The following is a 71,877-nucleotide window of genomic DNA, read 5'->3' as shown; positions in this document are numbered from 1 at the left end:
GAGGAATTGCTCCAGCCCTTCTGGAGGTACCTGAGACCAGCCCTTAAAACTAAGCTAAAAACAAAAAACAAAAAACAAAAAACAAAACTAAGCTAAAACCCACCTCGGGGTCTAAGTCTCTGCTCTGCCCTGTCGGGTATACTTGGAGGCAAGCTCGAGTTGGTAAATCAACCCTCCTGTGTTTGAATCGGTGTCGGTTCCTTAGTGGTTTCTCGGATTCACAATCTTGAGCACAACACCCCCATGTCACCTCCCCACCTGGGCTGACCCCCTGTCCCCTCCCACCCAGGCTGACCCTCAGTCACCTCCCAGCCCACAACAGCTGGGCAGAGGCCCATGGGACCTCTGGGCATGGTGCGCACTGCCGCCATCCCCGGCCTCCCAGGGGAAGGAAGGAGGTTTTGGCAGGACACACTCCCATGGTGACCCCAGGGCTCCCTGCCCAGGACGGCAGCTGGTGACAGGTCGGGGTCTGTGTCCCTGATGCCGGCTCCTCCTCCCCAGTTTTCGCGCAGGAAATGAAGGAGGAGGCCCTGGTCTCCTCCAGGGACATCACGCAGATAGGCCTGGACGTCAACAGGACGTTCGGCAGCCACACCATGTTTTGGGACCGCTATGGGGTCGGTGAGGCTCCTGGGCCGGGAGGGGGGGGTTGGGGCCCGAGGGGAGGCCCGGGGGCTTCTGGGTAGGAAACACGGGGCTTCTGAGGCCGGGGGTAGCAACAGCAGCCAACAACACACCGCCGCATGGTAAGGTGCTGGGGATGACCCCCGTGCCCCCACACCCGGAGTTCGGGGATGAGGAGGCCACTAGGATGGGGCCTCCAAGGGTTGCCATGTGAGCTGAACTCCAAAGGGTTGAGGGACAGCCGCCTGAAAGGCAAGGGGCTGGGGTGGGGTCCGTGGGGAGCAGTAAGGGGACCTGGGGGCCAGGCAGCATGGCCGTGGCTGGAGCAGGACACACATCGATCCGATGAGGGCCAGACGGCTCAGGGTGACACCCACCCTCGATGCTTTATATATTTCTAAAGTCTATGCATTTCATTTGAGACAATTTGCAATTTGTATACATACATAGTATGATGACCCCCTGATAATGCCCCCGGTCCAGCCAGGGCCCTGCACTGACCACGCGGGGCCCGATGGGCAGGTGTCACAGCAAACCCCAGACTGGGGTCGCCTTTATCTGTACACGTCTCCGTGTGCATCTTAGAGAAAGGGGATGCCCTGTGTCCGCAGGCCCCCCACGCCATCCCCCTCATTCCCCACCTCCACACCATCCCCCTACATCATCATCCCCCATAGCATCGCCCCCATACCATCCCCCCTACACCATCCCCCTCACACCCCACACAATCCCCACCCACACTATGGGTGTGTACATCCCCCACACTCCACCACCATCATACCTCTGCCCAACACCATCGGCTCCCAGCAAGGACCCGGTGCAGCTGCCCCATGTGGGACATGCTAAGCCTCCCCGGGGTTCTCTGGACAGCCTGCTCCCATCAGAAGCCCTGGTGTCCCATAGAGTACCGAGGGGTTACAAGGAGGAGGGAATGCCGGGAGCCCCCAACATGGTGGGTGCAGGTGGGTGGAGCACAGGATGCACTGTGCCCTGCCTCCTCCCACTGTCCGTCCTGGAGGGCGGCACACCCTGCACAGGACACCAGCCCCTAACCCAGAGGGACATGGGCTGGCCTGGCCCCGGGCTCTGTGAGGGCTGGGGTGATTTGAGCCCCCCCCAGACCCAACACAAAGACTAATGGGATCCAGCCCCCCCGGCCCTGGCTGGGCCTGGATTCTGGCTCTGGGCTGAGGGAGCCCTCTCACAGCTGGATGTGACCTCCTGGGCATGCCCCACAGATCCAGGTCGCTGACCTAGGGCAGCCCTGGGGATCCCTGGACAGCCCAGGGTGGGGAGAACAGGGATAGGCCTGTTGGCCCCACCAACACCCACAGCAGGAGGCAGGCTCCTGCAGGTGTTGGGGCCCCAGGGGGCCCAAGGCCGGGGTCCAGCTGCCCTGCGGGGACCCAGCGCAGGAGCCCATGAGCTGCAGGTCCAGGTCAGCTCTGCTGTCCTCAGAACCGTCTCTCAGGCTGAAACCTGTGTTTGGGGGACACATGCCCCCAAACAGAGTCCACACATGCTTCCAGGTGGGGGACTCCAGCCCCCGCCCCCCCACCCCGTGTGATTCTTGCCCTCGCCTGAAGGACAGAAAGGGCTCCCTCCCCAGGGGAAGGTGGGCACCCTCGGCTCTGAGCCCGTTTGCCGTAGCAAGTCAAGAAAGTGTTGTGGTGCGAAAATGCACAGCCAGCCCATTTCTGTGTCTCCAGGAACTCTGTGCACGGGGCGTGGAGAGACCCCCAGAGAGGAGGAGGGGCACCACCCAGGCCTCAACCAGCCCCTGCAGGGGCGCCGCCAGGCATACACACAGCTGACGTCCCCACGTGCCTACCAGGGGCGGCCAGACACCAGGGTCAGGACCCCACAGACTTTACTGGGACTCAGCCCGTGCCCCCGGGCCAGGAGGGGCTGGGACAGAGTGACAGTCAGGGAGCCTCAGGTCACCAGGGTCTGTGCAAAGCGACCTAGGAGGTCTGTGCTCCCTCTGTCCTGGGGGCCCGGGCTGGCCGGGTTCCGGGGCACTTCCTCCCCTCCCCGCATCCCCGTGCCTGTGTGCCTCGGGCACAGAGGGCCTGTGGGGCGGTCAGTGTGGCCCTGGAAGGGAGGTCAGGGCAGCAGGCCCTGGTCTTGTGCCCAAGATTGCAAATACGAGAAACCACCAAGGAGCTGACACCGATGCAAACACACGAGGGTTTATTTACAAGCTCCAGCATGGGTCCAAATATACCCGACACTGCGGAGCAGGGACTTGGACCCCGAGACTAAGAGGCGGCGTATCAGCTTTATAGGGGCCAGTGGCCCATGGGATTAACAGAAAGGTGCACAGTCATGTCGGTCCACACGCAGGTGGCCGATTGAATTACATCTTACCCTATAGTATCCATTTTAGCTGGCCTATTACTTTGGTCAGAATTGGCGCGCAGTTTTGGTGGCACAAAGCAGGGTTACATTGTTCTGAGCTGATTTCCGATTAGGGTGTGCCCAGCGACTCGACTAGGGTGGGGCAACGCCTTAAGCAATAAGCAGGTTATGTGGGGGTCGTACAGGAGGTGGCAGGTGTAGCACAAAATGGAATCAGTCCTCCTCTGCTTGTCCAGGGGTAGGGGATTTTTGTTAAATTTCCTGGATCCCACATTCCCCCCTTTTTCAGAGGATCCTATGCAGGATCCAATCAAGGGTCCAGGTTGCTCTTAGGGTGAGCCAGGTGGAATGATTAAACCAGGATTTTAACCAACCTTGTTGCTGTTCTCGCTGCCATTTATATTCCAGCGAAGAAGCAGCATTCTACGTTTAAGGCAGCACATACCCCCCACACACACCACACACACACCCTTTGTTGTAAGAAGACTAAGTCTAATCCCTTTCTATTTTGAAGGACAACCTCAGACTAGGGAGTCTTGGAGGTGTGAAATTAGTGAGAACGGTGCACTCTTAGCTTTAGGGGATTGTCCTTGTCCGGGTGGCTTTTCCATTCTGGAACAAAGTCCTTGAGAACGGTATGTGGGTCAGCTGGCTGGACCTGGGTGTAGTGGACCAGGGAGTAATCCCGTCGACCTTGAGAGCATTGGGAGTGGTCAGGATCAGGGTGTAGGTCCCTTGCAGCGAGGTTGAAGTGTCCGGTGTTGGTATCTCCACACGTACACATGTACACCCAGTCACCTGGCTGATATCGATGGGGATCCGGGGGTGGCCCAGTCTCATAGAGGGCCCTCAGCTTAGGCCACACCTGCTCATGGGTTCATGACATTTGGAGGGAGAAAAGAAGTTGGTGATCATCAAATTCAGCAAGCACCTCAAGTTTTAAAATGGGGATAACAGGTGGAGGAAGACCGAACATGATCTCGTAGGGAGTCAGTCCCATCTTATATGGGGAGTTCCTCACCCGATATAGGGCGAAGGGGAGGAGAGTCACCCAGTCCCCGCCAGTCTCCAGGGCTAATTTATTTTATTTTTTTTTAATTTTTATTTATTTATGATAGTTACAGAGAGAGAGAGAGGCAGAGACACAGGCAGAGGGAGAAGCAGGCTCCATGCACCGGGAGCCCGATGTGGGATTCGATCCCGGGTCTCCAGGATCGCGCCCTGGGCCAAAGGCAGGCACCAAACCGCTGCGCCACCCAGGGATCCCTCCAGGGCTAATTTAGTTAAGGTCTCCTTTAGTGTTCTGTTCATCCTCTCTACCTGTCCTGAGCTCTGGGGCCTATATGCACAATCTAATTTCCAATCTGCCCCAAGTACTAGTGCCACTCCCTGTGTTACCTTAGAGAAGAATCCTGGGCCCTTGTCTGACCCAATCTTAACAGGAAAACCATACCTTGGTAAGATGTCTTCCAGCAGTTTCTTGGTCACGGTCTGTGCCGTTTCATGTTTGGTGGGAAATGCCTCTGTGCATCCTGAAAAAGTATCTACAAACACTAATAAATACCTGTATCCATATTTTCCAGGTTTTACCTCAGTGAAGTCCACTTCCCAGTAGGCTCCTGGGCGGTCCCCCCGGAGCCAGGTGCCTGGGTTAGATCCATGGGCGGTGGCATTAGTTAACTGGCATGAGTGGCAGCTTGCCACGATCTGCTCGATCTTTGCTCGAGAGTCTTTAATAGTGATCTTTGCATGTCGTATGAGGTCTTCCATCTTCCTTGTTCCCGTGTGAGTACTCCGATGCGTTTTGGATAGGACTCGCCGTCCCAGTTCTTCTGGCAAGATGATGCTGGAGTCTGTGGCCCTCCACCAGCCACACAATCACTGGGTCATAGGCAAGCGTTTGATCCAGTGTAAGTCAGCATCACTATAGTTGGGGGTGTCCGGCAGGTTCCATTCCCCCGGATCAGGTAGCGTGGTTGCTAAGACCTGGGTCACCAAAAGGGACACCTCCTTTGCTTTTAAATCGGCTAGCCGGTTTCCCCTGGCTACTGGTGTGTCTGCCTTTTGGTGCCCCGGACAGTGGATGATGGCTAGGGCCTTGGGCAGCCAGAGGGTCCTCAGGAGTTCAGGAATCTCCGTTTTGTTTTTAACAGTCTTTGCCTCTGCTGTCAGAAGCTCTCTCTCTCTCTGTAAAGGGCTCCGTGAATGTGAGCGGTGGCAAAGGCGTACCTGCTGTCGGTGTAGATGTTTATTCGTTTACCTTCCTCCATGGTCAGTGCCTTGGCCAGTGGGATCAGTTCTGCCCATTGAGCCAACATTTAGGCTGTCAATGGCTCCGCCCAGATGGTCTCTGTCTCCGTGGTTATGGTATGGCTGCCCCCGCAAATCGGACTCCTTCTCGGACAAAACTGCTGTCGTCCGTGTACCAGGTGGCATTGGCGTTCGGCAGTGGCTGGTCCTGGAGATCAGCTCTGATTCCGTACACCTGTGCCAAAATTTCTTGACAGTCATGCAGAGGGGGGTCCCAGTCTGGGTTAGGGAGTAGCGTTGCCAGATTCAGGGTTGTCGGTGGCTTAAATAAAATTCTGGTGGGGTTTAGCAGTAGGCTCTGATAATGGGTCAGATGGGCATTGCTGATCCAGCTGTCTGGGGGCTGTTTGAGTACCCCTTTAATAGCGTGTGGGGTGGTAACATGCAGTTCTTCCGGACTTTTTCTATTATAGACTCGTTCTGCTATTGTCACTAAGTCCTGCAAGCTCTTCTCTCCCGGTCTCTCTACTCTTTGCAATTTCTTTTTAATGTTCAGAACGGCCTGGTTAACAAAAGCCATGATAATTGCGGCCTTTGTTTCCGGGGCTTCTGGGTTCATAGGGGTGTACTGCCTAAAAGCCTCTATTGCTCCCTCTAAGAAGGCTGCTGGACTCTCATCCTTACCCTGTCTCACATCATAGACCTTGGCCAGATTGGTAGTCTTGCACGTGGCAGCCTGGAGACCTGCCATTAGAGTCTGGCGGTGGACCCGGAGTCGCTCCTTACCTTCAGGCGAGTTGTGTGCTTTGGGGAGTAAAAACGGGTTTTAGCCAAGGAGGGGAATTCTCGATCATGTCCTGACAGGCAAGGATGTTGGGCATCTGGTCAGGGTGGCCATCTGGTTTGTCCCTGAAGTTCACGGCCTTAACCTGTAAGATAATAGGTAGGTGAAAATTTCCTTCTCGGGGCCATCCCACGTCAAAGGTTGGCCATTCTGATATGCAATAAATTTGGAATCTCTCTCTCTGTATGTCTATGCTCACAATAAGAGCTCTTTCCCTAACATCCGAGAAGTGGGAGAGCATAAGAGACAAGGGTATGGTTTGCATCTGCCTCATTATGTCCCCTGTCCACACCAAGGCACAGACAGTTACGACAGTTCACAAGTAACACAGTCAAACACACAGTTAACAAGAACACAGTAACACAGACAAGCACACAAACAGGTAACAGACCAGCGTGCAAAGAGGTAAGAAGAGCACAGTAACAGACAAACGTTCTAGTGCGGCTGCGGAGACAAGACAGAAAGTAATCCGAAGGGCTGGCAGCCAGCCCTCCTTACAGATGAGGACCCCCGTCCTCCATACAGACGAGGACCCCCATCCTCCTTACGGATGAGGACCCCCAAATCTCCTTATGGATGAGGACCCCTGTCGTCATTACGGATGAGGACCACATCCTCCTTATGGATGAGGACCCCCGTCCTCCTTACAGATGAGGACCCCATCCTCCATACAGATGAGGACCCCCGTCCTCCTTACAGATGAGGACCCCCGTCTTCCATACAGATGTGGACCTCCGTCCTCCTTACAGATAGGACCTCCATCCTCCAGGCAGGGGAAGGGACGTCTCCTCAAGACCCCCGGTTGATGGCCCACCAGCGCGTCCGCCTAAGCCAATGCTGACCTAATACAGATTGGAATTCCTACAGGTTGAAGCTCTCAGAGAATATACATGCAAAAGGTGGAAAAAGTTGAGTGCACTCATCACGCGTGAAATCCTCCGGATAAGGTCCTGGAGGTCTCTCAGATCCCGGACGAGCCCCCAAATGTTGTGGCCAAGATTGTGAATCCTAGAAACCACCGAGAAGCCGACACCGATGCAAACACAAGAGGGTTTATTTACAAGCTGGAGCGTGGGTCTAAGTATACCTGACACAGCGGAGCAAGGACTTGGACCCTGAGACTAAGAGGCATAGCAGCTTTATAGGGTCCAGTGGCCCATGGGATACACAGAAAGTTGCTCAGACATGTCGGTCCACACGCAGGTGGCCGATTGAATTACATCTTACCCTATAGTATCCATTTGAGCTGGCCTATTACTTTGGTCAGAATTGGCGCGCAGTTTTGGCGGGCACAAAGCAGGGTTACGTTGTTATGGGCCGATTTCTGAGTAGCGTGTGCCCAAAAGCTTGACTAGGGTGGGGCAGCACCTTAAGCAATAAGCAGTTTATGTAGGGGTCATACAGGGGGTGACAGGTGTAGCACAAAATGGCATCTGTCCTCCTCTGCTAATCCCCAGGAGTAGGGGATTTTCGTTAAATTTCCTGGGTCCCGGGATCCGTGGGTGGCGCAGCGGTTTAGCGCCTGCCTTTGGCCAAGGGCGTGATCCTGGAGACCCGGGATCGATCCCATGTCGGGCTCCCGGTGCATGGAGCCTGCTTCTCCCTCTGCCTATGTCTCTGCCTCTCTATATCTCTCTTGCTGTGTGACTATCATAAATAAAAAGAAATTTCCTGGGTCCCACACTGCATGTACACTGCGCTTCTAAGAGGCCTAGGTTCGTTGCATGACAGAAGTGGTGTGAGAGGCAATTGGAAGGTGCAGGCCAGGGGACAAGTGTCTTGAAGCTCAATCCAGCGACTACCGAGGAATTCCTCTCATACATTGGCACTACATACTAACTTCTATACAAGAGAAGCTAGTTGAAAGCAGTGTCCAGGGGAACTTGATTCTGAGAGGTGAGACCACACGCAGTCACTCACAGTTCCACACTGACTGCAGATACAGTTTTGAACATCCTCACTAGAGATGTATGCCAGAAGCTCATGGTACGCAGGGGGCAAGTCGAAGGCTTCAGTGGTTGTGTCTCCAGGTGCAGTAGAGCAGTATTCATTGAACCTCCTGAACTACAGCTTTGAGCCATGCTTCCTTTTGAGACCTGAGCTCAAGACAGGACCCTCCCGCATCCTGCCTGCCTGTAGATGTAGCTGCTAACCTCCTAATGTTAGGTGCTGGGAGCGGTTGTGAGAAAAGCATGTGGAAGCGACAGGCCTGTACTCACGTGTATCTGCGTTGAATACGGCGATGTCCAACGGCCTTCTTCAATCAGAGTGTAGCTAGGTTCTTTTTTTTTTTAATTAAGTAATTTATGATAGTCACACACACACACATACACACAGAGAGAGAGAGAGAGAGAGAGGCAGAGACATAGGCAGAGGGAGAAGCAGGCTCCATGCACTGGGAGCCCGATGTGGGATTTGATCCCGGGTCTCCAGGATCCCACCCTGGGCCAAAGGCAGGTGCTAAACCACTGCGCCACCCAGGGATCCCTGTAGCTAGGTTCTAACTCCCATGTATGAGTGGGTAGCAGATATCTGCCTCCCAGGCATACACACTTATGAGAGTTGGGCTTATGGCCTGTACCTCCCACATCTTGCCTGCAGGTACACTTCACTCTTTACAAGCCTAGGCTCGATGCATGACTGAAGTGTTGTGAGAGGTTAAGTGGAAGGTGCCGGCCCACAAGACTAGTGCCTCCAAGCTCAATCCAGCGATTTCCTAGTAATTCCTGTCTTAGACTGGTGCTACATACTAAGTTCCATACGTCAGAAGCTATCTGAACCCCGTGTCCAAAGGCAACTTACTTCTGAGAGTTCAGCTCACACCCAGTCCCACAGTTCCACACTGCCTGCAGAATGAGTTTCGAACATCTTGACCAGAGACGTTTGTCAGAAGCTGGTGAGACGCAAGTGGAATAATGCAGGCCTGGAAAGTGTCTCCAGGTGCAGTAGAGTGGTATTCTTGGAACCTCCTGACTCAGAATGCTGCTATGTTCTCACTGCCATAAGAACGCAGCTAGTTGTAACCTGGCTTCTAGACATGCTTCGTTGTGAGAGCTGAGGTCAGGGCAGGACCCTTCCGCATCATAACTGCCTGTAGACATAGGTCCTAGCATCCTTATGTTAGGTGCTGGCAGAGGTTGTGTGAAAAGCATGTGGAAGTGACGGGTTTGTACTCTCGTGTATCTCAGTTCAATACAGCGATTGCCAACGTCCTTGTTCAATTAGAGTGTAGCTCGGCTTCTAGCTCCCATCAATAAGTGTCTAGCAGACATCTGCCTGCAAAGCATACACACTTCTGAGAGTTGAACTCATGCCCTGTACCTCCCACATGCTGACTGCAGATACACTTCGCTCCTATCAGGCCTAGCCTTGATGCGTGACAGAAGGGTTGTGAGAGGTTAGTGGAAGGTGCCGGCCCACACGACTAGTGTCTCATATCCCAATCCAGAGATATTTGAGGAACTGCTCTCTTAGTTTGGTGCTATATACTAAGTTCCTTACATGAGAAGCTAGTTGAACTCAGTGTCCAATGGGTACTTGCTTCTGAGACTTGAGCTCACCCCCAGTCCCTACAGTTCCACACAGCCTTCAGATGGAATTTCGAACCTCCTCACTAGACAAGTTTGTCAGAAGCTCATAGGACACAAGGGCCTAGCTCAGGCTTCAATGCTTGTGTCTCCAGGTGCAGTAGAGCGGTGTACATGGAACCTCCTGACTTACAATGCTGCTATGTTCTCATGGCCATAAAAACGCAGCTAGTAGAAAGCTGGCTTCGAGGCATGCTTCCTTTTGAGAGCTGAGCTCAGGGCAGGACCCACCCGCATCCTGCCTTCCTGTAGACTTAGCTGCTAACATCCTGATGGTAGGTGCTGGGAGAGGTTGTGAGAAAAGCATGTGGAAGCGTCAGGCCTATACTCCCGTGTATCTGAGTTGAATACAGCGATTTCCAATGGCCTTCTTCAATTAGAGTGCAGCTAGGTTCTAACTCCCATGTAGGAGTGGGTAGCAGACATCTGCCTCCCAAGACTGATAAATCATGTTGATAGTATCTATCCCCTATATGATATAATAAAAATGGCAGTATAACTCTGTATATGATTCACAATCACAGTTCAATCATGAGATAAACAGACATGTCCCAACTGAGGGAAATTTTACAAAATACTCTACTTCTCAAAGTGTTCCAGTTCAACAACAATAAGGAAAGACTGAAAAACTGTCACAATCCAGAGGAGCCTAAGAAAACATGAGGACAAGTGTAATGTGATGTGAGGGATGGTAACTTAGCAAAAACTAAGGACATCTGAATAAAGTATGGTCTTTGGTTAATGCGAATATTTTAATATTGATTCATTAGCTAATATTTGTACCATACTAATATAAGATATTGATAATTGGAGAAACTGAGTGCGAGTCCATGAGAATTCTCTGTACTATCTTCTCAATTTCCCTATAAATCTTTTTTTTTTTTCTAATAAATAAGATTTATTTTGAAAATTGACTTAAATGAATCAGGCTCCAAGTGTGAAAACATTTTTAGAATAGTTTAATTAATTTTTGCCTTATTCTTAAAGAGTTCCTTAGATGAGAACAAAGTAAGAATTTTATATCAGAAGGAAAGAAAAATACTTATGAACACGAATAATGCCTCCTCAACCTGAAAAGCAGGAAAGGATAATAAATAGCAAAAATCAGATAAAAATACTTCTTTTATATTAGACACCATATTGCAAGTGCATTTAAAATTAGCAATGCATAACATTTATTTTCTTGACATTTGTCTTCCAAAGAGTTCACAGTGCTTCAGTGTCAGTTAAGAAATGATTCATGTGAAATTTTTATTAAACCAAATTTACTGGGAAATTACTGCCCAGATAATACTTTATTTTGATTTTATTGAGTTCCTTCCTAATCACTGAGCCTTTTCGTTAGAGCTTTCAACTATAGCAAATGCCTTAGAAGGCCAATTTTTAAGTTGCTATTATAATACTCTAATGGAATCACGTATCGTTTTCCTTCGCTCAGATATGGCACACAGTAGGCACCTGATAAAATACTGAATGAGTGAATGGATAAAATTGCTTTTTATCATTTCATTCAGCAATTTCATTCTTATCTTTGTCCATTTCATGTTCTAATGTTTATCAACATCAACTCAAGAAGGTTAGGGATCCATTAATTTATTAAGTATTTGGTGCATAGCTACTATGTGCAAGGTGCTAGGAATACCAAGTTAACCAGACATAGATGCAGTCCCTAGCTCCCTCCAGGCCATGCTGGTGGGAGAGACGGATACTAACCAAAAAGTGACCGAAAGACAACTAAACAAGATTTTTTTTTTTTTAAAACTTTTTATTTTATTTATGATAGTCATACAGAGAGAGAGAGAGAGAGAGGCAGAGACACAGGCAGAGGGAGAAGCAGGCTCCATGCACCGGGAGCCCGACATGGGACTCGATCCTGGGTCTCCAGGATCGCGCCCTGGGCCAAAGGCAGGCGCCAAACCGCTGCGCCACCCAGGGATCCCTAAACAAGATTATAGTAGCCAATATAAAGGTAAATATACAGCTTACTACAAGTACATATATAAGAAGGCTTAGTCTAACTGGGGCCTCAGAGAAGATGACCAGAAGAAGCAACATTTATATTAAGACTTAGAGAAAGGAGAAGGTAAGTGGTGGAAGGAGAATATTATGAGGAAAAGGAAGGTTTCTGCCTCTGAATTGTAGGGCTCTGGACAAGTCCCTTGAGCTTAGGCTCTGAACCTACTTCTTTCTCTGCAAAACTGTGACAGTAATAATGCCTGTGCCATAGAGCTCTAATGAGTAAAGAGTTGGACTTTATTTGTACAATACCTAGGACGTTAGTAAGTACTTAATAAATATTTTCTGGTGGCCATAACGGCCTGGAGCCAGGCTTCCTGAGTTCGAATCCTTTAGTTGGCCCATCAAGACAACAGTATCTGCCCATAGGGTTGTTGGAGGATCCCATGAGTTCTTTTATGTGAAACATGACACAATTCTTGGCAAATAATATGTGCCATATGAATGTTAACCTATATTAGCAATAAAGAAATCCTACAAGAGTCTAATGAGGTGTTTAGAAATTATTCTATAGCTTTTAAGGGAATTGAAATTCAAAAAGAACCTAAGTGCTTGTCCGTGTTTATGTAGCTAACCAGTTCATTATCTGAAACCCAAACTCACAATTTCTGATTTTAACCTCACTCCAAGAGGCCTCCTCAAGCCCGAGGAAAAATTGCCTTCTTGGGATCTCAGGGAAGAATCCTTAATCTAATAATATGACCATTGGTAATAATGTCTCTTGGTTCTTTCCATATCCATAAAGATGCATTTCCTGATGAGTGACTGAGCTGTGAAGAAAGAGATGAGAAACCCTCATCCCTCTGAATTACTCGTGTCAGAATATTTTAACCATATACTATGGATAGTAAATTATCCTTATTAACAGGAAATATGTCTCAGTTTGGAATCTGAGCAATCAGATGGGCAGAGAAAAACTGCTTTGACTTGCTTTTCATCTTTTAAAGACAAAGGAGAGCTTTTCTATGTACGAAGTCAGTTGTCAAGATAGCCTTAGGGAATAAGAGTCTGCAGCATCGAATCTGGCTGCACAGCCTGGATGCCTGAGCTCCAGGTCTTCCTGATCCCAAATCCCTGGGCCTGTCCCCCAACACAGGCTGCCACCAGAGGTCATTTGCAATTGCTCTCTTAGGAGCTCCAGGGAAGGGGGAAGGAGCTAGATAGGAAGACGGGATGCGTGGAGGCCGAGAAAATTAAGGCCATTCCACTTTAAGTCCAGTGTTAGCACACGTCCAGCCATCCCACGCCCCTGCAAAGAAGAGCTGAAATTTCCATTACTTCAGTTACAGCAAAAAAACAAAAGTTTACAGCTTAATGTCTTTGAAAGCCCCACATTAGCATAAGAACTGAGCCCAGGCCTAGGGCAGGAAGCCCCTATTAGAATGAGAACAGAGCTCAATGCCCTTGAAGGCCCCATATCAAAATGTAAACAGAACTTGAGGAATTGCTCCAGCCCTTCTGGAGGTCCCTGAGACCAGCCCTTAAAACTCAGCTAAAACCCACTTCGGGGTCCAAGTCCCTGCTCCGTTGTGTCGGGTGTACTTGGACGCAAGCTTGAGCTTGTAAATAAACCCTGGTGCGTTTGCATCGGTGTCGGCTTCTCAGTGGTTTCTCGGATTCGCAATCTTGGGCACAACAGTCTGAGTAAAAAAAACAAAACCAAAAGAAGCTCGGAAGCAGGCAGAGTGAACGCAGGGTTCTGAGAGAAGCGGCAGAGACCCGGGGGCTTGGGGGCTCTTCTGTGGAGGCCCCTGCAGACTGGGGGGGCGGGATGCTCAGCCCCAGAGCCAGAGGACCCAGTGTCCCCACTCGCATCCCGCCCATCAGCGCCGAGTCTCAGGGAGCAGCACAGCGCCACCCGCTGGAGGTCAGAGGCGCTGACGCCCACCCCGCCTCTGAGCCCACAGATGTGCACCTGAGAATCAGCGCCAAGGCCCATCCCCAGACCCCGCACAGACCACTCGCTGCCACCAAGTTGTCGGACCACAGAGGCTGCAGAGCTTCAGCTCTGCCTGGAAAGTAGGGTTTAGCTTCCTTTGCACTTTGTGCTTTATTTTCATTTATTTACTTTGATTCTTTTTTATTAATTGCTTTATTTTAATTTTTATTTATGTACCTTATATATTTCTTATTTTTACTTTCATGGTACTTTAATTGTGTTTCTTATTTTGGGATTTAGAATCTTTTAACAACCAGGCCAAAATAATCTGGTGTTTTTTGGGGGAGGGCAGTTGTTATTGTTTTTCTTGTTTTTTCTTTTTCTTCCTTCTTTCTTTTCTGGAAAAAATAATGAGATGGAGAAATTCACCTCCATAAAATAACATGAGGTAGTACTCACAGCCAGGAAGTTCATCAATACACATATATGATGTCTAACTACAGTTTAAAACAATGATTAGAAAGATAGCAGCTAGGGATCCCTGGGTGGCGCAGCTGTTTGGGGCCTGCCCTTGGCCTAGGGCACGATCCTGGAGACCCGGGATCGAATCCCACATCGGGCTTCCGGTGCATGGAGCCTGCTTCTCCCTCTGCCTATGTCTCTGCCTCTCTCTCTTTCTCTCTCTGTGACTATCATAAATAAATAAAAATTAAAAAAAAAAAAAAGAAAGATAGCAGCTGGGCTGGAAAAAGAGCATAGAAGAAAACTAGAGAATCCCTTACTGTAGAACTAAAAGAACTAAAATCTAGTCAGGCCAACGTTAAAAATGCTATAACTGAGATGCAGTCCCAAGTGGAAGCCTTAAAAACAAGAAAGGTTATGGACCACAGAGGCCGACTGAGGGAACTCAGCCACTTATTAAAACAATAACATTCATATCATAGGAGACTCAGAAGATGAAGAGAGAGAAAAGGGGGTAGAAGTTTTATTTGAATGAATTATGTAAACTTCTATAACCTGAGGAAGGACACAGACACTGAAATCGAGAGACAGAGAACTCCCAATAAATTCTACAGAAGCTGACCATCACCCAGGCACCTCAGAGTCAAAGTCACAAAATACACAGACAAGAAAAGAATCCTGAAAGCAGTGGAGGTGGGGCTTGGGGGAGGTAGTCCTTAACCTACAAGGGAAGATGAATCAGTTTGCAGCAGATCTGTCCACAAACTTGGCAAGCCAGAAGGAAGTGGAAGGAAATATTCAATATGCTGAATGGGAAAAGTATGCAGCCAAGAATCCTTTCTTTTGTTTTCTTTTAAGAATAATCATCAAAATTTATTTAATCTCCCTAGGAAGAAATTAAAAATTTCTGAACATAAAATGCCGTTTTCCTCAATCATAATAGCAAAAATTTATTTTATGTTTTTAATTTTTTTTAAATTGGAGTTCAATTTGTAAGAATTCTTTCTCCAGCAAGGCTGTCATTCAGCATAGAAGGAGAGATAAAGAGTTTCTCAGACAGGCAAAAAATAAAGGAGTTCATGACCACTAAACCAGTCCAGTAAGGAATTTTAAGAGGGACTCTTCTAGTGGGGGAAAAAAAGAGACGAAAAGCAAAAAACTAGAAAGGACCAGAGAACATCACCAGCAACACCAACTCTACAGGTAACACAAAGGCACTAAGTTCATATCTTTCAATAATCACTCTGAATGTTGATAGACTAAATGCTCCAATCAAAAGATATAGGGTATCAGAGTGGCTTAAAAAACATGATCCGGGATGCCTGGGTGGCTCAGGGGTTGAGCCTCTGCCTTTGACTCAGGGTGTGATCCTGGAGTCTGGGATTGAGTCCCATATTGGGCTCCTGGTGGGGAGCCTGCTTCTCTCTCTGCCTAATTTTCTGCTTCTCTCTCTCTTAAATAAAATCTTTATTAAAAAAACAAGATCCATCTGTATGCTGCCTACAAGATGCTCACCTTAGACCTATAGACACCAGCAGATTGAAAGCCAGGGGATGGAAAATCATCTATCACGCTAATGGACAGCAAAAGAAAGCTGGAGGACCCGTACTTATATCAGACAAACTAGATTTGAAACCAAACCCTGGGGGACACCTGTTGGCTCAGTGGTTGAGCATCTGTCTTCGGCTCAGGGTGTGATCCTGGGATCCCAGGATCGAGTCCCACATTGCCCTCCCTTTGGGGAGCCTGCTTCTACCCCTAACCCTAACTGCAAACCTAAGCCCAACCCTAACTCTAACCATAACCCTAACCCCAACTCCTAACCTCCTGCCCTAATCCCTAAAGCCTAAACCCTAACCCTAACTCTAAATCCTGTCCTAACCCTAACCCCTTTCCCTAATCCCTAACCCCCATCCTAACTCCTAACCACTGACCCTTACCCTTATCCCTCACCCTAACCTCTAATCTGTAACCATAAGCCTAATCACTAACCCCTAACATCTAACTTAACCCTAACCACTAACTGCCTCCCTTCCCCTGACCCTACCATTCATTCTACCCATTCACTTACCCTGTGGTTCTGAGTAGTCCCTTCTGATGTGGACGTGGCCCCCAACGGCGCCTCCAGAGTCCTCCAGGATGTCCTGAGGAAGCCGGGCTCCTGTGAGTGCTGAAGCGGGCCCATGTTTTCCTGAGTCATAGTCAGCGGGTCCTGAGGACGACGGGACTCCTGTCACTGTGGACTATGCCTCACATCCTCTGGAAGCCTCACAGCAGGTCCTCAGGAGGCCGGGGGCTCCTGTCACCCTGGACATGGCCCCACGTTCCCCCGAAAACTCACTGCGGGTCCTGAGGAGGCTGTGGGCTCCTGGCAGCATAGACGCAGCCCCATATGTCCCGAAGCCAAGTGCATGTCCTGAGGAGAACGGGGGTCCTGTCAGTGTTGATGTGGCCCCACATTTTCCTCAAGCCTCACCATAAGACCTGAGGAGGTTGGGGGCTCCTATCAGCATGGACGTGGCCCCAAAGCTTCCCAAAACTTCAGAGGGGGTCCTGAGGAGGCCGGAGACCTGTCAGTGTGGATGCGGTCCCCACATCTTTCTTAGGCCTCACCACGGGCCCTGACAAGGCTGGGGTCTTCTGTCGGCATGGACACATCCCCATATTTCCCGAAGTCTACACCGGGGGTCCTGAGGAGGTCAGCGTCCTGTCAGTGTGGACGTGGCCCCACATCCTCCCGAAGCCTCACCGTGGGTTCTGAGGAGGCCGGGGCTCCTGTCAACATGGATGTGGCCCCCATCTTCCAGAAGCCTCAACTTGGGTCCTGAGGAGCCCGGGAGCTCCTGCCAGAGTGGACGCGGCGCCACATCTTCCTGAAGCCTCCCCGCGGGTCCTGAGGAGGCCCAGGGGCTCCTGTCACGTGGATGCGGGCCCACAGCTTCCTGAAGCCTCACCGCGGGTCCTGAGGAGACCGGGACTCCTGACAGCGTGAACACGGCCCAATGTCCTACTGAAGCCTCACCGCGGGTCCTGAGGAGGCTGGGGCTCATCAGCGTGGACGCGACCCCACGTCCTCCTCAGGCCTCACAAGCACAGGCGGGTTCCTGTTAGTACAGGCGGAGGAGGCTTACTGCGCATGCACGCTCCTTGGGCGGGGCCTGGAGTCGGGTGCCATCTGCGGGACACTTACGCACTGCAGGAGGCCATGCAGGAGGCGGCCTCCCCGTCCCTAGGGCCGCACCTGCCTCCTTCCGGGCTCCAGCTGAGGCCTGTGAGCTTCGGAAACGTCTCACTGAAATGGAGCCCAACACCCGGACAGAGTCACCAGGTCCGGGTGAGGACCAGGCAAGGACCAGAATCACCAGGTCCAAGTGAGGTCCACATGGGGACCTAAGTCACCAGGTATGGGTGAGGCTCCGGTGGGGACCAGAATCACCAGGTCCAGGTGAGGTGCAGGTGGCAACCACACTCAGCAGGTCCCAGTGAGGCCCAGGTGGGGACCAGAAGCACCAGGTACAGGGGAGGCCCTTGAAAGAACCAGAGTCAACAGTTCGAGATGAGGCGCAGGTGGCAACCAGAGTCAGCAGGTCCAAGTCAGGCCAAAGTGGGGTTCACAGTCACCAGGTCAGCGTGAGACCCAGAGGGGAACCAGAGTCACCTGGTCCAGGTGAGGTCCAGTTGTGGAACACAGTCACCGGGTCCCAATTATGCCCAGGTGAGGACCATGGTCAACAGAGCCAGGTGAGGCCCAGATGGGGATCAGAGTCACCAGGTCCAAGTGAGGCCCAGGTGGGGACCACAGTCACCAGATCCAGGGTAGTCTCAGGTGCCGACCAGAATCACCAGGTCCAGGTGAGGCCCAGGTAAGGACCAGAGTTACCAGGTCGAGGTGAGTCCCAGGTGGGGAACACAATAACCATGTCCCAATGATATCCACCTCAGGACCAGAGTCACCAGGTCCTCTTGAGGACCAAGTGGGGACCAGATTCACCAGGTCCAGGTGAGGCCCAGGTGGAGACCAGAGTTACCAGTTAAAGGTGAGTCTAGAAGGACAGCACGGTCACCAGGTCTAGGTGTGGTCCATGTGAGAACCAGATCACCAGGTACAGGTGAGGCGCAGGTGGGAACCAGAGTCAGCAGGTCTGGGTGAGGCCAAGGTGGGGACCACAGTCACCAGGTCCAGATGAAACCAAGCTGAGGACCAGAGTCACCAAATCCAGGTGAGGCCCGGGGGGAGTGGGACTGGAGTCACCAGGTACAGGTGAGGCTAGAAGAACAGCAGAGACACCAGGTCCAGGTGAGGTTCATGTGGGAAACAGAGTCACCAGGTCCAGGTGAGGCCCAGGTGAGGACCAAAGTTAAATGTTCCAGAGTCTCACTTGGGAAACAGACTAAACATATCCCGATGATGCCCAGGTGGGTACAAGAGTCACCAGGTCCAGGTGGGGCGCACGTGAGGACCAGAGTCACCAGGTCCTGGTGATACCCAGGAGGGGACCAGATTCACCAGGTCCAGGTAAGACCCAGGTGGAACTCAGTCACCTGGTCTGGGTGAGGCCCAGGTGGGGACAAAAGTCATAAGACCAGTTGAGGACCAGGTGGGAACACAGTCACCAGGTCCAGGTGAGACCAAACTAAGTACCAGAGGCACCAGGTCCAGCTGAGGCCCAGTTGGGGACTGGAGTGACCAAGTATAGATTAGGTTAGAAGGACACCACAGTCATAAAAATGCAGCTAGTTGAAACCTGGCTTCTAGGGATGCTTTCTTGTGAGAGCTGAGCTCAGGGCAGGACCCTCCCGCATCCTGACTGCCTGTAGACATAGCTCCTATCATCCTTAAGTGAGGTGCTGGAAGAGGTTGCGTGAAAAGCATGTGGAAGTGTCAGGCCTGTACTCACGTGTATCTGAGTTCAATACAGGGATTTCCAATAGCCTTGTTCAATTAGAGTCATGCTACGTTTTAACTCCCATGAACGAGTGGCAAGCAGCCATCACCTGCAAGGCATACACATTTCTGAGAGTTGAGCTTATGCCCTGGACCTCCCCCATCTTAACTGCCTGTACGGTCTACTTCCACAGCATTTCGTTGTATGCGGGACAGTAGCGAAGTGAGAACCAACTGTCTGCCTTGTCAATTTCGCGCTAGGGGACAGCTGCTTCCAAGGCATGCACACTCCTTTGGATTGAGCTTATGGCTTGTACCTCCCACATGCTGAACGCCTGTACGCTTCGCTTCCAAAGGATTTCGTTTGATACGGGACGCAAGTTTTGTGAGAGGCAAGTGTCTCTTAGCTCAATCCAGCGACTTCAGAGGAATTCCTCCCTCAGAAGGGAGCTACATACTAACTTCCAAACCTGAGTACCTAGTTGAAAGCTGTCACTCTGGGGAACTTCCTTCTGCGAGGTGAGCTGACACACGGTCCTTCCCAGTTCCACACTGCCTGCACATGGAGTTACGAACATCCTCACAAGACAGGTTTGTCAGAAGCTCATGGGACGCAAGGGGCAAGCTGCAGGCTTCAATGGTTGCGTCTCCAGGTGCGGTAGAGCGGTATTGACGGAACGTCCTGACTTACATTGCTGCTACGTTCTCACGGCCATAACAACGCAGCTAGTGGAAAGCTGGCTTCGAGGCATGCTTCCTTGTGAGAGCTGAGGTCAGGACAGGACCCTCCCGCATCCTGACTGCCTGTAGACATAGGTCCTAGCATCCTTATGTTAGGTGCTGGGAGAGGTTGTGAGAAAAGCATGTGGAAGCGTCGGACCTGAACTCACGTGTATCTGAGTTGAATACAGTGATTTTCAATGGCCTTCTTCAGAGTGTAGGTAAGTTTTAACTACCATGTACGAGTGGGTAGCAGACATCTGCCTCCCAGGCATACACACTTCTGAGAGTTGAGCTTATGGCCTGTACCTCCCACATCCTGCCTGCAGGTACACGTCGCTTCTAAAAGGCCTAGGCTCGATGCGTGACTGAAGTGTTGTGAGAGGTAAGTGGAATGTCCCGGCACAGAAGAGTAGTGCCTCCAAGCTCAATCCAGCGATTTCCTAGTAATTCCTGTCTTAGACTGGTGCTACATACCAAGTTCCATAGGTGAGAAGCTAGCTGAACGCCTTGTCCAAAAGCAACTTACTTCTGAGAGTTGAGCTCACACTCAGTCCCTCACAGTTGTACACTGCATGCAGAGTGAGTTTCGAACGTCTTCACCAGAGACGTTTGTCAGAGGATTCTGAGACGCAAGTGGAACAATGCCGACCTGGAAGGTGTCCCCAGGTGCAGTAGAGTGGTAATCTTGGAACCTCCTGACTGAGAATACTGCTACATTCTCACTGCCATAAGAATGCAGCTAGTTGAAACCTGGCTTCTAGGCATGTTTCGTTGTGAGAGCTGAGGTCAGGGCAGGACCCTCCCGCATCATAACTGTCTGTAGACATAGGTCCAGGCATCCTTATGTTAGGTGCTGACAGAGGTTGTGTGAAAAGCACGTGGAAGTGACAGGCTTGTACTCTCGTGTATCTCAGTTCAATACAGCGATTGCCAACGTCCTTGTTCAATTAGAGTGTAGCTCGGCTTCTAGCTCCCATCAATAAGTGTCTAGCAGACATCTGCCTGCAAAGCATACACACTTCTGAGAGTTGAACTCATGCCCTGTACCTCCCACATGCTGACTGCAGATACACTTCGCTCCTATCAGGCCTAGCCTTGATGCGTGACAGAAGGGTTGTGAGAGGTTAGTGGAAGGTGCCGGCCCACACGACTAGTGTCTCATATCCCAATCCAGAGATATTTGAGGAACTGCTCTCTTAGTTTGGTGCTGCATACTAAGTTCCTTACATGAGAAGCTAGTTGAACTCAGTGTCCAATGGGTACTTGCTTCTGAGACTTGAGCTCACCCCCAGTCCCTCACAGTTCCTCACAGCCTTCAGATGGAAATTCGAACCTCCTCTCTAGACAAGTTTGTCAGAAGCTCATAGGACACAAGGGCCTACCTAGCTCAGGCTTCAATGCTTGTGTCTCCAGGTGCAGTAGAGCGGTGTACATGGAACCTCCTGACTTACAATGCTGCTACGTTCTCATCGCCATAAAAACGCAGCTAGTAGAAAGCTGGCTTCGAGGCATGCTTCCTTTTGAGAGCTGAGGACAGGGCAGGACCCATCCGCATCCTGCCTTCCTGTAGACTTAGCTGCTAACATCCTGATGGTAGGTGCTGGGAGAGGTTGTGAGAAAAGCATGTGGAAGCGTCAGGCCTATACTCCCGTGTATCTGAGTTGAATACAGCGATTTCCAATGGCCTTCTTCAATTAGAGTGTAGCTAGGTTCTAACTCCCATGTAGGAGTGGGTAGCAGACATCTGCCTCCCAAGACTGATAAATCATGTTGATAGTATCTATCCCCTATATGATATAATAAAAATGGCAGTATATCTCTGTATATGATCCACAATCACAGTTCAATCATGAGATAAACAACAGACATGTCCCAACTAAGGGAAATTTTACAAAATACTCTACTTCTCAAAGTGTTCCAGTTCAACAACAAGAAGAAAAGGCTGAAAAACTGTCAAAATCCAGAGGAGCCTAAGAAAACATGATGACAAGTTTAATGTGATATGAGGGATGGTAACTTAGCAAAAAAAAAAAAAAAAAAAGGAAATCTGAATAAAGTATGGTCTTTGGTTAATGCGAATATTTTAATATTGATTCATTCGCTAATATTTGTACCGTACTAATATAAGATATCGATAATTGGAGAAATTGAGTGCGAGTGCATGAGAATTCTCTGTACTATCTTCTCAATTTCCCTATAAATCTTTTTTTTTTCTAATCAATAAGATTTATTTTGAAAATTGACATAAATGAATCAGGCTCCAAGTGTGAAGATTTTAGAATAGTTTAATTAATTTTTGCCTTATTCTTAAAGAGTTCCTTCAATGGGAACAAAGTAAGAATTTTATATCAGAAGGAAAGAAAAACACTTATGAGCACGTATAATGCCTCCTCAACCTGAAAAGCAGGAAAGGATAATAAATAGCAAATATCAGATAAAAATACTTCTTTTATATTAGACACCATATTGCAAGTGCATTTAAAATTAGCAATGCATAACATTTATTTCCTGGACATTTGTCTTCCAAAGAGTTCGCAGTGTTTCAGTGTCAGTTAAAACAGGGGAAGAATCTCAGGGAAGAATCCTTCACATAGTAATAGGACCATTGGTAATAATGTCTCTCAGTTCGTTCCAAATCCATAAAGATGCATTTCCTTATGAGTGACTCAACTGTGAAGAAAGAGATGAGAAACCCTCATCCCTCTGAACTACTTGTGTCAGAATATTTTAACCATAGTACTACGGATAGTAAATTATCCTTATTAACAGGAAATACGTCTCACATTGGAATCTGAGCAATCAGATGGGCAGAGAAAAAAATGCTTTGACTGGCTCTTCATCTTTTAAAGACAAAGGAGAGGTTTTCTATGTACAAAGTCAGTTGTCAAGATAGCCTTAGGGAATAAGAGTCTGCAGCATGGAATCCCACTGCACAGCCACCCAGGAGGCCCGAGCTCCAGGTCTTCTTGATCCCAAATCCCTGGGCCTGTCCCCCAACACATGCTAGCACCAGAGGTCATTTGCAATTGCTCTCTTAGGAGCTCTGGGGAAGGGGGAAGGAGCTAGATAGGATGGGACATGTGGAGGCCAAGAAAATTAAGGCCATTCCACTTTATGTTCAGCGTTAGCACATGTCCAGCCATCCCAGGTCCCTGTGAATAAGAGCTGAAATTTACATTACTTCAGTTACGGGGAAAAAAAACAAAAGTTTACAGCTTAATGTCCTAGAAAGCCCCACATTACAATAAAAACTGAGCCCAAGCCAAGGGCAGGAAGCCCCTATTAGAATAAGAACAGAGCTCAATGCCCTCCAAGGCCCCATATCAAAATGTAAACAGAACTTGAGGAATTGCTCCAGCCCTTCTGGAGGTACCTGAGACCAGCCCTTAAAACTAAGCTAAAAAAAAACCAAAACAACAAAAAAACAAAACTAAGCTAAAACCCACCTCGGGGTCTAAGTCTTGCTCCGCCCTGTCGGGTATACTTGGACGCAAGCTCGAGTTGGTAAATCAACCCTCCTGTGTTTGAATCGGTGTTGGCTCCTTAGTGGTTTCTCGGATTCACAATCTTGAGCACAACACCCCCATGTCACCTCCCCACCTGGGCTGACCCCCTGTCCCCTCCCACCCAGGCTGACCCTCAGTCACCTCCCAGCCCACAACAGCTGGGCACAGGCCCTCACAGAAGTCCCATGGGCATGGTGCGCACTGCCGCCATCACCGGCCTCCCAGGGGAAGGAAGGAGGTTTTGGCAGGACACACTCCCATGGTGGCCCCAGGGCTCCCTGCCCAGGACTGCAGCTGGTGACAGGTCGGGGTCTGTGTCCCTGATGCCGGCTCCTCCTCCCCGGTTTTCCCGCAGGAAATGAAGGAGGAGGCCCTGGTCTCCTCCAGGGACATCACGCAGATAGGCCTGGACGTCAACAGGACGTTCGGCAGCCACACCATGTTTTGGGACCGCTATGGGGTCGGGTGAGGCTCCTGGGCCGGGGGGGGGTTCCAGGCCCCAGGGGAGGCCTGAGGGCTTCTGGGTAGGAAACACGGGGCTTCTGAGGCCGGGGGTAGCAACAGCAGCCAACAACACACCGCCGCATGGTAAGGTGCTGGGGATGACCCCCGTGCCCCCACACCCGGAGTTCGGGGATGAGGAGGCCACTAGGATGGGGCCTCCAAGGGTTGCCATGTGAGCTGAACTCCAAAGGGTTGAGGGACAGCCGCCTGAAAGGCAAGGGGCTGGGGTGGAGCCGTGGGGAGCAGTAAGGGGACCTGGGGGCCAGGCGGCATGGCCGTGGCTAGAACAGGACACACATTGATCCGATGAGGGCCGGACGGGTCAGGGTGACACCCACCCTCGATGCTTTATATATTTCTAAAGTCTATGCATTTCATTTGAGACAATTTGCAATTTGTAAACATACATAGTATGATGACCCCCAGATAATGCCCCCGGTCCAGCCAGGGCCCTGCACTGACCATACGGGGCCCCTGGGGCAGGTGTCACAGCAAACCCCAGACTGGGGTCGCCATTATCTGTAGACGTCTCCGTGTGCATCTTAGAGAAAGAGGATGCCCTGTGTCTGCAGGCACCCTGAGCCATCCTGCTCATTCCCCACCCCCACACCATCCCCTACATCATCATCCCCCATGGCATTGTCCCCATACCATCCCCCCTACACCATCCCCCTCACACCCCCACACAATCCCTGACCACACTATACCCCCACACCATCCCCCCTACACCATCCCCCACACTCCACCACCATCATACCTCTGCCCAACACCATCGGCCCCCAGCAAGCACCCAGTGCAGCTGCCCCCTGTGGGACATGCTCAGCCTCCCCGGGGTTCTCTGGACAGCCTACTCCCAACAGAAGCCCTGGTGTCCCATAGAGTACCCAGGGGTTGCAGGGAAGAGGGAAGGCCGGGAGCCCCTGACAGGGTGGGTGCAGGTGGATGGAACACAGGATGCACTGTGCCCTGCCTCCTCCCACTGTCCGTCCTGGAGGGCGGCACACCCTGCACAGGACACCAGCCCCTAACCCAGAGGGACCTGGGCTGGCCTGGCCCTGGGCTCTGTGGGGGCTGGGGTGATTTGAGCCCTCCCCAGGCCCAACACAAAGACTAATGGGATCCATTAGTCTGGCCGGGCCTGGATTCTGGCTCTAGGCTGAACGAGTCCTCCCACAGCTGGATGTGTCCTCCTGGGCCCTGGGCGTGCCCCACAGATCCGGGTCGCTGACCTAGGGCAGCCCTGGGGATCCCGGGACACCCGAGGGTGGGGAGAACAGGGGTAGGCTGGTGGGCCCCACCAACACCCACAGCAGGAGGCAGGCTCCTCCAGGTGCTGGGGCCCCAGGGGGCCCGAGGCCGGGGTCCAGCTGCCCTGAAGGGACCCAGCACAGGAGCCCATGAGCTGCAGGTCCAGGTCAGCTCTGCTGTCCTCAGAACCGTCTCTCAGGCTGAAACCTGTGTTTGGGGGACACACGCCCCCAAACGGAGTCCACACATGCTTCCAGGTGGGGGACTCCAGCCCCCGCCCCCCCACCCCGTGTGATTCTTGCCCTCGCCTGAAGGACAGAAAGGGCTCCCTCCCCAGGGGAAGGTGGGCACCCTCGGCTCTGAGCCCATTTGCCGTAGCAAGTCAAGAAAGTGTTGTGGTGCGAAAATGCACAGCCAGCCCATTTTTGTGTCTCCAGGAACTCTGTGCACGGGGCGTGGAGAGACCCCCAGAGAGGAGGAGGGGGCACCACCCAGGCCCCAACCAGCCCCTGCAGGGGCGCCGCCAGGCATACACACAGCTGACGTCCCCACGTGCCTACCAGGGGCGGCCAGACACCAGGGTCAGGACCCCACAGACTTTACTGGGACTCAGCCCGTGCCCCCGGGCCAGGAGGGGCTGGGACAGAGTGACAGTCAGGGAGCCTCAGGTCACCAGGGTCTGTGCAAAGCGACCTAGGAGGTCTGTGCTCCCTCTGTCCTGGGGGCCCGGGCTGGCCGGGTTCCGGGGCACTTCCTCCCCTCCCCGCATCCCCGTGCCTGTGTGCCTCGGGCACAGAGGGCCTGTGGGGCGGTCAGTGTGGCCCTGGAAGGGAGGTCAGGGCAGCAGGCCCTGGTCTTGTGCCCAAGATTGCAAATACGAGAAACCACCAAGGAGCTGACACCGATGCAAACACACGAGGGTTTATTTACAAGCTCCAGCATGGGTCCAAATATACCCGACACTGCGGAGCAGGGACTTGGACCCCGAGACTAAGAGGCGGCGTATCAGCTTTATAGGGGCCAGTGGCCCATGGGATTAACAGAAAGATGCACAGTCATGTCGGTCCACACGCAGGTGGCCGATTGAATTACATCTTACCCTATAGTATCCATTTTAGCTGGCCTATTACTTTGGTCAGAATTGGCACGCATTTTTGGCGGGCACAAAGCAGGGTTACATTGTTCTGAGCCGATTTCCGATTAGGGTGTGCCCAGCGGCTCGACTAGGGTGGGGCAGCGCCTTAAGCAATAAGCAGGTTATGTGGGGGTCGTACAGGAGGTGGCAGGTGTAGCACAAAATGGAATCAGTCCTCCTCTGCTTGTCCAGGGGTAGGGGATTTTTGTTAAATTTCCTGGGTCCCACATTCCCCCCTTTTTCAGAGGATCCTATGCAGGATCCAATCAAGGGTCCAGGTTGCTCTTAGGGTGAGCCAGGTGGAATGATTAAACCAGGATTTTAACCAACCTTGTTGCTGTTCTCGCTGCCATTTATATTCCAGCGAAGAAGCAGCATTCTACGTTTAAGGCAGCACATACCCCCCACACACACCACACACACACCCTTTGTTGTAAGAAGACTAAGTCTAATCCCTTTCTATTTTGAAGGACAACCTCAGACTAGGGAGTCTTGGAGGTGTGAAATTAGTGAGAACGGTGCACTCTTAGCTTTAGGGGATTGTCCTTGTCCGGGTGGCTTTTCCATTCTGGAACAAAGTCCTTGAGAACGGTATGTGGGTCAGCTGGCTGGACCTGGGTGTAGTGGACCAGGGAGTAATCCCGTCGACCTTGAGAGCATTGGGAGTGGTCAGGATCAGGGTGTAGGTCCCTTGCAGCGAGGTTGAAGTGTCCGGTGTTGGTATCTCCACACGTACACATGTACACCCAGTCACCTGGCTGATATCGATGGGGATCCGGGGGTGGCCCAGTCTCATAGAGGGCCCTCAGCTTAGGCCACACCTGCTCATGGGTTCATGACATTTGGAGGGAGAAAAGAAGTTGGTGATCATCAAATTCAGCAAGCACCTCAAGTTTTAAAATGGGGATAACAGGTGGAGGAAGACCGAACATGATCTCGTAGGGAGTCAGTCCCATCTTATATGGGGAGTTCCTCACCCGATATAGGGCGAAGGGGAGGAGAGTCACCCAGTCCCCGCCAGTCTCCAGGGCTAATTTATTTTATTTTTTTTTTAATTTTTATTTATTTATGATAGTTACAGAGAGAGAGAGAGGCAGAGACACAGGCAGAGGGAGAAGCAGGCTCCATGCACCGGGAGCCCGATGTGGGATTCGATCCCGGGTCTCCAGGATCGCGCCCTGGGCCAAAGGCAGGCACCAAACCGCTGCGCCACCCAGGGATCCCTCCAGGGCTAATTTAGTTAAGGTCTCCTTTAGTGTTCTGTTCATCCTCTCTACCTGTCCTGAGCTCTGGGGCCTATATGCACAATCTAATTTCCAATCTGCCCCAAGTACTAGTGCCACTCCCTGTGTTACCTTAGAGAAGAATCCTGGGCCCTTGTCTGACCCAATCTTAACAGGAAAACCATACCTTGGTAAGATGTCTTCCAGCAGTTTCTTGGTCACGGTCTGTGCCGTTTCATGTTTGGTGGGAAATGCCTCTGTGCATCCTGAAAAAGTATCTACAAACACTAATAAATACCTGTATCCATATTTTCCAGGTTTTACCTCAGTGAAGTCCACTTCCCAGTAGGCTCCTGGGCGGTCCCCCCGGAGCCAGGTGCCTGGGTTAGATCCATGGGCGGTGGCATTAGTTAACTGGCATGAGTGGCAGCTTGCCACGATCTGCTCGATCTTTGCTCGAGAGTCTTTAATAGTGATCTTTGCATGTCGTATGAGGTCTTCCATCTTCCTTGTTCCCGTGTGAGTACTCCGATGCGTTTTGGATAGGACTCGCCGTCCCAGTTCTTCTGGCAAGATGATGCTGGAGTCTGTGGCCCTCCACCAGCCACACAATCACTGGGTCATAGGCAAGCGTTTGATCCAGTGTAAGTCAGCATCACTATAGTTGGGGGTGTCCGGCAGGTTCCGTTCCCCCGGATCAGGTAGCGTGGTTGCTAAGACCTGGGTCACCAAAAGGGACACCTCCTTTGCTTTTAAATCGGCTAGCCGGTTTCCCCTGGCTACTGGTGTGTCTGCCTTTTGGTGCCCCGGACAGTGGATGATGGCTAGGGCCTTGGGCAGCCAGAGGGTCCTCAGGAGTTCAAGAATCTCCGTTTTGTTTTTAACAGTCTTTGCCTCTGCTGTCAGAAGCTCTCTCTCTCTCTGTAAAGGGCTCCGTGAATGTGAGCGGTGGCAAAGGCGTACCTGCTGTCGGTGTAGATGTTTATTCGTTTACCTTCCTCCATGGTCAGTGCCTTGGCCAGTGGGATCAGTTCTGCCCATTGAGCCAACATTTAGGCTGTCAATGGCTCTGCCCAGATGGTCTCTGTCTCCGTGGTTATGGTATGGCTGCCCCCGCAAATCGGACTCCTTCTCAGACAAAACTGCTGTCGTCCGTGTACCAGGTGGCATTGGCGTTCGGCAGTGGCTGGTCCTGGAGATCAGCTCTGATTCCGTACACCTGTGCCAAAATTTCTTGACAGTCATGCAGAGGGGGGTCCCAGTCTGGGTTAGGGAGTAGCGTTGCCAGATTCAGGGTTGTCGGTGGCTTAAATAAAATTCTGGTGGGGGGGATCCCTGGGTGGCGCAGCGGTTTGGCGCCTGCCTTTGGCCCAGGGCGTGATCCTGGAGACCCGGGATCGAATCCCATGTCGGGCTCCCGGTGCATGGAGCCTGCTTCTCCCTCTGCCTGTGTCTCTGCCTCTCTCTCTCTCTCTGACTATCATACATAAATAAAAAAAAAAAAAAAAATTCTGGTGGGGTTTAGCAGTAGGCTCTGATAATGGGTCAGATGGGCATTGCTGATCCAGCTGTCTGGGGGCTGTTTGAGCACCCCTTTAATAGCGTGTGGGGTGGTAACATGCAGTTCTTCCGGACTTTTTCTATTATAGACTCGTTCTGCTATTGTCACTAAGTCCTGCAAGCTCTTCTCTCCCGGTCTCTCTACTCTTTGCAATTTCTTTTTAATGTTCAGAGCGGCCTGGTTAATAAAAGCCATGATAATTGCGGCCTTTGTTTCCGGGGCTTCTGGGTTCATAGGGGTGTACTGCCTAAAAGCCTCTATTGCTCCCTCTAAGAAGGCTGCTGGACTCTCATCCTTACCCTGTCTCACATCATAGACCTTGGCCAGATTGGTAGTCTTGCACGTGGCAGCCTGGAGACCTGCCATTAGAGTCTGGCGGTGGACCCGGAGTCTCTCCTTACCTTCAGGCGAGTTGTGTGCTTTGGGGAGTAAAAACGGGTTTTAGCCAAGGAGGGGAATTCTCGATCATGTCCTGACAGGCCAGGATGTTGGGCATCTGGTCAGGGTGGCCATCTGGTTTGTCCCTGAAGTTCACGGCCTTAACCTGTAAGATAATAGGTAGGTGAAAATTTCCTTCTCGGGGCCATCCCACGTCAAAGGTTGGCCATTCTGATATGCAATAAATTTGGAATCTCTCTCTCTGTATGTCTATGCTCACAATAAGAGCTCTTTCCCTAACATCCGAGAAGTGGGAGAGCATAAGAGACAAGGGTATGGTTTACATCTGTCCCATTATGTCCCCCGTCCACACCAAGGCACAGACAGTTATGACAGTTTACAAATAACACAGTCAAACACACAGTTAACAAGAACACAGTAACACAGACCAGCACACAAACAGGTAACACAGACCAGCGTGCAAAGAGGTAAGAAGAGCACAGTAACAGACAAACGTTCTAGTGCAGCTGCGGAGACAAGACAGAAAGTAATCCGAAGGGCTGGCAGCCAGCCCTCCTTACAGATGAGGACCCCCGTCCTCCATACAGACGAGGACCCCCATCCTCCTTACGGATGAGGACCCCCTGTCCTCCTTATGGATGAGGACCCCCGTCCTCCTTACAGATGAGGACCCCCGTCCTCCATACAGAGGAGGACCCCCGTCCTCCTTACGGATGAGGACCCCGTCCTCCATACAGATGAGGACCCCCGTCCTCCTTACAGATGAGGACCCCCGTCCTCCATACAGAGGAGGACCCCCGTCCTCCTTACGGATGAGGACCCCGTCCTCCATACAGATGAGGAGCCCCGTCCTCCTTACAGATGAGGACCCCCGTCATCCATACAGATGACGACCCCATCCTACTTACATATGAGGACGCTCATCCTCCATACAGATGAGGACCTCCATCCTCCTTACAGATAGGACCTCCATCCTCCAGGCAGGGGCAAGGGACGTCTCCTCAAGACCCCCGGTTGATGGCCCACCAGCGCATCCGCCTAAGTCAATGCTGACCTAATACAGATTGGAATTCCTACAGGTTAGAGCTCTTAGAGAATATGCACGCAAAAGGTGGAAAAAGTTGAGTGCACTCACCACGCGTGAAATCCTCCGGATAAGGTCCTGGAGGTCTCTCAGATCCCGGACGAGCCCCCAAATGTTGTGGCCAAGATTGTGAATCCTAGAAACCACCGAGAAGCCGACACCGATGCAAACACAAGAGGGTTTATTCACAAGCTGGAGCGTGGGTCTAAGTATACCTGACACAGCGGAGCAGGGACTTGGACCCCAAGACTAAGGCATAGCAGCTTTATAGGGGCAGTGGCCCATGGAATACACAGAAAGTTGCACAGTCATGTCGGTCCACACGCAGGTGGCCGATTGAATTACATCTTACCCTATAGTATCCATTTGAGCTGGCCTATTACTTTGGTCAGAATTGGTGCGCAGTTTTGGCTGGCACAAAGCAGGGTTACATTGTTATGGGCCGATTTCTGAGTAGCGTGTGCCCAAAAGCTTGACTAGGGTGGGGCAGCACCTTAAGCAATAAGCAGGTTATGTAGGGGTCATACAGAGGGTGACAGCTGTAGCACAAAATGGCATCTGTCCTCCTCTGCTTGTCCAGGAGTAGGGGATTTTTGTTAAATTTCCTGGGTCTCGGGATCCGTGGGTGGCGCAGCGGTTTAGCGTCTGCCTTTGGCCAGGGGCGTGATCCTGGAGACCCTGGATCGATCCCATGTCGGGCTCCCGGTGCATGGAGCCTGCTTCTCCCTCTGCCTATGTCTCTGCCTCTCTATCTCTCTCTCGCTGTGTGACTATCATAAATAAATAAAAAGAAATTTCCTGGGTCCCACACTGACTGCATGTACACTTCGCTTCTAACAGGCCTAGGTTTGTTGCGGGACAGAAGTTGTGTGAGAGGCAATTGGAAGGTGCAGGCCAGGAGACATGTGTCTTGAAACTCAATCCAGCGACTACCGAGGAATTCCTCTCATACATTGCTACTACTTCCATACAAGAGAAGCTAGTTGAACGCAGTGTCCAGGGGAACTTGATTCTGAGAGGTGAGACCCCACGTAGTCCCTCACAGTTCCACACTGCCTGCAGATAGAGTTTTGAACATCCTCACTAGAGATGTTTGCCAGAAGCTCATGGGACGCAAGGGGCAAGTTGAAGTCTTCAATGGTTGTGTCTCCAGGTGCAGTAGTGCGGTATTCATTGAACCTCCTGACTTTCGGCTTCGAGGCATGCTTCCTTTTGAGAGCTGAATTCAAGACAGGACCCTCCCGCATCCTGCCGGCCTGTAGACGTAGCTGCTAACATCCTTATATTAGGTGCTGGGAGAGGTTGTGAGAAATGCATGTGGAAGCATGAGGCCTGTACTCACGTCTATCTGAGTTCAATACAATGATTGCCAACGTCCTTGTTCAATTAGAGTGTAGCTCGGGTATACCTCGCCTCGATAACTGTCTAGCAGACATCGACCTGCAAAGCATACACACTTCTGAGAGTTTAGCTTTTGGCCTGTACTTTCCACATCCTGCCTGCAGGTACACTTCACTGCTAACAGGCCTAGGCTCGATGCGTGACTGAAGTGTTGTGAGAGGTAAGTGGAAAATCCCGGCATACAAGACTAGTGCCTCCAAGCTCAATCCAGCGATATCCTAGTAATTCCTGTAGTAGACAGGTGCTACATACTAAGTTCCATACGTGAGAAGCTAGCTGAACCCCGAGTCCAAAAGCATCTCTCTTCCGAGAGTTGAGCTCACACCCTGTCCCTCACAGTTCCACACTGCCTGTAGAATGAGTTTTGAACGTCTTCACCAGAGACGTTTGTCAGAAGCTTGTGGGACACAAGTGGAATCATGCAGGCCTGGAAGGTGTCTCCAGGTGCAGTAGAGTGGTATTCTTCGAACCTCCTGAGTTAGAAGACTGCTATGGTCTCACGGCCATTAGAACGCAGCTAGTTGAAAGCTGGCTTCTAGGCATGCTCTCTTGTGAGAGCTGAGCTCAGGGCAGGACCCTCCCGCATCCTGCCTGCCCATTGTCATAGCTGCTAACATCCTTAAGTGAGGTTCTGGGAGATGTTGGAGAAATGCGAGTGGAAGTGTCAGAACTGTACTCATGTGTATCTGAGTTCAATATAGCGATTACGAACGTCCTTGTTCAATTAGAGTGTAGCTCGGGTATACCTCGCCTCGATAAGTGTCTAGCAACGTCGGCCTGCAAAGCATACACACTTCTGAGATTTGAGCTTATGGCCTGTACCTCCCCCATCTGACTGCCTGTGCGTTCCGCTTCCACAGCATTTCGTTGTATGCGAGAGAGTAGCGGAGTGAGAACCAAGTGTCTGCCTTGTTAATTTGGCTCCCAGCGGACAGCTGCCTGCAAGGCATGCACACACCTTTGGATTGAGCTTAGGACTTGAACCTCCCACATGCTGACCGCCTTTACGCTTAGCTTCCAAAGGATTTTGTTCGATACGGGACGCAAGTTTTGTGAGAGGCAAATGTGTGTTAGTTCAATCCAGCAACTTCTGAGGAATTCCTTCCTCAGATGGGAGCTACATACTAACTTCCAAACCTGAGTAGCTAGCTGAAAGCTGTCTCTCTGGGGAACTTCCCTCTCAGAGTTGAGCTGAAACGTGGTCCTTCCCAGTTCCACACTGCCTGCAGATACAGTTACGAACATCCTCACTAGACATGTTTGTCAGAAGCTCATGGGACGCAAGGGGCAAGCTGCAGGCTTCAAGGTTGTGTCTCCAGGTGCAGTAAAGCGGTATTCATGGAACATCCTGAATTACAATGCTGCCACATTCTGATGGCCATCAGAACGCAGTAAGTAGAAAGCTTGCTTCGAGGCAGGTCTCCTTTTGAAAGCTGAGCTCAGGGCAGGACCCTCCTGCATCCTGCCTGCCCATAGTCATAGCTGCTAACGTCCTTATCTTAGGTGCTGGGAGAGTTTGGAGAAATGCAAGTGGAAGTGTCAGGATGGTACTCACGTGTATCTGAGTTCAATACAGTGATTGCCAACGTCCTTGTTCAATTAGAGTGTAGCTAGTTTCTAACTCCCATGTACGAGTGGGTAGCAGACATTTGCCTCTCAGTTGTACACACTTTTGAGAGTTGAGCTTATGGCCTGTACTTCCCACATCCTGCCTGCAGGTACACTTTGCTGCTAACAGGCCTAGGCTTGATGCGTGACTGAAGTGTTGTGAGAGGTAAGTGGAAAATCCCCGCATACAAGACTAGTGCCTCCAAGCTCAATCCAGCGATTTCCTAGTAATTCCTGTCTTAGACAGGTGCTACATACTAAGTTCCATACGTGAGAAGCTAGCTGAACTCTGAGTCCAAAAGCATCTCTCTCCCGAGAGTTGAGCTCACACCTAGTCCCTCACAGTTCCACACTGCCTGCAGAATGAGTTTTGAACATCTTCACCAGAGACGTTTGTCAGAAGCTTGTGAGAAGCAAGTGGAATAGTGCAGGCCTGGAAGGTGTCTCCAGGTACAGTAGAGTGGTATTCTTCAAACCTCCTGAGTTAGAAGACTGCTATGGTCTCACGGCCATTAGAACGCAGCTAGTTGAAAGCGGGCTTCTAGGCATGGTCTTTTGTGAGAGCTGAGATCAGGGCAGGACCCTCCCGCATCCTGCCTACCCATAGTCATAGCTGCTAACTTCCTTACATTAGGTGCTAAAAGAGGTTGGAGAAATGCGAGTGGAAGTGTCAGGACTGTACACGTGTATCTGAGTTCAATATAGCGATTGCCAACGTCCTTGTTCAATTAGAGTGTAGCTCGGGTATTCCTCATCTCTATAAGTGTCTAGCAGTCATCGGATGCAAAGCATACACACTTCTGAGAGTTGAGCTTATGGCCTGTACCTCCCCCATCCTGACTGCCTGTACGTTCTGCTTCCACAGCATTTCATTGTATGCGCGAGTGTGGCGGAGTGTGAACCAAGTGTCTGCCTTGTCAATTTGGCTCCCAGCGGACAGCTGCCTCCAAGGCATGCACACTCCTTTGGTTTGAGCTTAGGACTTGAACATCCCACATGCAGACCTTCTGTAAGCTTCGCTTGAAAGGATTTCGTTCGATAGGGGCGCAAGTTTTGCGAGAGGCAAATGTGTCTCCGGGCCTCCTCTCCGGGCCTCTGTGGTCTGACAACTTGGTGGCAGCGAGTGGTCTGTGTGGTGTCTGGCGATGGGATGTGGTGCTGATTGTCAGGTGCACATCTGCTGGGAGATGCACCTGCGGGGATCAGTGACGGGGTGGGCATCAGCACCTCTGGCCTCCAGCGGGCAGTGCTGTGCTGCTCCCTGAGACTCGGGTCTGATGGGGGGGAGGCGGGTGGGGACGCTGGTCCTCTAGCTCTAGGACTGAGGATTCCGCCCCCCAGTCTGCAGGCCCACCACAGAAGAGCCGCCAAGCCCCCGGTTCCCTGCCGCTTCTCTCAGAACCCTGCTTTCATTCTGCCCGCGTCTGAGTTTCTTTTGGTTTTGTTTTTTATCTCAGACTGTTGTGCCCAAGATTGCGAATATGAGAAACCACCAAGAAGCCGATTCCGATGCAAACACACGAGGGATTATTTACAAGCTCGATCTTGTGTCCAAGTATACCCGACATTGCAGATCAGGGACTTGGACCCGAAGTAGGTTTTAGCTTAGTTTTAAGGGCTGGTCTTGGGATCCCTGGGTGGCGCAGCGGTTTAGCGCCTGCCTTTGGCCCAGGGCACGATCCTGGAGACCCGGGATCGAATCCCACATCAGGCTCCCGGCGCATGGAGCCTGCTTCTCCCTCTGCCTGTGTCTCTGCCTCTCTCTCCTCTCTCTCTCTCTCTCTGTGACTATCATAAAAAAATAAAAATTAAAAAAAAAAATTTAAGGGCTGGTCTTGGGGACCTCAAGAAGGGCTGGAGCAATTCCTCAAGTTCTGTTTACATTTTGATATGGGGCCTTCAAGGGCATTGAGCTCTGTTCTCATTCTAATAGGGGCTTCCTGCCCTTGGCCTGGGCTCAGTTTTGATTCAATTGTGGGGCTTTCTAGGACATTAAGCTGTAAACAGCAAAGGTTCCACACATGGAAGGGGGACGTCACACTGTCCCTATTTGCTGAAGACGCGGTACTAGAAACAGGAAACCCAAGAGCCTCCACCAAAACCTGTTAGAACTAAGGAGTGAGCTCAGTAAAGTAAAGGGACACAAACTGACCCTACAAAGCAGAGTAGCCTTGCTGTGTCCCGACAATGAGCACTCAGGAAGGAAAGGAAGGACGTGAAGGCCTTCTCAGGAGCATCAAGGAGGATAAATAATGAGACTGAACCAAAGGAGCACAAGTCTTGTGCACTGAGCCATACCAGGCTCTGGGAGGCCGTCCTGGGCTCGTGGGGTCGGAGCCTCATCTTGTGAAAATGTCCGCAGTTCCTGAAGCCACCCTCAGTTTCATGTCATTCCTATCAAAATCATGGTGGCAGATCTTAGAAATAGGAAAAAAAAAACAAAACCCATAACATCCAACCCCCACAACAAATGACCCCGGAGGTCAAATCAGTATTGGAGAAGCATGACAGAGTGGGACGCGGCACTTTCCTATTTCAAAAGATGTCACAGAGACACAGGATAAAGCAGTGTGGTTCTCGGGCCCCCGGCTGGATCCGTCGGTTAAGCATCCAACTCCTGACCTCACCTCCAGTCCTGATCTCAGGGGTCGTGAGTTCTAGGCCTGTGTTGGGCCATGGACGAGGCGTGGAGCCTACTTAGACAAACCAGACCCACGGGGGTGGTTCCGGCATAAGCTGAATAGGCAAAACAGAGAGTACAGAAGGAAATGTGCTCTGATAGAACTGATTTTTTTAACTTAATTTAAACCCAATTAATTAACGTATAGCGTATTACACTTTCAGAGGAAGAATTCAGGGATTCACCAGTTGGAGATAACAGCAGTGCTCGTGACATCACGTGACCTCCTTCATGCCGGTCCCCTGTTATCCGCCCCCTCCAGCGACCCTCAGTTTGTTTCCTATTATTAAGAGTCTGTATTTCCTGCATCTGTTTTCATCTTATTTGTTTTTCCTTCCCTTTACAGTTGTTCATCTGCTTTGCTTCTTTAATTCCACCTATGAATGAAACCACACGTCATTCTCTTTTCCGAGTGAGTTACTTCACTTAACATGATCCCTTTAGTTCTATCCACATCATTGCAAATGGCAAGATTTCCTTCTCTTTGATAGCTGAGTTCCATTCCTCTCTCTATGACCATCATCTATCTCCCATCCTCTTTATCCATCATCTGGCAGCGGACACCGAGGGTCCTCCCACAGTGTGGCTACTGTGGACCGGCTGCTGTGGACATTGGGGTGCAGGTGTCCCAAGTCTCACTGCATCTGTATCTTCGGAGTGAGCTCCAGGCCGTTCACCTGCTGATCGCAGGGCGGCTCTATTTGTAACTTCCTGAGGGGCCTCCACACTGTTTCCAGGGCGGCTGCACCAACCCGCGGTCCCGCCCACAGTGGAAGAGGGTTGAGTGAGTTTTGCAGGACGTGGTAAAAGTCTGGTCCACATTTCCTTTCACGTCCTGTGGGCTCCAATTCCTTGTCCTTAAGTATTTCTGGGGAAGCCGGGTGTTGGGCTCCTTTTCAGTGAGATGTTTCCAAAGCTAACAGGCCCCAGATGAAGGCTGAAAGGAGGCAGGTGCAGCACAGAGAGCACCCGCTGCCTCCTGCACAGTCTCCTGTAGTGCCTGAGCATCCCGCAGGGGGCGCCTGAGCCCAGGCCCCTCCCATGGGGCATGCATGTGCAGTAGGCCTCCTCTGCCTGCACTAACAGGAGCCAGCCTGTGCTGGGGAGGCCTGCGGAAGACATGGGGACGCATCTATGCTGATGAGCTGCAGCCTCCTCAGGACCCGCGGGGAGTCTTCAGGGGGAAATTGGGTCACATTCATGCTGACAGGAACCCCGGTCTCCTCAGGACCCGCGATGAGGCTTTAGGAATATGTGGGCCCACATCCACCCTGACAGGAGCCCCTGGGCCGCCTCAGGACCCGCAGGGAGGCTTCTGGAAGATGTGGGCCCACATTCACGCTGACAGGAGCCCTGAGCACCTCAGGACCCGCAGGGAGGTATCAGGAAATTGTGGGCCCGCACCCACGCTGAGAGGCACCCCTGAGCAGCCTCACGACCCCCGGGGAGGCTTCAGGAAGATATGGGCCTGCATCCACACTGACAGGAGTCCCTGAGCTGCCTCAGGACCTGTGGGGAGGCTTCAGGAAGATGTGGCGACGCGTTCACTCTGGCAGGAGCTCCCGGGTCCCTCAGGACATAAGTTGAGGCTTCTGGAAGCTGGGGGCTGCATTCATGGTTACAGGAGCCCCAGCCTCCTCAGAACCCTCGGCGACACTTCGGGAGGATTTGGGGCCACATGGACACAGCAGGACGCTGACTTCCTCAGGACCCCTGGTGTAGACTTGGGGAAATGTGTGGATGCGTCCATAGGGACAGAAGACCCCAGCTTTGTCAGGGTCTGTGGTGAGGCCTAAGAAAAATGTGGGTGCCGCATCCATAGTGACAGGAGTCTCCAGCCTCCTCAGGACCCACTGTGAAGTTTTGGGAAGATTTGGGGCCACATCCATGCTGACAGGAGCCCCCAGCCTCCTCAGGTCTTATGGTGAGGCTTGAGGAAAATGTGGGGCCACGTCAATGCTGACAGGTACCCTGTCTTCCTCAGGACCTGCACTTTGGCTTCGGGACATAAGGGGCTGCGTGTATGCTGACAGGAGCCCACAGCCTCCTCAGGACCCGCGGTGAGTTTTCTGGGGGACATGGGGCCATATCCAGGGTGACAGGAGCCCCCGGCACCCTGAGGACCTGCTGTGAGGCTTCCAGAGGATGTGAGGCATAGTCCACAGTGACAGGAGACCCAGCGTCCTCAGGACCCGCTGACTATGACTCAGGAACACGTGGGGCCACGTCCGCACTCACAGGAGCCTGGCTTCCTCAGGACCCCTTGGAGGAATCTGGAGGAGCTGTTGGGGGCCACTTCCACATCAGAAGGGACTCCTCAGAACCACAGGGTAAGTGAAAGTGTAGAATGAATGGTAGGGTGAGGAGAGGGGAGGAAGTTGGTGGTTAGCCTTAGGTTAGATGTTAGGGGTTAGTGATTATGCTTATGATTACGAATTAGAGGTTAGGTGAGGCATAAGGGTATTTGTCAGTGTTAAGAGTTAGGATGGGGGTTAGGGTAAGGGACAGGATTTAGTGTTAGGGTTAGGGTTTAGGCTCTAGGGATTAGGGCAGGAGGTTAGAGGTTGGGGTTAGGGTTATGGTTAGAGTTAGGGTTGGGCTTAGGTTTGCAGTTAGGGTTAGGGGTGAGGGTGTGAGTTATGGTTAGGGGTTAGAGTTAAGGGTTACAGTTAAACTTAGGGCTAGGTTTAGGGTTAGAGTGAGGGTTAGGATTAGGATAGGGGTTAGGGCTAGGGTTAGGGTTAAGGTTTGGTTACAGGTTAGGGTTAGGGTCAGGTCAGGGTCAGGGTACGGTTTTGGAAAAGGGTAAGATATAGGGTTAGGGAGTGGGTTAGGGGTTGGTTTTAGGGTACGGGTTAGGGTACAGTTTGGGGTATGAGATAGGATTAGTATTAGAGGGTTAGGGTTAGGGTACAGGTTAAGGTTAGGAATAGGATTTGAATACCTTATATTAAGGTTAGGGTTAGAGGTTAGGGTTCGGGTTAGATTTAAGGTAGGGGTCAGGATTAAGGAAACCTAAGTTTAGGTGAACCTACGTTTAGGAGTTAGGGTGAGGGTTGGCAGAAAGGTTCAGTGAATGTGTTTTGGTCTTGGGGTTTTTGTTTGTTTTTCGATTAGTGATGGGTCTTGTTTAAGGGCTAAGTTAACATTAGGATTAAGTGTAGGGTTAGAGTTATGTCTGTGTATGGTTAGAGTTTGGGTCTGGCATGTGCCTGCACTGGGACTCCTAGCATCTTGGGCCGCTTAGTTTTATGCACTCTATTTAGGTTTTGGGTTCAAAGATAGCCTGACTCCACCAAGTCAGTGGCCTCCCCAGAGAATCAAAATCCAGCCTTCTGATGGGGTCAGAATAGACATAGCAGGCTTCTCCCGAGGTGAGCTAAGGAGGGGATTTGTGGCTCTAAAGACTCTTTATTTGGATTTTCAGTTGCCTTTCTGATTTTATCTCTAGTGCGTACATGTTTCATCAATACTACCTATTATTATTTTAAAGTTTTACTTGGGGATCCCTGGGTGGCGCAGCGGTTTGGCGCCGCCTTTGGCCTAGGTCGCCTTCCTGGAGACCCAGGATCGATTCCCACGTCGGGATCCCGGTGCATGGAGCCTGCTTCTCTCTGCCTGTGTCTCTGCCTCTCTTTCTCTCTCTGTGACTATCATAAATAAATAAAAATAAAAAAAAAATAGTTTTACTTGAATTCCTGTTTGTATACACAGAATGATATAGTTTCAGGTTTACCACATAGTGATTCAACCCTTGGATACAACGCCTGGTACTGGCCACAGGTGCCCTCCACTATCCCCATCCCCTGATTCCCCATCCCCCTCACCTTCCTCTGGTATTTATTAGTTTATTCTCTGTGGTTAAGAAAGTGTTTTTTTGTTTGCTTCTCTCATCCCCCCTGTGTCCCTTTGCCAATTTGTCTGGTTTCTTAAAATTCACATGTGAATGCAATTGTATGGTATTTGGTATCTTTCTCTGACTGACTGAGTTCCTTGAGCATAAGTCATTTCCACTTCTCCCACGTCATTGTAAATGGCTTCATTTCATCACTTCTGATGACCCGGTGATGTCGCAATGGGTATATTTACCACATCGTCACTGCCCATTCATCACTCGATGGACATCTGGGCTGTATCCACAGTTTGGCTGTTGTTGATAACGTTGCTACAAACACTGGGCTGCGTGTCCCACTTGGAATCTACTAAACGACTTTTGTATCCTTGGGGTAAATACCTAGCTCTGCAATTTTGGAATCGTAGGGTAGCTCTATGTTTAACTTCTTTTTTTAATTTTTTTATGATAGTCACAGAGAGAGAGGCAGAGACACAGGCAGAGGGAGAAGCAGGCTCCGTGCACTGTGAGTCCGACGTGGGATTCGATCCCGGTTCACCAGGATCGCGACATGGGCCAAAGGCAGGTGCCAAACCGCTGCACCACCCAGGGATCCCCTATTTTTAACGTCTCGAGGACCCCCCACAGTGTTTTCCACAGTGGCTGCACCTGTTCGCATGTCCACCAGGAGTGTAAGGGGGCTCCCTCTTCTCTTTTTTTTTTTTTTTTTTTTTTTAAAGATTTTATTTATTTATTCATGATAGTCACAGAGAGAGAGAGGCAGAGACACAGGCAGAGGGAGAAGCAGGCTCCATGCACCGGGAGCCCGACATGGGATTCGATCCCGGTTCTCCAGGATCGCGCCCTGGGCCAAAGGCAGGCGCCAAACCGCTGTGCCACCCAGGGATCCCTCCCTCTTCTCTATAGCCTCAACAACACCTGTTGTTTCTTCTGTTGTTAATTTTAGCCATTCTGACGGCTGTCAGGTGACATCTTATTGTGGTTTTCATTTGCATTTCCCTGATGATGGGTGACGCTGAGTGTCTTTCGGTGTCTGGTGGCCATCTGGATGTCTTGTCAGAGACAAAGTCCATTCATGTCTTCTGCCCATCTGCAGTTGGATAATTTGTGTTTAGGATGCTGAGATTTATATTTGCTTTACGTATTTTGCATACTGTTTATTGGATGTGTTGTTTACAAATATCTCCTTTCATTTTGTATGTTGCCTTTTAGCGTTGGTTGTTTCTTTCACTTTGCAGAAGGTTTTGAATTTGATGAAGTCTCAATAGTATTTTTGCTTTTGTTTCCCTCACCTCAGAGGCATATCTAGAAAGAAGATCCAATGGCCAACGTCAAAGATGTTGCTGCCTATCTTTTCTTCTTTGTATGGTTTCAGGTCTCACATTTAGGTCTTTCATCCATTTTGAATTTATTTTTTATATATATGGTGTAAGAAAGTGGTCCCGTTTCATTCTTCTGCATGTGGCTGCCTGGTTTTCCCAACACTATTTGTTCTTATCCTGGGGTCAGGGTTAGGGTTTTTTGAAGAGACTGTCTGTGCCATTGGATATTCCTTGCTGCCTTGTTGTCGATTAATGGATCCTAGAGTTACAGGTTTGTTTCTTGTTTCGGCATTCCATTCCATTCTATTCTATTGATCTTAGCGTCTCCTGTTGGGAGATTCTTGATTGCTGATTCAATTTCGTTGCTGGTTATCTGTCTGTTCAAGTTTCTTATTTCTTCCTTTTTCATTTTTGCTATGTTATATATTTCCAGGAATTGATCTATTTCTTCCAGGTTCTAGGTTGCTGGCATATAATTTTTCATAATGTTCTCTTATAAATGTTTGTATTTCTCTAGTGTTGATTGTTATTTCTCTTTTTTTCATTTGTGATTTTATTTGGGTCCTTTCTCATCATTTATCTTTTTTCTTTTTTAAAGATTTTATTTATGTATTCATGTGAGACACAGAGAGGCAGGGGTATAGGCAGGGGGAAAATGAGGCTCCATGCAGGGAGCCTGATGTGGGACATGATTCCCCAGGACCCCGGGATCATGACCTGAGCCAAAGCAGATGCACAACCACTGAGGCACCCAGGTTCCTTTGCTAGTTATGGGTGTGTTCACATTTTCTATTTCTTCCTATTTCAGTTTTGCTCGTTTATACATTTCTAGGGATTTGTCCATTTATTCCAGGTCTCCCAGTTTGTTAGCGTATAATCTTTCATAGTATTCCCTTATAATTGTCTTATTTTTCTGGTGTTGATTGTGATCTCTCTTCTCTCTTTTGTGATTTTATTTATTTAGTTCTTTTCTGTTTTCTTGTTGATAAGGCTGGCGAGGGCTTGATCCATTTTCTTAGTTATTTTGAAGAACCAGTTCTTAGTTTCATTATTCCATTCTACTGTTTCGTTGTTTCTGTATTGTTTATTTCTGCTCTCATCTTTATTTTTCCCTTCTTCTGTAGGCTTTAGACTTTGTTTCCTATTCCTTTTCCAGCTCCTTTAGGTGTAGTGTTGGGTTGTGTATTGGAGACTTCTTGTTTCTTGAGGTAGGACTGTATTGCTATCTACTTCCCTCTAAGGACTGTCTTTGCTACATCCTAGAGGTTTGAAGAAACATGTTTTCATTTTCATTTGTTTTAAATTTCCTCTTTAATTTCCTGGTTGCTCCATTCATTCTCTAGTAGGATGATCATAATCTCCACGAATTTTTGGTCTGTCCAAATTTTTTCTTAATGTCGACCTCGAGTTTCATAGCGTCATGGACCGAAAATGTACATGGTGTGATACCATCCTTCTTGTACCTGTTGTACCTGTTGAGGGCTGATTTGTGGTCCATGATATAATCTATTCTGGAGAATGTCCCATGTGCACTTGAAAAGAATGTGTATTCTGCTTTAGGAAGAAATGTTCAGACTATATCTGTTGAGTCTCTTTGGTCCAGTGTGTCAAGGCTATTGTTTCCCTGTTGATTTTCTGCATGGACGATTGGTCCATTGCCATAAGTGGGTGTTAAAATCCCCAGTCATTGTATTATTATCAGTGTGTTCCTGTACGTTTGTTGTTAATTGGTTTCTATATTTCGGTACTCCCATGTTGGCAGCATAAATATGTAGTTGTTTGATCTTTTTTTAAAAATAAATTTATTTTTTATTGGTGTTCAATTGACCAACATACAGAATAACACGCAGTGCTCATCCCGCCAAGTGTCCCCTTCAGTGCCCGTCACCCATTCACCCCCACCCCCTGCCCTCCTCCCCTTCCAGCACCCCTAGTTCTTTTCCCAGAGTTAGGAGTCTTTATGATCTCTCTCCCTTTCTGATATTTCGCAAACGTTTCTTCTCCATTCCCTTATGTTCCCTTTCACTATTATTTATATTCCCTGAAGGAATGAGAACATACACTGTTTGTCCTTCTCCGATTGACTTACTTCTCTCAGCATAATGGTGGGTATTTGTCGTTTCTAATGGCTGAGTAATATTCCATTGTATACATAAACCACATCTTCTTTATCTATTCATCTTTCGATGGACACCGAGGCTCCTGCCACAGTTTGGCTATTGTGGACATTCTGCTATAAACATCGGGGTGCAGGTGTCCCGGCGTTTCATTGCATCTGAATCTTTGGTGTAAATCCCCAATAGTGCAATTGCTGAGTCGTCGGACAGGTCTATTTTTAACTCTTTGAGGAACCTCCACACAGTTTTCCAGAGTGGCTGCACCAGTTCACATTCCCACCAGCAGTGTAAGAGGGTTCCCTTTTCTCTGCGTCCTCTCCAACATTTGTGGTTTCCTGCCTTGTTAATTTCCCGCATTCTCACTGTGTGACATGGTATCTCATTGTGGTTTTGATTTGTATATCCCTAAGGGCAAGTGATGCAGAGCATGTTTTCATGTGCATGTTGGCCATGTCAATGTCTTCCTCAGTGAGATTTCTCTTCATGTCTTTTGCCCATTTCATGATTGGATTGTTTGTCTCTTTGGTGTTGATTTTAAGAAGTTCTTTATAGATCTTGGAAACTAGCCCTTTATCTGATACATCTTTTGCAAATATCTTCTCCCATTCTGTAGGTTGTCTTTTAGTTTTGTTGACTGTATCCTTTGCTGTGCAAAAGCTTCTTATCTTGATGAAGTCACAATAGTTCATTTTTGCTTTTGTTTCTTTTGCCTTCATGGATGTACCTTGCAAGAAGTTGCTGTGGCCAAGTTTAAAACGGGTGTTGCCTGTGTTCTCTATGATTTTGATAGACTCTTGTCTCACATTTAGATTTTTCATCCATTTTGAGTTTATCTTTGTTTATGGTGAAAGAGAGTGGTCTAGTTTCATTCTTCTGACTGTGGATGTCCAATTTTCCCAGCACCATCTATTGAAGAGACTGTCTTTCTTCCAATGGATAGTCTTTCCTCCTTTATCGAATATTAGTTGACCATAAAGTTCAAGGTCCACTTCTGGGTTCTATTCTGTTCCATTGATCTATGTGTCTGTTTTTGTGCCAGTACCACACTGTCTTGATGACCACAGCTTTGTAGTACAAGCTGAAATCTGGCATGTGGTGCCCCCAGATATAGTTTTCTTTTTTAAAATTCCCCTGACTTGGGATCCCTGGGTGGCGCAGTGGTTTGGCACTTGCCTTTGGCCCAGGGCACGATCCTAGAGACCCGGGATGGAGTCCCACATCGGGCTCCCGGTGCATGGAGCCTGCTTCTCTCTCTGCCTGTGTTTCTGCCTCTCTCTCTCTCTGTGTGTCACTATCATAAATAAATAAAAAATAAAATAAAATAAAATAAAATAAATTTCCCCTGGCTTTTCGGGGTCTTTTCTGATTCCACACAAATCTTAAAATAATTTGTTCTAACTCTCTGAAGAAAGTCCATGGTATTTTGATAGGGATTGCCATTAAACGTGTACATTGCCTGGGTTACATTGACATTTTCACAATATTAATTCTGCCAATCCATGAGCATGGAATATTTTTCCATCTCTTTGTGTGTTCCTCAATTTATTTCAGAAGTTTTCTATAGTTTTTAGGGTATAGATCATTTACCACCTTGGTTAGGTTTATTCCTAGGTATCATATGATTTGGGTGCAATTGTTAATGAGATTGACTCCTTAATTTCTCTTTCTTCAGTCTCATTGTTAGTGTATAGAAATGCCTTTGATTTCTGGGCATTGATTTTGTATCCTGCAACGCTACCAAATTGCTGTATGAGTTCTAGCAATCTTGCGGGGGAGGGTTTTGTGTTTTCTAGGTAGAGTATCATGTCATCAGCAAAGAGGGAGAGTTTGACTTCTTCTTTGCCAATTTGAATGCCTTTAATGTCTTTTGTTGTCTGATTGCTGAGACTAGGACTTCCAGTACTATGTTTTTTTTTTTTTCCAATACTATGTTGAATAGCAGTGGTGAGAGTGGATATCCCTGTCTTATTCCTGATCTTAGGTGAAAGGCTCCCAGTGCTGTCCCATTGAGAATGATATTTGCTGTGGGCTTTTCGTAGATGGCTTTTTTTTTTTAATTCCTAATTCTTTTTTTTTAATTTTTTAAATTTATTTATGATAGTCACAGAGAGAGAGAGAGAGGCAGAGACACAGGCAGAGGGAGAAGAAGGCTCCATGCACCGGGAGCCTGATGTGGGATTCGATCCCGGGTCTCCAGGATCGCGCCCTGGGCCAAAGGCAGGCACCAAACCGCTGTGCCACCCAGGGATACCTCGTAGATGGCTTTTAAGATGTCGAGGAATGTTCCCTCTATCCCTACGCTCTGAACTGTTTTGATCAGGTATAGATGCTCTATTTTGTCAAATACTTTCTCTGCTTCTAATGAGATGATCATATGGTTCTTGGTTTTTCTCTTGCTGATATGATGAATCACATCGATTGTTTTACGAGTGTTGAACCATCCTTGTGTCCCGGGGATAAATCCTACTTGGTTATGGTGAATAATATTCTTAATGTATTGTTGGATCCTATTGGCTAGTATCTTGTTGAGAATTTTTGCATCCATGTTCATCAAGGATATTGGTCTGTATTCTCCTCTTTGGTGGGGTCTTTGTCTGGTTTTGGAATTAAGGGGATGCTGGCTTCATAGAACGAATTTGTAAGTACTCCATCTCTTTCTATCTTTCCAAACAGCTTTAGTAGGATAGGTATGGTTTCTTTAAACGTTTGATAGATTTCCCCGGGGAAGCCATCTGGCCCTGGACTTCTGTGACTTGGGAGGTTTTGGATGACTGCTTCAATTTCCTCCCTGGTTATTGGCCTGTTTAGGTTTTCTATTTCTTCCTGTTCCAGTTTTAGTAGTTTGTGGCTCCAGAAATGCATCCATTTCTTCTAGATTGCCTAATTTATTTCCGTATAGCTGTTCATAATATGTTTTTTTTTTTTTTTTTAATTTTTATTTATTTATGATAGTCACAGAGAGAGAGAGAGAGAGAGGCAGAGACACAGGCAGAGGGAGAAGCAGGCTCCATGCACCGGGAGCCCGACGTGGGAATCGATCCAGGGTCTCCCGGATCCGGCCCTGGGCCAAAGGCAGGCGCCAAACCGCTGCGCCACCCAGGGATCCCTCATAATATGTTTTTAAAATCGTTTGTATTTCCTTGTGTTGGTAGTGATCTCTCCTTTCTCTTTCATGATTTTATTAATTTGAGTCTTCTCTCTCTTCTTTTTAATAAGACTGGCTAATGGTTTATGTATGTTATTAATTCTTTTAAAGAACCAACTCCTGGTTTTGTTGATCTGTTTCACATTTATTGTGGTCTCAATTTCCTTGAGGTCTGCTCAAATTCTAATTAAATCTCTTATTCTTTTGGGTGTAGGATCTAGCTGCTGTTTTTTTCTCTAGCTCCTTTATGAGTAAGGTTAGCTTTTGTATTTGAGTTCTTTCCAGTTTTTGAATGGATGCTTGTATTGTGATGTATTTCCCCCTTAGGACTGCTTTTGTTGCATGCCAAAGATTTTGAACATTTGTATCTTCATTCTCATTAGATTCCATGAATCTTTTTAATTCTTCCTCAATTTCCTGGTTGACCCTTTCATCTTTTAGCAGGATGGTCCTTAACCTCCACGTGTTTGAAGTCCTTCCAAACTTCTTGTTATGATTTAGTTCTAATTTCAAGGCATTATGGTCTGAGAATATGCCGGGGATGATCTGAATCTTTTGGTATTGGTTCAGACGCGATTTGTGATCCAGTATGTGGTCTATTCTGGAGAAAGTTCCATGTGCACTTGAGAAGAATGTTTATTTAGTTCAGTTTGGATGTAAAGTTCTGTAGATATCTGTGAAATCTATCTGCTCCAGTGTATCATTTAAAGCTCTCGTTTCGGGATCCCTGGGTGGCGTAGCGGTTTGGTGCCTGCCTTTGGACCAGGGTGCGATCCTGGAGACGCAGGATCGGATCCCACATCGGGCTCCCGGTGCATGGAGCCTGCTTCTCCCTCTGCCTGTGTCTCTGCCTCTCTCTCTCTCTCTCTGTGACTATCATAAATAAATAAATAAATAAATAATTAAAAAAATAAATAAAGCTCTCGTTTCTTTGGAGATGTTGTGCTTAGAAGACCTATCGAGGGTAGAAAGACCTAGATTGAAGTCACCAAGTATAAGATAATTATTATCTAAGTATTTCTTCACTTTCGTTATTAATTGGTTTAAATATTTGGCAGCTCCAATATTCGGGGAATATATATTGAGGATTGTTAAGTCCTCTTGTTGGATATATCCTTTAAGTATGATTTAGTGTCCGTCTTCATCTCTCACTATAGTCTTCGGGGTAAATTTTAGTTTATCTGATATAAGGATGGCTACCCCTGCTTTCTTTTGAGGACCATTTGAATGGTAAATGGTTCTCCAACCCATTATTTTCAGATTGTAGGTGTCCTTCTGTCTAATATGAGTCTCTTGTAGACAGCAAATAGTTGGGTCCTGCTTTTTTATCCAGTCTGAAACCCTGCGCCTTTGAAGGGGTCATTAAGCCCATTCACGTTCAGAGTTACTATCCACGGATATGAGTTTAGTGTCATCATGATATCTATTCAGTCCTTGTTTTTGTGGATTGTTCCACTGAACTTCTTCTTAAAGGGGAATTTTAAGAGTCCCCCTTAAAATTTCTTGCAGAGCTGGTTTGGAGGTCACATATTCTTTCAGTTCCTGCCTGTCTTGGAAGCTCTTTATCTCTCCTTCCATTTTGAATGAGAGCCTTGCTGGATAAAGTATTCTTGGTTGCATGTTCTTCTCATGGAAGACCCTGAATATATCCTGCCAGCCCTTTCTGGCCTGCCAGGTCGCTGTGGAGAGGTCTGCTGTTACCCTAATGATCCTCCCCATAAAGGTCAGGGATTTCTTGTCTCTCGCTGCTTTAAGGATCTTCTCTTTATGTTTGGAATTTGCAAGCTTTACTATTAAATGTTGAGGTGTTGAACAGTTTTTATTGATTTTAGGGGGGGATCTCTCTATTTCCTGGATCTGAATGCCTGTTTCCCTTCCCAGATTAGGATTGTTTTCAGCTAGGATTTGTTCAAATACATATTCTGGCCCTCTGTCCCTGTCGGTGCCCTCAGGAACCCCAATTACAAGTAGGTTTTTCTTCCTCAGACTGTCGTTTATTTCCCTTAATCTGTCTTCTTGCTCTCTTGTCTGTCTCTTTTTTCCTGAGTTTCCTTCTTTGCCATCAACTTGTCTTCTATGTCACTCACTCGTTCTTCCACCTCGTTAACCCTCGTCGTTAGGACTTCTAGTTTGGATTGCATCTCATTCAATTGATTTTTAATTTCTGCCTGATTGTATCTAAATTCTGCAGTCATGAAGTCTCTTGAGCCCTTTATGCTTTTTTCTAGAGCCACCAGTAGCTGTATAATCATGCTTCTGAATTGGCTTTCTGACATTGAATTGTAATCTAGATTTTGTAACTCTTAGGAGAGAGGACTGTTTCTGATTCTTTGTTTTGAGGTGAGGTTTTCCTTCTATTCATTTTGCTCAGTGCAGAGTGGCCAAAAGAAATTGTATTGGGAAAAGGAGAAAAAGAGAGGAGAGAAAGAAGGAAAGAAAAGAGAAAAAGAGAAAAGGAAGAAAAAAGAAAAAGAGAAAGAAAAAGAAAGAAAGGAATAAAGGGTGGGGGATGCAACAAATCAAAAAGAAAGAATAAAAGAAAAGAAAAGAAGAGAAGAGAAAAGAAAAGAAAAAAGAAAAGAAAAGAAAAGAAAAAACCACGGGAGAGTATCTTTTGATTCTGTATACTTTAAGTCCGTTGACTTCCCCTGGAACTTGTCCGTCTAGCTTGTCTTCTGGGGGAGGGTTCTGTTGTGCTGATTTTCAGGTGTTAGCTCTTGAGGGAGCTGCTCTGCCCTCTGCCTCGTGCAGGGCTCAGTGGGGGTTGTTTAACCCGTGAGGCCCCAGGAGGAACCATCCCAGTGACGCCGGCAGCTCTGGAACCCTGGATTCAGCTCCCACAGTAACTATGGAGCTCTCCCTCTGCAGGACCTGGAGGTGCCAAGGCTGGGACGCTGACCTGCTCAGCTCTGGGCAGAAGCGTCCTAGCTGTCGTGGGCCTTCCCGGGCTCTGCCTGTCCCAGGGGGTGGCCAAATCCTGGGCTGTGTCCTGGCACCCTGTGCTCAAGTGCCTACGCTGTTGGATTCCCCCTCCCGGCCACACAGCCGCCTCCGCGGCGCTGCCGCCCGAGCCCCTCTGAGTTGGTCCCAGAGCCCCGCAGCCCTCTCCGCAGGGATCCTCTTCCTCTGCTGGAGCCCTCTCCGAGCTGCTCCTGGCCTCGCAGCCCCCTCCATGCGGAGCCGCCACCCAAGCCCCTCCGAGCTGCTCTGGGTCCTGCAGCTCCGTGGGCCCTGCAGCTCCGTGGGCCCTGCAGCTCCGTGGGCCCTGCAGTCTTTTAGGGAGCTCGGCTGCGGGGTATGGTGCAGTCTCCTGGGTGCGCAGGTGTCTGTTAGTGTTCCAGGGAGCCCGAGGGCATCCCCGCCATCCTGGCGTCCTGCTCCAACTCCCTGCAGTGCCTTTCCACCCAGGAAGATTGGTGAAGCTCCTGCTTCTCCGGGACAGAGCTTTCCTGTCCTGGGGGCACTCGCCCCGGCCTTAGCCCGGCACCTCGTGGGGCCCCTCCCCTTGGATGCCTTTTGTTTCTTTATTTCTTTTCCCCCCTCTTCCTACCTTGATAGAAGTGTGAACTCTTCTCACTGTAGCATTCCAGCTGGTCTCTCTTTAAATCTCAGGCCGAATTCATAGATTTTCAGGATGATGAAGATTATCTAGGTAATTTGGTGGGGACAGGTGATTTGGGGACACTACTCTTCTGCCATCTTGCCCCTCCCTCCACTTTCCTATTTCAAACAATGTCACAGAGACACAGGATAAAGCAGTGTGGTTCTCGGGCCCCGGCTGGCTCCGTTGGTTAAGCATCTGACTCCTGACTTCACCCTTGGTCTTGATCTCGGGGTCATGAATTCTAGCCCTGTGCTGAACTGTGGACGAGGCATGGAGCCTACTTAAACAAACCAAACCCACAGGGGTGTGGTTCTGGCATAAGCTGAAGGAGCAGAATAGAGAGCCTGGAAGAAAATGCACTCGGATACCGTCAACTGATTTTTTAAACTTAATTTAATTTAAACCCAATTAATTAAGAGTATAGTGTATTATACTTTCAGAGGTAAAATTCAGGGATTCACCAGTTGGAGATAACACCAGGGCTCATGACATCACGTGCTCTCCTTCATGCCCATCTACCAGTTACCCTGTCCCTCCACTCCCCTCCCCTCCAGCGACCCTCAGTTTGTTTCCTGTGATTGAGTCTTTTTTTCCTCCATGTCTGTTTTCATCTTATTTGTTTTTCCTTCCCTTCACAGATGCCCATCTGCTTTGCTTCTTTAATTTCACCTATGAATGCAACCATACGGTAATTTTCTTTCCTGACTGACTTATTTCACTTAACATGATCCCTCTAGTTCTATCCACATCATTGCAAATGGCAATATTTTCTTCTCTTTGATAGCTGAGTACCATTCCTATCATCTAACTATCTATCATCTATGACCATCATCTATCTTCCATCCTCTTTATCCATCATCTGCCTGAGGGCACCAAGGCTCCTCCCACAAGGTGGCTACTGTGGACCCTGCTGCTGTGGACATTGGGGTGCAGGTGTCCCCGAGTCTCATGCATCTGTATCTTCGGGCTGAGCTAAGGCCGTGCACCTGCTGGTCCCAGGGCGGCTCTATTTGTAACTTCCTGAGGAGCCTCCACACTGTTTCCAGGGCGGCTGCACCAGCCTGCGGTCCCGCCCACAGAGGAGGAGGGTTGAGTGAGTTTTTCAGGGCGTGGTTAAAGTCTGGTACACATTTCTTTTTGTGTCCTGTGGGCTCTAATCATTGTCCTTAAGTATTTCTGAGGAAGCCGGGTATTGGGTTCCGTTTCAGTGAGTCGTTTCCGAAGCTCATAGGCCTCAGCTGGAGCCTGGAAGGAGGCAGTTGTGGCCCCGTGTACGGGGACGCTGCCTCCTGCATGGCCTCCTGCAGTGCCTGAGCGTCCCGCAGGAGGCGCCCGAGCCCAGGCACTGTCCAAGGGCCACGAGGGTCAGTAGGCCTCGTCCACCTGCACTAACAGGAGCCCACCTGTGCTGGGGAGGCCTGAGGAGGACATGGGAACGCATCCACGCTGATGAGCCCCGGTCTTCTCAGGAACCGCGGTGAGGCTTCAGGAAGATGTGGGCCCGCATCCACCCTGACAGGAACACCTGAGCTGCTTCAGGACCTGCAGGGAGGCTTCAGGAAGCTGTGGTGCCGCGTCCACTCTGGCAGGAGTTCCCGGGCCGCTCAGGACATAAGTTGAGGCTTCTGGAAGGTGGGGGCCGCATCCACGGTGTCAGGAGCCCTGGCCTCCTCAGAACCCGCAGTGACGTTATGGGAGGACGTGGGGCCACGCCCACACAACAGGACGCTGATGTCCTCAGAACCCCCGGTGTAGACTTCGGGAAATATGGGGATGCTTCCATGCAGACAGAAGACCCCAGCCTTGTCAGTGCCTGTGGTGAGGCGTAAGAAAGATGTGGGTGCCGAATCCACACTGAGAGGACTCTCTGGCCTCCTCAGGACCTGCCCTTTGGCTTCGGGATATATGGGGCTGTGTCTATGCTTACAGGAGCCCACAGCCCCCTCAGGACCCGCGGTGAGTTTTCTGGGGGACATGGGGCCATGTCCAGGCATACAGGAGCCCTCGGCCTCCTGAGGACCTGCTGTGAGGCTTCCAGAGGATGTGAGGCATAGTCCACAGTGACAGGAGACCCAGCGTCCTCAGGACCCGCTGACTATGACTCAGGAACACGTGGGGCCACGTCCACATGCACAGGATCCTGGCTTCCACAGGACCCCCTGGAGGACTCTGGAGGCGCCATTGGGGGCCATGTCCACATCAGAAGGGACTACTCAGAACCACAGGGTAAGTGAATGGGTAGAATGAATGGTAGGGTCAGGGGAGGGGAGGCAGTTGGTGGTTACGTTAGGTTAGATGTTAGGTGTTAGTGATTATGCTTATGGTTACGGATTAGAGGATAGCGTGAGGGATAAGGGTAAGGGTGAGTGGTTAGGAGTTGGATGGGGGTTAGGGATTAGGGAAAGGGGTTAGGGTTAGTGTTAGGGACAGGATTTAGAGTTAGGGTTAGGGTTTAGGCTTAGGGATTAGGGCAGGATGTTAGGAGTTGTGGTTAGGGTTATGGTTAGTGTTAGGGTTGTGATTAGGTTTGCAGTTAGGGTTAGGGGTTAGGGAGTGAGTTAGGGTTAGTTGTTAGGGTTAGGGGTTAGGGTTAAAGTTAGTGCTAGGTTTAGAGTTAGGGTGAGTGGTAGGGTTAGGATTAGGGTTAGTGTTTGGTTAGGGGTAATGGTCAGGTCAGGGTCAGGGTAGGGTCAGTGTACGGTTTTAGAAAAATGGTAAGAGATAGGGTTAGGCAGTGGGTTAGGGTTTAGTTTTAGGGTACGGGTTAGGGTACAGTTTGGAGTATGAGATAGGGTTAGTATTAGAGGGTTAGGATTAGGGTACAGGATAAGGTTAAGAATAGGATTTGAATACATTAAGGTTAGGGTTAGAGGTTAGGGTTAGAGTTAGATTTAAGGTAGGGGTCAGGGTTAAGGAAACCTAAGAATAGGTTTAGGAGTTAGGGTGAAGCTTGGCCTGTAGGTTCAGTGAATGTGTTTCGGTCTTGGGGTTTGTGTTTGGTCTTTGATTAGTGATAGGTCTTGTTTAAGGTTTAGGTTAACATTAGGCTTAAGTGTAGGGTTAGGGATATGTCTGTGTATGGTTAGAGTTTGGGTCTTGGCCTGTGCGTGCACTGGGACTCCTAGTATCTTGGGCAGTTTAGTTTTATGCACACTATTTAGGTTTTGGGTTCAAAGATAGCTTGACTCCAACAAGTCAGTGGCCTCCCCAGAGAATCAAAATCCAGGCTTCTGCTGCGGTCAGAAAAGACATGGCAGGCTTCTCCCGAGCTGAGCTAAGGAGGGGATTTGTGGCTCTAAATACTCTTTATTTGGATTTTCAGTTGCCTTTCTGATTTTATCTCTTGTGCACACATGTTTCATCAATACTAACAATTATTATTTTAAACTTTTATTGAATTCCTGTTTGTAAACACAGTATGATATAGTTTCAGGTTTACCACATACTGATTCAACCCTTGGATGCAACGCCTGGTACTGGTCACAGGTGCCCTCCACTATCCCCATCGCCTGATTCCCCATCCCCCCCACATTCCTCTGGTATCTATTAGTTTATTCTCTGTGGTTAAGAGTGAGTTTCTTGGTTTGCTTCTCTCATCCCACCCTATCGATCCCCTTGCCAGTTTGTTTGGTTTCTTAAAATTCACATGTGAATGCAATTGTATGGTATTTGGTATCTTTCTCTGACTGACTGAGTTCCTTGAGCATAAGTCCTTTCCACTTCTCCCACGTCATTGTAAATGGCTTCATTTCATCCCTTGTGATGACCGAGTGATGTCGCAGTGTGTATATTTACCACATCGTCTCTGCCCATTCATCTGTCGATGGACATCTGGGCTGTATCCACAGATTGGCTATTGTTGATAACGTCACTTCAAACACTAGGCTCTGTGTCCCTCTTTGAATCTAAGAGACTACTTTTATATCCTCGGGATAAATACCTAGCTGTGCAATTTTGGAATCATAGGGTACTTCTACTTTTAACTTCTTGAGGACCCTCCACACTGTTTTCCACAGTAGCTGCACCTGTTCACATGACCACGAGGAGTGTAAGGGGGCTCCCCCTTCCCCATAGCCTCACCAACACCTGTTGTTTCTTGTGTTGTCAATTTTAGCCATTCTGTCGGCTGTCAGGTGACATCTCATTGTGGTTTTGGTTTGCATTTCCCTGATGATGGGTGACGCTGAGTGTCTGTCCGTGTGTCTGGTGGCCATCTGGATGTCTTGACAGAGACAAAGTCCATTCATGTCTTCTGCCCATCTGCAGTTGGATAATTTGTGTTTAGGATGCTGAGATTTATATTTGCTTTACGTATTTTGCATACTAACTGTTTATTGGACGTGTTGTTTACAAATATCTCCTCTCATTTTGTATGTTGCATTTTAGCGTTGCTTGTTTCCTTCACTTTGCAGAAGCTTTTCAATTTGATGAACTCCCAATAGGATTTTTGCTTTTGTTTCGCTCACCTCAGATGCATATTTGGAAAGAAGATCCAATGGCCAATGTCAAAGATGTTGCTGCCTATCTTTTCTTCTTTGTATGGTTTCAGGTCTCACATTTAGGTCTTTCATCCATTTTGAATTTATTTTTTATATATATGGTGTAAGAAAGTGGTCCAGTTTCATTCTTCTGCATGTGGCTGCCTGGTTTTCCCAACACCATTTGTTCTTATCCTGCGGTCAGGGTTAGGGTTTGTTGAAGACACTCTCTTTGTGCCATTGGATATTCCTTCCTGTCTTGTTGTCGATTAATGGACCATAGAGTTACAGGTTTGTATCTTGTTTCGGCTTTCCATTCTATTCTATTGATATAAGCATCTCCTGTTGGGAGATTCTTGATTGCTGATTCAATTTCTCTGCTGGTTATCTGTGTGTTCAAGTTTCTTATTTCTTCATCATTTTTGCTATGTTATATATTTCCAGGAATTGATCTATTTCTTCCAGGTTTGGGGTTGCTGGCATATAATTTTTCATAATGTTCTCTAATAACATGTTCTAATGTTCTAATGTTCTAATGTCTAATAACATGTTTCTAATGTTCTCTAATAATAAACGTTTGTATTTCTAGTGTTGGTTGTTATTTCTTTTTTCTCGTTTGTGATTTTATTTGGGTCCTTTCTTATCTTTATATCTTTTTCTTTTTTAAAGATTTTATTTATGTATTCATGGGAGATGCAGAGAGGCAGAGGTATAGGCAGAGGGAAAATGGGGCTCCATGTGTGGAGCCTGATGTGGGACTTGATGCCCCGGGATCCTGGGATCGTGACCTGAGCCAAAGCAGGTGCTCAACCACTGAGGCACCCAGGTGCCTTGCTGAATCAATTCCTTTGCTACTTATGGGTCTGTTCACATTTCTATTTCTTCCTATTTCAGTTTTGATTGTTTGCACATTTCTAGGGATCTCTCCAATTCTTCCTGGTCTCCCAGTTTGTTAGCGTATAATCTTTCATAGTATTCCCTTATAATTGTCTTATTTTTCTGGTGTTGATTGCGATCTCTCTTCTCTCATTTGTGACTTTATTTATATAGGTCTTTTCTCTTTTCTCATTGATATGACTGGCTAGGGCTTTGTCTATTTTATTAATTATTTTGAAGAACCAGATCTTAGTTTCGTTATTCCATTCTACTGTTTTGTTGTTTCTGCATGTTTATTTCTGCTCTCATCTTTATTTTTTCCCTTCTTCTGTAGGCCTCAGGCTATGTTTGCTATTCCTTTTCCAGCTCATTTAGGTGTAGGGTTAGGTTGTGTATTGGAGACTTCTTGTTTCTTGAGGTAGGCCTGTATTGCTATGTACTTCCCTCTTAGGACTGCCTTTGCTACATCCCAGATGTTTTGAGAAACATGTTTTCATTTTCATTTGTTTTAAATTTCCTATTTAATTTCTTGGTTGCTCCATTCATTCTCTAGTAGGATGTTCATAATCTCCAAGTATTTTTGGTCTGTCCAATTTTTTTTTCTTACTGTCGACTTCCATTTTCATAGCGCCGTGGTCCGAAAATGTACATGGTGTGATATCAACCTTCTTGTACCTGTTGTACCTGTTGAGGGCTGATTTGTGGGCCATGATATGATCTGTTCTGTAGAATGTCCCATGTGCGGTTGAAAGGAATGTGTAGGGATCCCTGGGTGGTGCAGCAGTTTAGCGCCTGCCTTTGGCCCATGTCGCGATCCTGGAGACCCGGGATCGAATCCCACGTCGGCCTCCAGGTGAATGGAGCCTGCTTCTCCCTCTGCCAATGTCTCTGCCCCTCTCTCACTCTCTCTCTCTCTGTGACTATCATAAATAATAAAAAATGAAAGGAATGTGTATTCTGCTTTAGGATGAAATGTTCAGACTATATCTGTTGAGTCCCTGTGGTCCAGTGTATCAAGGCTATTGTTCCCCTGTTGATTTTCTGTATAGATGATCGGTACATTGCCATAAGTGGGTGTTAAAATCCCCTGTCACTGTATTATTATCAGTGAGTTCCTGTACGTTTGCTGTTAATTGGTTTCTATATTTAGGTACTCCCATGTTGGCAGCATAAATATTTAGTTGTTTGATCTTGATAGTCTTTTTAATTATGAAATAATGCCCTTCTTCATCTCTTCTTATACTATTTGTTCTTTCTTTTTTGAAATTTAAATATTTTATTTATTTATTCATGAGAGATACACAGAGAAGTAGAGGCAAAACATAGGTAGAGGGAAAGGCAGGCTCCGCAAAGGGAGGCCGATGTGAGACTTGATCCTGGGATCCCAGGATCACACCCTGAGCCGAAGGCAGATGCTCAACCACTGAGCCACCAGGTGTCCCCCAGGGTTAGGTTTCAAATTTCGTTTGTCTGATATAAGTATGGGTCCTCCAGCTTTCTTTTGATATCCATTAGCGTGATAGATGATTTTCCATCCCCTGACTTTCAATCTCCTGGTGTCTATAAGTCTAATGTGAGCATCTTGTAGGCAGCATACAGATGGATCTTGTTTTTTAAATAATGATTTTATTTATGAGAGAGAGAGAGAGAGGCAGAAAATTAGGCAGAGAGAGAAGCAGGCTCCCCACCAGGAGCAGAATATGGGACTTGATCCCAGACTCCAGGATCACACCCTGAGTCAAAGGCAGAGGCTCAACCCCTGAGCCACCCAGGCATCCCAGATCCTGTTTTTTAAGCCACTCTGATACTCTATATCTTTTGATTGGAGCATTTAGTCTATCAGCATTCAGAGTGATTATTCAAAGATATGAACTTTGTGCCTTTGTGTTTCTGGAAGAGTTGGTGTTTCTGGTGATGTTCTCTGGGCCTTTCTAGTCTTTGTTTCTTTTGGTCTCTTTTTTCCCCCCACTAGAAGAGTCCCTCTTAAAATTCCTTACTGGACTGGTTAAGTGGTCATGAACTCCTTTATATGTTGCCTGTCTAGGAAAATCTTTATGTCTCCTTCTCTCCTGAATGACACCCTTGCTGAAGCAAGAATTCATACAAATTGGACTCCAATAAAAATAAATTTAAAAACATAAAATAAATTCTTTCTAATATGATTGAGATAAATGGCATGTAGGAGGAAAACCAGAAGCAGAAAGAGAAGAGGAGAGATTTTACCCTCTGTCGCCTTCATAGGGACCTGGTGTCCTTTCCTAGGAGGTGCCCCCTGTCCATAGGATGCTTCCTTCCCCTCTGTGCTCCTTGTTGGAACCCAGCAGGCACATCTCCGTGCCTCCAGCACGTCTGCAGTCATGGTTTATAGCGTCTTCCATGTATCCTATTGGGGATCACAGCGTCTTGTATGTAACCATCCGGCTGCTGTTAGACAACACTGGGGGGATTACGACTTTTGTTGGTTTTGGGGTGTGTGTGTCTCTATGACATGCAGCTATCACGTGCAGCTATTGGATCCTATGGCTGGGTAACCCAAAATCCCAAAATGATTGGCAAAACTTCATTTCTGGTGCTGGTGCTGGGTGGCTGCCAGCTGGGCTCTCCTGTCCACCCCAGGGCTGGCTCATGCAGTGACTTTCCGCTGGAGGGTCAGCTGAGCTGGAAGATCTGGCTCGGCCACATTCCCATGTCCGGCAGTGGGTCCTGCCAAGCGCTGGCTGCTTCTCTTCTCCCCAACGCCTCTCCAGCAGGGAGCCAGACATTTGGGCCACCCTTGGGGGGAGCTCCTGAGGAGCCGGCTGTCCATGGCGGGGAGCCATGGGGCTGCCTGTATGTGGGAGTCAGGGTGTGGATGGGGTTGGGATTGTTGGTCCCCTGTCCTGACTGGCCTTCAGGCCGAGCTCCATGCTCACCCACCCCCTACTCACTCGGGCAAGGAGGGTGCCCTCCACACGTTGGTGTGAGAGATCCAGCACCACAAGGTGTGCACACTGAGTCCACCTGGTGAGGGTGGCCCAGGTGCATGAGCTGTAAGTGTGGGACCCAGGAAATTTAACAAAAATCCCCTACCCCTGGACAAACAGAGCAGGACTCATTCCATTTTGTGCTACACCCGCCACCTCCCCTATGACCCCCAAATGACCTACTTATAGCTTAAGGCGCTGCCCCACCCTAGTCAGGCCACTGGGCACACCCTAATTGGAAATCGGCTCATAACAATGTAACCCTGCTTTGTGCCCGCCAAAATCGTGCACCAATTCTGACCAAAGTAATAGACCAGCTCAAATGGATACTATAGGGTAAGGTGTAATTCAGTCGGCCAACTACATGTGGACCGACATGACTGTGCAACTTTCTGCGTATCCCATGGTCCACTGGCCCCTATAAAGCTGCCTCACCTCTTAGTCTCGGGGTCCAAGTCCCTGCTCCAATGTGTCTGGTGCACTTGGACCCAAGCTCCAGCTTGTAAAGAGACCCTCAGAAGTTTCATCAGTGTCGGCTCCTTGGTGGTTTCTTGGATTCGCAATCTTGGGCACAACACAAGGGCCTGCTGTCCTGATATCACTTCCACGGCCACGCTGACCGCCCCGCAGGCCCTCTGTGCCCAAGGCACCCAGGCACGGGGATGCGGGGAGCGGAGGAAGTGCCCCGGAATCCTGCCAGGTCCGGCCCCCTGGACAGAGGGAGCAGTGACCTCTCAGGTCACTTTGCACAGACCCTGGTGACCTGAGGTTCCCTGACTGTCACTCTGTCCCGCCCATTCTGGCCCACAGGGCACAGGCTGAGTCCCAGTAAAGTCTGTGAGGCCTGACCCTGGCGTCCGGACACCCCTGGATGGCACGTGGGGACGTCAGCTGTGTGTGCCTAACGGCGCCCCTGCATGGGCTGGTTGGCGCCTCCGTGGTGCCCCCTCCTCCTCTCTGGGGGTCTCTCCAAGCCCCGTGCACAGTGTTCTGGGAGACACAGAAACGGGCTGGCTGTGCATTTTCGCACCACAACACTTTATTTAATTTGTACAGGAAATGGGCTCAGAGCAGAGGGTGTGCGCCATCCCCTGGGGAAGGAGACCTTTTTGTCTTTAGGGAAGGGCAAGAATCACACAGGGTGGGGGGGTGAGTGCTGGAGTCCCCACCTGGGAGCATGTGTGGACTCTGGTTGGGGGCGTGTGTCCTGAGGTTTCAGCTTGAGTGACGGTTCTGAGGACAGCAGAGCTGACCTGGAACTGCAGCTCATGGGCTCCTGTGCTGGGTCCCTGCAGGGCAGCTGGACCCCGGCCTCGGGACCCCTGGGGCCCCAACACCTGTAGGAGCCTGCCTCTTGGTGTGGGTGTGGGTGGGGCCCACCGGCCTACCCCTGCTCTCCCCACCCTGGGGTGTCCCATGATTCCCTGGTCTGCCCTAGGTCAGTGACCTGGATCTGTGGGGCACGCCCAGTGCCCAGGAGGCTACATTCAACTGTGAGAAGGCTTGCTCAGCCCGGGGCCAGAATCCAGGGCTGGCCAGGGCCATGGGGGGCTGGATCCCATTAGTCTTTGTGTTGGGCCTGTTGGGGGCTCAAATCAATCCAGCTCCCCAGAGCCTGGTGCCCAGTCAGCCCAGGTCCCTCTAGGTTAGGGGCTGGTGTCCTGTGCAGGGTGTGCCGTGCTCCAGGAGAGACAGTGGGCGGAGGCAGGGCACAGTGGGTCCTCTGCACCACTCACCTGCACACACCGTGTCGGGGGCTCCCTGTCTTCCCTCCTCCCTGCAACCCCTGGGTACTCTATGGGACACCCGGGCTTCTGATGGGAGCAGGGTATCCAGAGAACCCCGGGGAGGCTGAGCATGTCCCACAGGGGGCAGCTGCACCGGGTCCTTGTTCAGGGCCGATGGTGTGGTGGTGGATGGTGTGGGGGCATGGGTATGATGGTGGTGGGGTTGGGGGCTGGTGTAGGGGGGGATAGTGTTGAGGTATAGTGTGGGTGGGGATTGTGTGGGGCTTTGTGTGTGTGAGGGGGATGGTGTAGGGGCAATGCCATGGGGGATGATGATGTAGGGGGATGATGTGTTTCTGGGAAATGGGGGGATGGGGTGGGGGGCTGGTAGACACACGGCAAACCCTTTCTCTAAGATGCATGGAGAGACATCTACAGATAAAGGCGACCCCAGTCTGGGGTTTGCTGTGACACCTTCCCCTGGGGCCCCGTGTGGTCAGTGCAGGGCCCTGGCTGGACTGGGGGCAATATCTCGGGTCATCATACTATGTATGTTTACAAATTGCAAATTGTCTCAAATTAAATGCATAGAATTTAGAAATATATAAAGCACTGAGAGGGAGTGTCACCCTGACCCGTCCGACCCTCATCGGATCGATGTGTGTCCTCCTCCAGTCACAGCCATACACCCAGCCTCCAGGTCCCCTTACTGCCCCCCACGGCCCGCAACCCCGCCCCCTGCTTTTCAGAGGGCCGTCCCTCACACCTTTGGGGTTCAGCTCACATGGCAACCCCTGGAGGCCCCATCCTAGTGGCCTCCTCATCCCTGAGACCCCGGGGGAGGGGGCACGGGGTTCATCCCCAGCACCTTACCATGCAGCTGTGTGTTGCTGGCTGCTGTTCTTCTCCCGGCCTCGGAAGCCCTGTGTTCCCGACCCAGAAGCCCCTGGTCCTCCCCCGGAGCCCGATCCCCCCTGGCCCCTCAGCCTCACCCTACCCTGTAGTAGTACCAAAACATGATGTGACTGCTGAATGTCCTGTTGACGTCCAGGTATACATGCGTGATGTCCTAGGAGGAGACCAGGGCCTCCTCCTTCATTTCCTGTGGGAAAACCGGGGAGGAGGAGCAGGCATCAGGGATACAGACCCTGACCTGTCTCAAGCTGCTGTGCTGGGCAGGGAGCCCTGGGGCAACCATGGGAGTGTGTCCTGCAGAAACCTCCTTCCTTCCTCTGGGAGGCCGGGAATGGTGGGAGTGCCCACCGTGCCCATGGAACTGTGTGAGGGCCTGTGACCAGCTGTTGTGGGCGGGGAGGTGACTGAGGGTCAGCCTGGGTGGGAGGGCATAGGGGTTCAGCCCAGGTGGGAGGGGACATGGGGTGTTGTGCCCAAGATTGCGAATCTGAGAAACCACTACGGAGTTGACACCAATGCAAACACATGAGGGTTGATTTCCAAACTCGAGCTTGCGTTCAAGTACCCCCGAACCCAACACAGCGGAGCAGGGACCTGGACCCCGAGTTGGGTTTTAGCTTAGTTTTAAGGCCTTGTCTCATGGCCCTCCAGAAGGGCTGGAACAATTCCTCAAGTTCTGTTTACATTTTGATATGGGGCCTTCATTGGCATTGAGCTCTGTTCTCATTCTAATAGGCGCTTCCAGCCCTTGGCGAGGGCTCAGTTCTTATTCTATTGTGGGGCTTTCCAGGGCAATAAGCTGTAAACTTTTGTTTTTTTCCTGTAACTGAAGTAATGTAAATTTCAACTCTTCTTCACAGGGTTCTGGGATGGCTTGACGTGTTCGAACGCTGAACTTAAAGTGGAAAGGCCTTCATTTTCTCGGCCTCCTTGCATCCATTCCCATCCTATCTAGCTCCTTCCCCCTTCCCCAGATCTCCTGAGAGAGCAATTGCAAATGACCTCAGCCTGGCATTGTGTGTTGTGGGACAGGCCCAGGGATTTGTAATCAGGAAGACCTGGCTCCTGGGCGTCCCAGCTGTGTAGTGGGATTCGATGCTGCAGACTCTTACTCCCTGAGGCTATCTTGACAACCGACTTTGTACATAGAAAAGCTGTCCTTTCTCTTTATAAGATGAAGAGCGTGTCAAAGTGTTTTTTTCTCTGCACTTCTGATTGCTCAGATTCCAATCTGAGACGTATTTCCTGTTAATAAGGATAATTTACTATCCGTAGTACTATGGTTAAAATATTCTGACACAAGTAAATCAGAGAGATGAGGGAATGTCTTCTCTTAGTTCACAGCTCAGTCACTCATCATCTTTATGGATTTGGAAAGAACTGAGAGACATTATTACCAATGGTCCTATTATTATGTGAAGGATTCTTCCCTGAGATTCTTCCCCTGTTTCAACTGACACTGAAACACTATGAACTCTTTGGAAGACAAATGTCAGGGAAATAAATGTTATGCATTGCTAATTTTAAATGCACTAGCAATATGGTGTCTATTATACTAGAATTATTTTTATCTGATTTTTGCTATTTATTATCCGTTCCTGCTTTTCAGGTTGAGGAGGCATTATACGTGTTCCTAAGTGTTTTCCTTTCCTTCTGATATAAAATTCTTACTTTGTTCCCATCGAAGGAACTCTTTAAGAATAAGGCAAAAGTTAATTCAACGATTCTTAAAATGTCTTCACACTTGGAGCCTGATTCATTTAAGTCAATTTTCAAAATAAATCTTATTTATTAGGAAAAAAACAAAGATTTATAGGGAAATTGAGAAGATAGTACAGAGCATTTGCATGCACTTGCACTCAATTTCTCCAATTATTGATATCTTATATTAGTACGGTACAAATATTAGCTAATGAACCAATATTAAAATATTCGCATTCACCAAAGACCATACTTTATTCAGATTTCCTTAGTTTTTGCTAAGTTACCACCCCTCATATGACATTCTATTTGTCCTCCTGTTTTCTTAGGCTCCTCTGGATTGTGACAGTCTTTCAGCCTTTCCTTGTTTTTGTTGAACTGGAACACTCTGAGAAGTAGAGTATTTTGTAAAATTTCCCTCAGTTGGGACATGTCTGTTGTTTATCTCATGATTGAACTGTTTTTGTAGATTATATACAAAGATATACTGCCATTTTCATTATATCATATAAAGAATAGATACCATCTACATGATTTATCAGTCTTGGCATCGTTCTGATCATCTTGCTGAAGTACGGTTTGTCAGCTTTCTCCGTAGTAAACTGATTCTTTATTATTATTATTATTATTATTATTATTATTATTATTATTAATTTTATCATTATTATTTTAAGTTTCTCATAATATATTTTGTAGAAGGAAGTTACTATGTGTATTGCACACATAAGAGTGGGAAGATATGCTCATGAACTTGACGGTGGAATCTGCACAAATTGTTTGAAATTCTTCTACATGGGAGATTTCTCTTCCCTCTAGGTTTGTTTGATTGTTTTTATTCAAAGATGTTATTTATTTATTTGAGAGAGAGAGGAGAGAAAAAGCATGAGCGAGCGGGACAGAGGGAGAGGGAGAAACAGGTTCCCAGCTGAACAGAGAGCCTGCCTTGGGACCTGGATCATGATCCGAGCCTAAGACAGAAGCTTAACTGACTGAGTAACCCAGGTGCCACTCTTTGTTTCTTTCTTTTTTTAATAATAAATTTACTTTTTATTAGTGTTCTATTTGCCAGCATACAGAATAACACCCAGTTCTCATCCCGTCAAGTGGCCCCCTCAGTGCCCGTCACCCATTCACCCCCACCCACCGCCCACTTCCCCTTCAATCACCCCTAGTTCTTTTCCCAGAGTTAGGAGTCTTTATGTTCTGTCTCCCTTTCTGATATTTCCCACTCATTTCTTCTCCCTTCCCTTATATTCCCTTTCACTATCATCTATATTCCCCAAATGAATGAGAACATACAATGTTTGTCCTTCTCCAATTGACTTACATCACTCAGGATAATACCTTCCAGTTCCATCCATGTTGAAGCAAATGGTGGTTATTTGTCGTTTCTAATGGCTGAGCAAGGCCCACCTGTTCTCTCTCTTCATCTTCTGAGTCTCCTAAGATATGAATGTTATTGTTTTATTTTTATTTTTTTTAATTTTTTTTATTTATTTATGATAGGCACACAGTGAGAGAGAGAGAGGCAGAGACACAGGCAGAGGGAGAAACAGGCTCCATGCACCGGGAGCCCGACGTGGGATTCGATCCCGGGTCTCCAGGATCGCACCCTGGGCCAAAGGCAGGCGCCAAACCGCTGCACCACCCAGGGATCCCCTGAATGTTATTGTTTTAATAAGTGGATGAGTTCCCAAAATCTGCCTCTATGGTCCATAACATTTCTTGTTTTTAAGGCTTCCACTTGGGACTGCATCAGAGTTATAGCATTTTTAACGTTGGCCTGACTAGATTTTAGTTCTTTTATTTCTACAGTAAGGGATTCTCTAGTTTTCTTCTGTGTTCTTTTTCCAGCCCAGCTGCTATCTTTAATATCATTGTTTTAAACTGTAGTTAGACATCATATATGTGTATTGATGAACTTCCTGGCTGTGAGTACTACCTCATGTTATTTTATGGAGGAGAATTTCTCCATCTCATTAGTTATTCCAGAAAAGAAAGAAGGAAGAAAAAGAAAAACCAAGAAAAACAGTAACAACTGTCCTCCACCCCCCCCCCAAAAAAAAAAACCAGATTATTTTGGCCTGCTCATTAAAAGATTCTAAATCCCAAAATATGAAACACAATTAAAGTACCATGAAAGTAAAAATAAGAAATATATAAGGTACATACATAAAAGTTAAAATAAGGCAATTAATAAAATAGAATCAAAGAAAATAAATGAAAAAAGAGCACAAACTACAAAGGAATCTAGACTCTACTTTTGAGGCAGAGCTGAAGCTCTGCAGCCTCTCTGGTTTGACAACTTGGTGCAGCGAATGGTCTGTGTGGGGTCTGGGCATGGGCCTTGGCGCTGATTGTCAGGTGCACATCTGCCTGGGAGTTGCACCTGTGGGGGTCAGAGGCGGGGTAGGCGTCAGCGCCTCTGGGCTCCAGCAGGCGGTGCTGTGCTGCTCCCTGAGACCCGGCCCTGATGGGCAGGATGCGGGTGGGGTGTCTGGGTCCTCTGGCTCTGGGGCTGAGCATCCTGCCCCCCAGTCTGCTGGGGCCTCCACAGAAGAGCTCCCAAGCCCCCGGGTCTCCGCCGCTTCTCTCAGAACCCTGTGTTCACTCTACCTGCGTCCGAGCTTCTTTTGGTTTTGTTTTTTTATCTCAGACTGTTGTGCCCAAGATTGCGAATCCGAGAAACCACCGAGAAGCTGACACTGATGCAAACACACGAGGGTTTATTTACAAGCTTGAGCTTGTGTCCATGTATACCCGACACAGTGGAGCAGGGACTTGGACCCCGAGGTGGGTTTTAGCTTCGTTTTAAGAGCTGGTCTTGGGGAACTCCCGAAGGGCTGGAGCAATTCCTCAAGTTCTGTTTACATTTTGATATGGGGCCTTCAAGGGCATTGAGATCTGTTCTAATAGGGGCTTCCTGCATTTGGCCTGTGCTCAGTTTTTATTCTATTGTGGGGCTTGCTGTGTCCTGACAATGAGCACTCAGGAAGGAAATGACGGATGTGACTCCCTTCTCAGGAGCATCACAGAGAATAAATAATGAGACTGAACCAAAGGAGCACAAGACTTGTGCACTGAGCCATACCAGGCTCTGGGAGGCCATCTTGGGCTCGTGGTTTGGGAGCCTCATCTTGTGAAAATGTCCGCAGTTCCTGAAGCCACCCTCTATTTCAATGTCATTCTTGTCAAATCATGGTGGCAGATCCTATAAATAGGAAAAAAAACCCATAACATCCATCCGCCCCCACAAATGACCCCGGAGAGCAAATCAGTATTGGAGAAGCAGGACAGAGTGGGACGCAGCACTTTCCTATTTCAAACGATGTCACAGAGACACAGGATAAAGCAGTGTTGTCCTCGGGACCCCGCCTGCCTCCGTCGGTTAAGCATCTGACTCCTGACCTCACCATCGGTCCTGATCTCGGGTTCGTGAGTTCTAGCCCTGGGCTGGTCCATGGACGAGGCCTGACGCCTACTTAAACAAACCAGACCCATGAGGGTTGGTCCCAGCCTAAGCTGAAGGAGCAGAACAGAGAGTCCAGAAGGAAACGTGCTCTGATACAACTGATTTTTTAACTTAATTTAATTTAAACCCAATTAATTAACGTATAGTGTATTATACTTTCAGAGGAAGAATTCAGAAATTCACCAGTTGGAGAAAACCGCAGTGCTCGTGACATCACGTGCCTTCCTTCATGCCGGTCCCCTGTTATCCTCTCCCCCGTCCCCTCCCCTGCAGCGACACTCAGTTTGTTTCCTATAATTAAGAGTCTGTATTTCCTGCATCTGTTTTCATCTTATTTGTTTTTCCTTCCCTTCACAGATGTTCATCTGCTTTGCTTTTTTAATTCCACCTATGAATGACACCACATGGTCATTCTCTTTTCCGACTGACCTATTTCACTTAAGGTGATCCCTCTACTTCTATCCACATCATTGCAAATGGCAAGATTTCCTGCTCTTTGATAGTTGAGTACCATTCCGCTCTCTATGGCCATCATCTATCTCCCATCCTCTTTATCCATCATCTGGCAGAGGGCACCGAGGGTCCTCCCACATTGTGGCTACTGTGGACCCGGTTGCTGTGGACATTGGGGTGCAGTTGTCCCACGTCTCACTGCATCTGTATCTTCGGAGTGAGCTGCAGGCTTTACACATGCTGGTCGCAGGTCGGCTCTATTTGTAACTTCCGGAGGAGCCTCCACACTGTTTCCATGGTGTCTGCACCAGCCCGCAGTCCCGCCCACAGTGGAAGAGGGTTGAGTGAGATTACAGGACGTGGTAAAAGTCTGATCCACATTTCATTTCGCGTCCTTTGGGCTCCAATTCCTTCTCCTTAAGTATTTTTGGTGAAGCTGTGTGTTGGGCTCCTTTTCAGTCAGACGTTTCCGAAGCTAACAGGCCATAGCTGGAGCCTGGAAGGAAGCAGAGGTGGGCCCCGGGATGGGCACGGCCTCCTGCACAGCCTCCTGTAGTGCCTGAGGATCCCGCAGGGGGCGCCCAAGCCCAGGCACCGCCCAAGGGGCACGCATGTGCAGTAGGCCTCATCTGCCTGCACTAACAGGAGCCAGCCTGTGCTGGGGAGGCCTGAGGAAGACATGGGGACATGTCCACGCTGAAGAGCCACAGCCTCCTCAGAACCTGCGCGGAGTCTTCAGGGGGATATTGGGCAGCGTTCACGCTGAAATTCACGCTGACAGGAGCCCCGGTCTCCTCAGGACACACAGTGAGGCTTCAGGAAGATGTGGGCCTACATCCACCCTGACAGGAGCCCTTGGGCCGCTTCAGGACCTGCGGGGAGGCTTCAGGAAATTGTGGGCCCGCACCCACCCTGACAGGAGCCCCTGGGCTGCCTCAGGACCCGCGTGGAGGCTTCAGTAAGATGTGGGCCCCCATCCACGCTGACAGGAGCCCCTGGGCCGCCTCAGAACATGTGGGGCGGCTTCTGAAAGATGGGGCGCCACGTCCACTCCGGCAGGAGCTAAAGGGCCCCTCAGGACATAAGTTGAGTCTTCTGGAAGCTGGGGGCCGCATCCACAGTGACAGGAGCCTCGGCCACCTCAGAACCTGCAGTGATGCTTCGGGAGGACGTGGGGCCACGTCCACACAACTGGACGCTGATGTCCTTAGGACCCCCGGTGTAGACCCGGGGCTCGCGCCTGTAGTGAATTTCAGCTGGAGGGTCAGCTGAGGTGGAAGGTCTGGCTCGGCCACATTCCCATGTCCGGAAGTGGGTCTCCCCGAGCGCCGCCTGCTTCTCCGAGGCGCCGGGTGACTATTACAGGGAGCCATGGGGCAGCCTGTGTGTGGGAGTAGGGGTGGTGATGGGGCTGGGGTTCCTCGGTCCCCTGTGCTGCCTGGCCTTCAAGCCGAGTCCCATGCTCACCCAGCCCTTACTCACTAGGGCGAGGAGGGTGCCCTCTACACGCTGGTGTGAGAGATCCAGCACCTCAAGGTGTGCACACTGAGTCCACCTGGTGAGGGTGGCCCACGTGCGTGATCTGCAAGTGTGGGACCCAGGAAAGTTAACAAAAATCCCCTACCCTTGGACAAGCAGAGCAGGACTAATTCCATTTTGTGCTACAACCGCCACCTCCCATATGACCCTCACATGACCTACTTATGTCATAAGGTGCTGCCCCAACCCAGTCAAGCCGCTGGGCATACCCTAATCGGAAATCGGCTCATAACAATGTAACCCTGCTTTGTGCCCGCCAAAACTGCACGCCGATTCTGACCAAAGTAATAGGCCAGGTCAAGTGGATCCTATAGGGTAAGGTGTAATTCAATCGGCCACCTGCATGTGGACCGACACGACTGTGCAACTTTCTGTGTATCCCATGGGCCACTGGCCCCTATAAAGCTGCTACACCTCTTAGTCTCAGGGTCCAAATCCCTGCTCCACTGTGTCGGGTGCACTTGGACTCAAGCTTCAGCTTGTAAAGAAATCCTCGGGAGTTTGCATCAGTGTGGGCTCATCGGTGGTTTCTTGGATTTGCAATCCTGGGCACAACACAAGGGCCTGCTCTCCTGACATCCCTTCCAGGGTCACGCTGACAGGCCCACAGGCCCTCTGTTCCCCAAGCACACAGGCACAGAGATACGGGGAGGGGAGGAAGTACCCCAGAAACCAGCCAGCCCCAGCCCCCTTGACAGAGGGAGCACAGACATCCAAGGTCGCTTTACAGAGACCCTGGTGACCTGTGGCTCCCTGGCCATCACTCTGTCCCAGGCCCTCCTGGCCCGTGGGACACAGGCTCAGTCCCAGGATAGTTTGTGGGGTCCTGACCCTGGCATCTGGCCGCCCCTGGAAGGAATGTGGGGACGTCAGCTGTGTGTGCCTTGCAGTGCCCATGCAGGGGCTGTTTGGGGACTGGGTGGTGCCCCCTCCTCCTCTCTGTGGGTCTATCCACGCCCTGTGCACAGAGTTCTGGGAGACATAGAAACGGTCTGGCTGTGCATTTTCGCACCACAACACTTTATTAACATTCTACAGCAAACGGGCTCAGAGTGGAGGGTGTGCACCTTCCCCTGTGGAGGGAATGTCTGTCCTTTAGGGGAGGGCAAGAATCACATGGGTGGGGTGCGAGTGCTGGAGTCCCCCACCTGGGAGCACGTGTGGACCTCGGGTGGGGGCGTGTGTCCTGAGGTTTCAGCCTGAGAGACAGTTCTGAGGACAGCAGAGCTGACCTTGACCTGCAGCTCATGGGTTCCTAGCTGGGTCTCCGCAGGGCAGCTGGACCCCAGCCACGGGGCCCCTGGGGCCCCAGTACCTGGAGGAGCCTGCCTCCTGGTGTGGGTGTGGGTGGGGCCCACCGGCCCACCTCTGCTCTCCTCAACCTTGGGTGCCCCGGGATCCCCAGGGCTGCCCTAGGTCAGCGACCTGGATCTGTGGGGTATGCCCAGAGCCCAGGAGGCCACATCCATCTGTGAGAGGGCTCGCTCAGCATGGCGCCATAATCCAGGGCTGGAGAGGGCCATGGGGGGCTGGATCCCATTAGTCTTTTTATTGGGCCTGGGGCGGTGGCTCAAATCACCCCCGCCCTCACAGAGCCCGGGGCCAGGCCAGCCCAGATCCCCCTGGGTTAGGGGCTGGTGTCCTGTGCAGTGTGTGCCGCACTCCAGGAGGGACAGTGGGCAGAGACAGGGCACAGTGTGTCCTTTGCATCACTCACCTGCACACACCCTGTTGGGGCTCCCTGTCTTCCCTCCTCCCTGCAACCCCTGGGTACTCTATGGGACACCCGGGCTTCTTTTTTTTTTTTTTTTTTTTTTTGCTATTGCTTTTATTTTTTTTTTATTTTTTATTTTTTTTATGACACCCGGGCTTCTGATGGGAGCAGGTATCCAGAGAACCCCGGGGAGGCTGAGCATGTCCCACAGGGGGCACCTGTACCGCATCCTTGCTGGGGGCCGTTGGTGTGGGGGTGGATGGTGTGGGGGCGGGCGTATGATAGTGTTGGATTGTGGGGGATGGTGTAGGGGGGATGGTGTTGGGTATAGTGTGGGTGGGGATTGTGTGGGGCTGTGTGGGTTTGAGGGGGATGGTGTAGGTGGGATGCCATGGGGAATGATGATGTAGGGGGATGGAGTGGGTGTAGGGAATGAGTGGGATGTCGTGGTGGACCTGCGGACACAGGGCATCCCCTTCCTCTAAGATGCACTAGGAGACGTCTACACTTAAAGGTGACTCCAGGCTGAGGTTTGCTGTGACACCTGCCCCTGGGGCACGGTGTGGTCAGCGCAGGACCCTGGCTGGACCGGGGACATTATCTGAGGTTCATCATACTATGTGTGGTTGCAAATTGCAAATTGTCTCAAATTAAATGCATAGAATTTAGAAACATGTAAAGCACCGAGAGTGGGTGTCACTCTGACCCATCCAACCCTCATGGGATAGAAGTGTGGCCTGCTCCAGCCGCACCCATTCTGCCTGGCCCCCAGGTCCGGTTCCTGCCCCCCACGCCACCAACCCATCCCCTGCTTCTCAGGGGTCGTCCCTCTCCCCTTTGGGGTTCAGATCCCATGGCAAGTCCTGGAGTCCCCATCCTAGTGGCCTACTCATCCCCGAGGCCCCGGGGGTGGGGGCACAGAGGTCATCCCCAACACCCTACCATGGAGCGGTGTGTTGTTGGCTGCTGTTCTGCCCCCCGCCTCAGAAGCCCCGTTTTCCCTACCCAGAATCCCCCAGTCCTCTCCTGGGTCCTGATCCCCCCTGGCCTGTCAACTTCACCCTATCCTGTAGTAGTCCCAAAATATGATATGACTGCTGAACGTCCTGTTGACGTCCAGGTCCACCTGCGTGATGTCCCTGGAGGAGACCAGGGCCTCCTCCTTCATTTCCTATGGGAAAACCGGGGAGGAGGAGCTGGCCTCAGGGACACAGTCCCCGACCTGTCACCAGGTGCTCTCCTGGGCAGGGAGCCCTGGGGCCACCATAGGAGTGTGTCCTGCCGAAACCTCCTTCCTTCCCTTGGGAGGCTGGGGATGGCGGGAGTGCCCACCGTGCCCGTGGAACTGTGTGAGGGCCTGTGCCCAGTTGTTGTGGGTGGAGAGGTGAGTGAGGGTCAGCTTGGGTGGGAGGGGACAGGAGGTCAGTCCAGGTGGGGAGGGGTCATGGGGGTGTTGTGCCAAAGATGGCGAATCCGAGAAACTACTAAGGAGCCGACATGAATGCAAACACCCGAGGGTTGTTTTACAAACTCGAGCATGGGTTCAAGTATACGCCACACAGTGGAACAGGGACTTGGACCCCGAGGAGGGTTTTAGCTTACTTTTAAGGGCTGGTTTCGGGGACCTCCAGAAGGGCTGGAGCAATTCCTCAAGTTCTGTTTACATTTTGATATGGGGCCTTCAAGGACATTGAGCTCTCTTCTCATTCTAATTGGGGTTTCCAGCCCTTTGCTTAGGCTCAGTTTTTATTCTATTGTGGGGCTTTCTAAGACATTAAGCTGTAAACTTTTGTTTTTTTCCAGTAAGTGAAGTAATGCAAATTTCAGTTCTTCTTCACAGGGGCCTGGGATTGCTGGACCTGTGCTAATACTGAACTTAAGGTAGAATGGCCATAATGTTCTCAGCCTCCAAGCATCCGGTCCCATCCTATTGGCTCATGCCCCCCTCCCTGGAGCTCCTAAGAGAGAAATTGCAAATGACCTCAGCGTGGCAGCCTGTGTTGGGAGGACAGGCC

This window comes from Canis aureus, chromosome 22 (assembly GCF_053574225.1).
Source record: "Canis aureus isolate CA01 chromosome 22, VMU_Caureus_v.1.0, whole genome shotgun sequence".
Lineage (NCBI taxonomy): Eukaryota > Metazoa > Chordata > Mammalia > Carnivora > Canidae > Canis > Canis aureus.
This window is presented reverse-complemented; position numbering follows the sequence as displayed.